This window comes from Astatotilapia calliptera, chromosome 3 (genome assembly GCF_964374335.1).
Source record: "Astatotilapia calliptera chromosome 3, fAstCal68.1, whole genome shotgun sequence".
NCBI classification, from domain to species: domain Eukaryota; kingdom Metazoa; phylum Chordata; class Actinopteri; order Cichliformes; family Cichlidae; genus Astatotilapia; species Astatotilapia calliptera.
Window position 1 is genome coordinate 76,118,800 of NC_137424.1, and position 70,730 is coordinate 76,189,529.

Here is a 70,730-nt window from a genome sequence, read left to right on the forward strand (position 1 = left end):
AATTTACCACAGAAACAAGTGGAGCTCCTTCACATAACGCACAACGGAGGGTTAAACTCTGCCCAAGATCCTAATCCTGCTTCTCCTGATCAACAAAACGTTAAGCAGAGAATAAAAATTTAGTGTGAAAAGATTCGGTTTCTCTCTCTCCTGGTTTGTTCAACAGTTTTTGATGTTAATGTCTGAGTGAAGCGACGTTCAACGTTCACTCTGAGCTCTGAAGTCTGAGATGCCACTCAGATGACCACTGTGCAAGGAGAAAAAATAAAAAAATAAATATCCTGTTGAATCAGAAATGTATAATTAAACAGCTGAAAAGGTCAAAAGTAATGATCAAACAGTTCAGCTGTAACAGCTGCTGCACAGAAACCCTTAAAGCTGATGTGCAATTCATGCACAAAACATTATTAGTGAAATGTACAGGTGGTCCTGGCACAAATACAAACACAAGCAAACCAAACAACTGCCTCTTAAATTGTATTACAAATAAACACAGTTTGCAGAAGTCTACGAGGACAAAGCTTCTTTTCTAAACATGGCAGTACAGGTCACATGACTTCTGGAACAATGTCCTTTGGAGGAAGCGCACCAGCAAATCTACATGTCTGAATCTCTGAAGGAGAAAAGAATCAAGATTTTGCAATGGGTCAGTCAAAGTCCAGACCATAACCCAACTGAAATGCTGTGGTGGAACTAAGAGAGAGCTTTGCATAAACAAATGTCCAAAAACCTCAATGAACTGAAGCAATGTTGTACAGCAGAGTGGGCCAACAGTTCTTTTTACAGGGATGATTAGAAATAACTATATCACAGGTGTTTGACAAAGTTTATATATACAGATCAGGCTGAATGAAACAGCTACCAACAAGAGTGTGCGAGAGTCCAAGTGCTGTGTATTCTGATCTGTGTGCTTTGACTGGAAAACCAGTTGTAACATGAGCTCATCTGAAAGGCACCAAGAAGAATCCAGAGATTTGAAAGTTGCTGCTTTGGATTGTTAGTTTGATCTGAATCAGAATCCAGTGTTTGATGGAAATCTCCTCCTGCTGCACTTCAACACATTAAAGAGAGAGAGATGAAAGAAAAGCTGATGATGAGAGCAGAGAGAGGAAGGTGTACTTACCGTGCAGGAGGATCACAAACACCACAAACATCTTCATGTTCCTGTCAAACTCAGAGACTCTTTAAAAGCCCTTCAGGACATCAGCTCACAGCAGCTTCACTTTCCTCTGCTGATCATCTACTGACACTCTCACACTGCTCACACTGACACTGTGAACCACACAAAGTTTCACACTTCAGTGAGGGAGGACGTCTGTTGCTCAGATCATTCCAACAGAAACTTCAACTTCGATCAGATCAGGGCAGACTGTGAGGAAAGTGAGGAAAAGCAGGAGAAACAAGCTCATTAAATAAGAGACATCAGACAAAGGTCATTTACACTGAAGTCACATCCAACTTTATGAAGAAGCCAGCAATAAAATCTGAATCGTGTGGAGGAAAAATCTAATTTGAATGAATTTTGGTGTTTGAGCTAAAATATTTTCCCTTCACTGAGTTTACAGTTAGAGTCCATACAATAAATACTCATAATAATAATACTGTATATGAGTGTTTTACAGGACTAACACTGTGAGTTCAGCTGCTGCCACCAACTTTTATGACATGTCACATTATCCTGTAAAACACACTCTTATCTCTTTATCAATAAAATGAACCGAACTTTGACCTTTAGGATGTTTATCCTTTGCACTACTAAACCTAAGGTCTGCAGCCAGACTGGATGAATAATAACAGAAGCAGAGGACGAGGATGAATACAGGACTTACCTCATTTGTGCATTTAACCTGAAACTTTGTATCCACATTAGACACTGAGGGCGGCTCTTAGGCCCATTCATTAAGGATCCATCAATTTTCAACAAACTGAAAGTGGTTCAGACTACATCTGAAAAGAAGTTATGAAGATTATTAATTCAATTCTATTTTTCTTATACAAAAAAACACAGCCAGAAAGAATAAACACATCAGTAAACTTCAAATAAAGACATTAAAAAAGGAATGAAGGACTTGTGATGTTCCTGTTGGTCTCGCTAAATGGTCAAAATAATGAAGGCTGTTCTTTCTGAGCCCAGGACAAAGAATCCTAGAAAAACAGGAAGTGATGAGTTCTAAATGAAAGTCAAACAGTCTGAATGTGTGATGGCGATGTTGAGATTAGCTCTATTTAAAAAAACAAACTATCCGTAAAATGAGAGAACAAAAAAAGACTGCACAGGTCTGCACTAGTGGAGAGGTTAAACTGCACACAGAAAGATGTTCACACGTCGCAACAGAAGCTGCATTTCCTCTTAATATGAGTGTTTAAAAAAGAAAACCACTCAATAAAAGGAAAGTCGCTCTGCGTTGTGGTTCTAATAGTTTTCTTCCCCCTAAAACTCTTTAACCTTGATGACATGTTGCATCTACTTTGAGGTTTAGAAACAAATCTTTGGTGCTCAGATAATCAGCTTTTAGCCTCAAATTAAGACAAAGCAAAAAGTTTTGTGTAGGACTTTAGCTCTGACCAGTAAGCTTGTACTTTAAAAAACAAACAAACTAGTCTTTTTTTTTTAATTTGGCAGAGTTTAAAAGAGTAAATTTTGCTTGTCCCTCTACAAATCACTTTCTCTATTTTGAAAGTACAGTGGTATTCATATCATATGCTATCTGCTTAGCAGGTTAATTAATTAAATTTACAGAAAAGGGGTTCTGTAAACTGTGCATATGCTACAAGCTGATTAGCTGACAAGTGGAACAGCTGTGTGTTTGTTTCAAGGTGACCAGCAGCTGACTCCACCCAAAGGAAGTGACCTCACCCCTGTTTTATTCATTGGAACAGGATGATGAAAAGCTGTGAGCGAGCGTTTTGAGATGTAAACATTCACTCAAGAAAAAAAAACTGGATCAGACTAAAAGTTAGCCAGTTGTTTTTATTTTCACTTATTTAACAGGATGGCTCATTTCAATAAAATCAATATGAAACAGTAGAAGATGGAAACCTGCCAGATTTGAGCTAAACTGCTCATTTCCATGTGTCGTCCATGGGCAGGTCACATGACTCTATCCAACATACAAAGACACACAAGAAAAGCCAGAGAAACAAAGACAAATCCAAACGATCCATCATACTGAGTCAAAGTGATCACAGGTCTGCTTGTTGGAAATTACATTAAACGTTACACAAAGAACATAAAAGAAGTAAACTTCATAAAAACTTCACAAATGATGCTTTAAATGAAAAATAAATCCCTGTAAATAATTCAACAGGTCACATGTTAGAACCACCTTAACTAAACTCTGTAGCCGGTCACTGTGGTTTGTCCCAGCAGCTCTTAGGAAACAAACTGCTAACTTCAGTGTCAGCACACACTGTTAGTAAACTATGCAACACTGAATTCAGGTTTCAGTTGTGTTAAGTTGTGAAGTTGTGATGAAAGTCTTCTTACTGACACAGGTAGGATGGTCAGGCGTCCTCTGTTCCTTCACCGTTCATGAACTGTCACTTATAAAATGCTGCCAAACATCAACTACACTCAATAACTAAACGTGTGCAGGTTAAAGTGATGGACGCCCAGATCTGCACTCCAAATACAAACAGACTAAAGGTGTTTCCTCCAGAAACAAAGACAATATTTACAAAGGTCTCACAGGTAAATTGTGAGCGATCACAGCAGCATCTCATCCTGACTAACAGCTTTTAGATGCAGGGAGAGCGTCGTGGTTCAGAGGTGGTTCAGCAGATGATGAAGGCCTTTCTTTTGCATTGTGTAGTGCTGTGGAGGCCATGATGGTCGACTGGGTCTGCTTCTACTGAACTCACAAACACTTCTGAGGTATTTACACCTGAAGCCTCATTGAATGTGAGTCAGAAACAAACGGCTCAGCTGTGATTAATGGATGTTTCCCTGCATTTCTATTTTCACACAGTTTATTTCTTACAGCAGGAAAACTGAACAGAATGTATGTAAGAGGTCAGAGTGAGGATGACGTCACTTAATACAGGAAATACATGTTTGTCTGTTTTGATGATGAAGGACTTCTTCAGCTCTGTAAACAGCTACACTTGAGAGGACAGAGGTGATTTCATGGATCAATAACAATGTGTTTATCAGCTTTCATCATCGCAGTGCAGACATGACGTCAGATCTATCAGAGTGAAGGCCGTCTCTCTGATGACGTCACAGAGCAGAGTCCTTCTGTCCAATAAAGGATCTCAGATCAGCTGCTGCCATCTTGTGGCCACAGTTGGTTACTGTCTCTGAAAGTTGTCTCATGTTTCCTGTTGTCCTGCTAACAAAGGCTGGAGCTCATCATGCTGAGAGGGCAGCAGCATTTTGTGGCTCTTCACACATGTTCATTATATTCTGATGATCCTGGATGGAGACAAACTACAGATAAGTGTGTTCAGCCCAACTAGTTTATCTCATTACAGCTGTTTGATGTTTCCCTTTGAATCCCCCTGAAGATCCTGACAGTGAAGCACGTACATAATACTCCAGCCTTTCAACTCTGAGCTTATTTAGTTCTATTAATACACTGAAATCTCATTTGTGTCATGAAGAAAGTCTTTAATCAAACAGAATTCAAAGAGCAGAAACATTTCATATATGGAGTTAAACATGAATCATTGTTTCAACAACATATTTATTGTTGTCATAAACAGACAAGAAGACAACAACAAACTGCTCCTCCCATTCAACACATGTCAGTCCATATCCCAGCAAACTAAATCATCTCCATTTACACATCAAATAGAAACATGAATCACTTGGAATGATTAGAAACTTGATAGAATTTCAAATCTAGTTTGGGGAGTCATTCAGTGAGAAACAGTGAAATGATTTTCCATGTGAAAAGGTGGACAGCAGAAACAGAAAGAAAGAGTGAAACTAAAAGAGAAACAAAGAGCTTTGGAACAACGAGGCAGCAGGAGGACAGCTGCAGTTTAACAGCTTCAACTCACTGACAGGAAACAACATTAGAAACATCATCATCCTCAACTCATCTGCTGCACTGACACTGACACCTTCAACGGACACACCTTTGCTTTACCATCATCAACAGTGTTAATGTATGGAAACATCCTGTGAGTGAAAGTGTGTGTGAAGGTGTGTATGTGTGTGTTAGTATCAGGATCAGAGAACGACAGCTTTCCTCTGTTCCAGTCCAGATTCACTCTGATCCTCTGGAGCTTCTTCTCTACTGAGAGAGTCGTGGATGGAGCTGATGGTGAGAGTGCTGAGTATTTACCTTCATAGAACAATATTGTCCATAATCCAGACAGTATGTATCCCTTCCTCTGCACAGACTCTGCTAACACACCCAGTTCCCACCATGTACTGTCTCCAACTTCAACATCCCAGCTGTGAGTCCCTGAGTTAAAGCCCTCAGAGCCCAGGACAGACCAGGACCAATCAAACCTCTCTGGATTATCAGGAAGCTGCTGCCTCTCTCCTCCTTCTCTCACACTGGTCAGATCTTCAGACAGGATGAGTTTTGGATGAGCAGTGTTTGGGTCCAGAATGAGAGGAGTGTAGGAGACCATGTACTTCATCTTGTTCCAGATGTTGAAGGTCAGGTTGCCCAGGTGTTTGGCCTGGTCTATCAGAGCTCCTGAGGGCAGCTGTGGATCATCCAGCAGGGGGCAGCGCTGGACTCTTTCCACTGCAGCCTTGTAGTTGTGCAGGAATGAGACGTCTTCAGCTCTCAGCTCCTCCTCTGTGGCTCTGACTGTGTCTGAAAGAGCTGCTATCTCTCTGCTCAGAGCCTCCATCTTCTCCTTCATCATCCCACTCTTCTGCTCCTCTTCCTCCCTCAGTGCAGCCAGCCTGGCCTCCTCTTCCTCTGCTAGAAACTGGTGAAGCTTCTTAAACTGCTCCTTAATCTGCCTCTCTGTGTGTCGGGCCTGGACCTTAATGTGTTCTGCTGTTTGATCAAACTTCACTTGAACTTCTTCACAAACCTTTAACTTCTTCTTTAAGGGCTCCAGAGTTTCCTGAAGTTCCTTCTTGTGTTGTTGTGCAGCTTCATCGATGGGTCTGAATCTGTGATTGGTGTGTTTTTCTGAGGCACAGCAGACGACACACACTGGCTGCTGATGGTCCAGACAGAAGAGTTTGAGTTTCTCAGAGTGCAGACTGCAGAGAGCCTCTGAAGCTCTCTGATCTCTCTCCTGTAAGAACGACTCACACAGGTTCTTTAAAGCTCGGTTTAAAGGTGGATCATAAACTGATCTTTTCTTACAAACTGGACACTCGTGTGTTGGTCTCTCTCTCCACCATCTCTTCAGACAGTCTTTACAGAAGCTGTGGCTACATGACAGAAGAACAGGATCTCTGAAGACCTCCTGACAGACCGGACAGCAGAGATCCTCCTCTGATCTGGAAGCCATTGAGTCTGTGAGTGAAGCTGAAAACAGCAGACAGGAAGTACAGTCAGTCCTGGCTCCCCTCCCTCCTCTACCACCTTCACTGAAACTTCCTTTGAGTCGTGTTTTTGCTCAAACTCACATTCAGTGTGTGGAGCGTCAGCAGCTTGAAGCAGCAGTGTTGGAGTTTTCCACTTTTCTCTCCTGTAGCTGGACTCACTCAGAGGAAGCTGCTAGTTTGGTCTGAGCTCAGTCTGATCGTCTGTGCGTCTCTCTGCACTGAAGAAGAAAAACATCTTGTTTCCTGGTTTTGTTGCATGTAAGTGATGTGAGGGGAGGAGAACAATGTTGCTTTACCTGTAGCCTAGGTGTGCTTCATTCCAGAGTTAGACTTTCATCCTGCCAGCAGCTCAAAAGCTATAAAACAGGTTTTCCTCCATTCCAGCTGCACATGTCACAACATTACTCTTAATTTTAATTACTTTTGTAGAATCTATTTAGACTTTGAAGCAAAACTATCAGATTTCTCACATAACTAAAAGATTTAATTTATTCATCAGTAATCATCAGTGCACCTGACTCACATATTTTGGGTAAAACACACTGCTAACCTCAGTAAGGGCCAGTCAAAACACCCTTTACCTCAGGTCACAAATAAGTACAGTATTAAAGTTCTGTGAGTGATGAGACATTCTGTATGATTTTAGGATGGATTTCTTCATTTTAGCCCTGATTTTGATTTTGCTGTATTTCCAAATCTTAGACATAATGGAGGATTTCGGAACATAAAACTTACCAGAAAGTGATTATCATCAACAGTTTGGTTGCTGATGTCATAGCTAAATTTAACCTAAAAAAGATGTGACACCACTAAAAACTGCCAAAAAACTATGCTTGAGACTTGTGTCTTTTAGGGACTTTTCTAACACAAATATCTGCTTTAACTTAAATGAGGACCACGAATGTCCTTTGGAAACTGGTAAATACAATGAACTCTTTGATTAAACATCTGCTTGTGTTAAGGTACGCTTCATGATTTCAAGATTTATTTCTTTTCTGTTGGTGTTCCAGTCCAGTCTTGCTTTTTTCCTGTAAATAAACCTTGTAAGTACTCCAGTACTGAGGCCATTTACGTGAAAAGGGAAAGACCATCTCTGAATTGAGGAGGGAGCCTAAGGGTACATCTGTCACCATCTTACAATGCTGTGATTGCAGCCATTCCCCAACTCTGTGAAAGGTACTCATGGCCATTGATCAGTGGTTGTTGATTAATGGTCATGAGAATTTGCATAATTAAGATTAAGGAACTGACCTCCCAGCCCATTGTTCCTTCAGCAGGCTGGTTTCAGTCATTATGCAAATGTACTGGTTGTGGAAACCTGCAGTCAGCTGAGACTGAAGAAGTCACTTGGATGAGTAATGAAAGTTTCTCCCACAAAACGCTACGTCCAGATGAACAGAATCGACTTCTGGAGATGTTATTAAGAATCTACATTTTGTATAAAAATATTCTTATCTTTATTTTTTCAGTGTGGAATCTATATAAAAACCATAGAGGCTCTCACTGTTTGCAGGTTGATGGACATTCACTGTTTTTTTGTTTGTTTTTTTACCTGATCCTGGTAAGAAGCGGATCACTTCATATCACTCAGTTAAACCGGATAGGACTTCACTAAACCTCTAATCCTGCCTCTCAGGTCCACTCAGACCTGACATAAATCTCTTCTCTTCATCACATGGAGTACACACGGATGTCCACTGACAATTTACATTTCACATTTTAAGAAACTATAACAGGATCGACTGTTGAACCATCAGGTCTCCAGCTGCCGGTGTCCACAGAAACGACGTCTCTGAACCAGATGAATCTTATCAGTGCCTAATTGTTTCTAATGGGCACATTTTGTTTTCCATATGTATATTTCATTTGAAATGACTCACGAAGCTAATTAAAGCTAATGTGTGAAAAGTTAAAGAGGAATTAAAGTAAAACAGCTGAAAAAGTTCTATTAAAGAGAATACATCCTCTTGAACTGCACAGTACAACACTGTAACCAAACGTGTGAATGAACTAAACTTAATGAACAAAGAGAAAAACAGAAACATGGTAAACTATGAAAGATTTTGATAAAGTACGTAGTTATTGAAACTTCCAGCAGTCATATTGTTTGATCTGAATCAGAATCCAGTGTTTGATGGAAATCTGCTCCTGCTGCACTTCAACACATTAAAGAGAGAGAGATGAAAGAAAAGCTGATGATGAGAGCAGAGAGAGGAAGGTGTACTTACCGTGCAGGAGGATCACAAACACCACAAACATCTTCATGTTCCTGTCAAACTCAGAGACTCTTTAAAAGCCCTTCAGGACATCAGCTCACAGCAGCTTCACTTTCCTCTGCTGATCATCTACTGACACTCTCACACTGCTTCACTGTCACAGCTCAGAGTTCAGCTTCACACTTTGTTAAAGCACATCTGTGGAATGAAGTCCGGCCGGCCACAGATCAGACGTTTGTGAGAACGGAGGCAGTGATTTGCTGGTTCACCTGTGGGGGCGTGGCTAACAGAAAAGTGGATGAACAGGATGGAAAGTGTGAGAGAATGAACTCCTCCTACTACTCTTATCAGATAAGTTTGTTGGTGTTCTTTTACTAAAATGAAAGAGACATAGTTTCATCAGACTTTACCTTTAGCCTATTTAGCAGAAGCTAATATTCAGAAGATTGTATTTATGAATATCTGAAACACTGCGTGTGTGAAAAGAGAGGGAGAAAACTGAGAGGTCAGATATTTGCTGATCTTTAAAGTTTAAAATCACCACATTCCCACAGACCAATCAGATACAGGATATGAGGAATTATTCACCAGGTGGCCTTTATGACAGGATTCAGCAGCTCTGAGCCTGATACTGAGGTGGAGAAACTCCAACATACCTGATAACCTGTGGCGTGGGAAAAGGAGTACCACGGTACATTTCACCCTTGATTAAAGGCAAATATAACTCTGGATTATTAAGCAGAAGCAGTTAGTTTCTCTTTATTATAAGTAAAAAGAGTAACTGCTGAATATAATGAGTTATTTATTTTTATAGGCAGCACATACCGTTTTAATCTGATCCAATTTCTCCTGTTAAATCGGTGTAGAGGAGGAAGATGTTTTTGTCTGTGTGCAAACAACTTCATATGTGTGAGACAGTTTGTTTCTGCAGGCAAAGAGGTGTTTAATGCCCTCAGGACAGAATCAACACAATGACATAGATACCAAAGTTTCCATCTAACTTTTTTAAAATGCCCAAATTTTAATTCTCTGTGATGTTATGAGGTTTAAAAAAAGTCTTAAATCGAACTTTCCTGAAGCCCACATTCAGCCCCAAACACATCAGGAGCATCAGAAACACCACAGAAGAAGAACAACACTGATCAAATGAAACCTTACAAAGTTTTTATTTCACAGTTTATCATTATATAAATACAAAATGTAAAAATATCAGTCTTGACCTCTGTGTGCAGATCCAACCAATAAGCAAAGAGAAACAGTGAACAGCTCATACTGAGTGGAGCTGGTCACAGGTCAGTTTGAGACAAACAACTTTAATACTTTAACACTATGATTGGGTTTATAACTGAAGTGAAGGCACGCTTGTGTTTTTCTTTCATGTAGTAAAATTAATATATTACATGATACAAGATATCTTTTCAAACACATTTTCAAAGTATTTTTTTTAAAATCTCAATAATAAATAAACTCAACTGCTGCCAAGAGCATGCAGAAGCACCAGGCGGCAACATAACCATAACTGTGAGGAAGTGTTGGCCAATCAAAAGCCCACAAACAATAACAGGATGCAGACTGACATCTAACAAATAGATAAAGACACACAAACCTCTGAAGGTGCGAGACAAAATCTGTTTCTTTGTCCTCATGTAAATACAGAAAATCTTCTGAATCTGAGAATCTTCACTTAGCAGTTGTAAAAAAAATAAATAAATAAAAACCCTTGGTTGTCAGGGATCCATGTGGATCGCTAATCATGTGGATGAAAGTCCAAAAAATACCCATGCACATGTGGACATAGCCTAAAGACGCTCCTCTTCCTCAGAGGATCCACCTGAGCTTCCTCTCCTCTCTCCTCCATCATGGAGGGAACGTCCTCCATGATGGAGGAGCTGCTGGAAAGTGCTGAGAGTTTCCTCCAGAGTGAGACCTCTGTCACAGTTCAGAGGATCTACGGCAGCAGAGACCTTCATGGACACTAAAAGTCTCAAACACACAACAACAACATCACACTGACTCCACTCTGACATCACTGATCAATAATCAAAGAACACACAGATCAAACTGATTGATCAGCCATCAGAGGAGTCGGATCAATGGAGCTGCTTCTGTTCCTGATGTCCCCTGTTTGATCCTGGACCTGAACTCTCCCTGCAGAGGAGACACAAGACAGTCAGACAGGAACGAACTAACTAACTAACTAACAAACAAACCTTTGACTCTGAGCTGCACTTTTTTGTATCTGCTGGTTCTCCCGTAGACTTTACATCGGTATGTCCCACTGTCTCTCTCTGTGGGACGTTTCAGGGTCAGACTGAGGTCTCCAGCTTTCAGCAGGTTGTTATTCATCTCTGTTCGGTCTCTGTAAACCTGGTCCTGTTCTCCAGCCTGGTCTGAAAACACGTGGACCTTCCTGTCATGAATGTCCCACCACACCACTTTAGCATCTGCAGGCAGGTCTTTTGTAGTTTGAAAGGGCAGCTGGACAGACTCCGCCCCCTCCTCCACCTCCACCTGACAGACTGAGAGGACAACAAACAACATAAGCTGTGAGGGAAAATTTCTATTTGAGTTGACACTGTTTTCTTCCCTCTCATATGAGATTAATAAAGCTTGGACTTTACTGCCTGTCCATGTCTCAGTGTTTTGTTCTGTTGTTCACAGCTGATGATTACGTGGATTCACAGGTCCTCTACTGAACCTTGTGACACACCATAGGCAAGACAAGCAGTTTACCCTTACTATTTCTGTTATATCCATTCCCTCTTCACCAGAGTTCAGGCACTTTGACATTATTTGTTACACAATGCAGATGACAATCAGTTGTACATCTCTTTTTTTGAAGCCCCAAAATGTTTCTAAGTTAAAGATGTGGAACTGATGCTTACACCATTAAAAGCAGCTGAGAATCTTCTCCAACTGAATAAAGACAAAGCACAAACAGAGTTGAAACTAAGGTAATGGAAATGATATTGTAAGTCCCTTTTCCACATTTTCTAATTTTTCAATCAGGAACCTTTTGTTGACTTTTGATGCTTTTAGTTTGTGTAAATCTGGTTTGCTCTTGCTTTTTTCACTAAAGAAAGATTTCCAAGTAGACTTTCTTTGTGTTGTGCGTCCTTGTCTCGATTATTGTTGTACAACCTCGCTGGGATGACTGCAGATCAACTTCAGAGTTCACTTTAAGATTTTGCTCTGACAGATTCTCCTTCAGCTTCATGCTAATCGATTTCCAAACTGTTGCTGATCAGTAAGCTCTACCTTTCCTAGCTCACTGAGGAAATCTAGCAGTTAGAAGGACAAAGTATGGCGATAAATTAAGTGTTAAAAAGGTGAAACGTCCATATTATGTACATCACATGTGAAAAACAAAGTATTATCTGACCTCTAACTTTAAGCTCCACCTGTTTCTTCATCAGGGTGTTTCCCTGTCCGTTGTAGACGGTGCAGGTGTAGGTCTTTCCATCCCAGTCAGTGGGGTATGTCAGGGTCAGACTGAGGTCTCCAGTTGTCAGCAGGTTGTTTTTCATCTCTGTTCGATCTTTGTAAAACACAAACTGTTCTTCAAGGTTGCCAGGTCTGTTCTGCCATATGTGAACCTTCCTGTGTGAACTGTCCGTCCACTCCACTTTAGCGTCTTCAGGCAGATTAACTGTGGCTTTGCAGGGCAGCTGGACAGACTGTACACCTGAATCCACCACCTCCACCTGGGGGACTGAAAAGACAACAGAGCACTGAGCACAATAAGCATTGCACTGAATAAGTTAAATATTTGCAATTAAAACATGTTTGACTGATTCCCCTGAAGTTGCCTTTGATGTCCAATCAGCAGCAGAGCTGGTTATTTTAGAATAAAAGCTTTATTTGCAGTTATTGAAAGACAATGATACTGCAGTTGTTATCACAGAGGTGTCCTATGAAACAAGGTCGACATATCCATACTTTCTTTGTTTTAACTGGATCAACAAAATCTAAATCCTGTTTTTCTTCACAGCAGTTGCAGGTAAACTGCAGCAACAATGCGACTCAGACAGTTTCTCTGTAACTGCAGGGCTTCCTGCGCTGTGTGTGTGTGTATGTATGTGTGTGTATATATATATATATATATATATATATATATACGTACATATATATACATATATATACACACATACATATATATATATACATACATACATACATACATACATACATACATATATATATATATATATATATATATATATATATATATATATATATATATATATATATATATATATATATATATATATATATATATATATATATACACACACACACACACACACACACACACATACATACACACACACACACATAATGAAATTAGTGTGTAAAAGGTCACAGATGTGGATTATATGAAATATATGTGAGTTCTGAATATAAACACACGACTAACCTTTGACAATGAGCTCCACCGTCTTGCTCATGATTGGACGATTTCCTTCGTGGCTGTAGATCGAGCAGGTGTAGATGTGTGTGTCTTTGTCTGTGGGGTATTTCAGGGTCAGACAGAAGTCTCCAGGTTTCAGCAGGTTCCTCTTCATCTCTGTTCGGTCTTTGTAAACCTTGTCCTGTCCTCCAACCTGGTCAGACACGTGGACCTTCCTGTTGGAAATGGAATTGTCCGTCCACTCCACTTTAGCATCGTTGGGTAATCTGACCATAGCTTTGCATGGCAGCCGGACAGACTCCTCCCCTGAATCCACCACCACCTTGTAAACTGAGGGGACAACAAAGCACAACAGGATGGTCACATGACCTCCCTGTCCCTCCTTGTCTTCTAGTCTCAGTCAGATTGTGTCTCAGTTTGTTCCTGATGTGTTCCTGACTCGTTCTTTGGTAACTCGTCTGCAGCATCCTGTAAAGTGCTGCAGACATGTTGGATGAAGAAGAACAGACAGACTGAGCCTCAGCCTGGGGCTGATGAATACCATGCCTGAAAGACTACTCAGGACTTCTGGGTTTTCATCAGAAGAAGAAAGGAAGACATTTAGAAGGCTTCAAGGCAATGAGAACATGTCAAATCCACTCAACTATCAGCTCTGTCTAAGCTTTGAATTGGATCAGAGTTTAGGTTTTGTTAAAGAGAGAATCAATCTAGACTTCCTGTTTGATGTGCTGGTTTATGCAATTTACACTATAGTGAAATCACATTACCTCTGCCAGCAATGTTGTTGTGTTTAAATTCCACAAAGCCCAAAGCAGCATCAGCAGATTAAAGCAGAAACATGCATATACAATAACACTACGTACCCTGAGCTTGCTCGGTACAGCTACATCTATCACTACAGCCGTCTTCTTCTGTTTGTCTACCACCACTATGTCCGGTTGGTTAGCCACCAACCTTTTGTCCGTCTGTATCTGGAAGTCCCACAGGATCTTAGCTCGGTCATTCTCCACCACCCTAGGAGAATTTTGACCTCGGGACTTCCAGGTTATACTCGGCACAGATGTTCCTGTACACTATGCCGGCCGCTTGGTTATGGCGTTCCATGTATGCCTTGCCTGCTAGCATCTTGCACCCTGCTGTTATGTGCTGGATTGTCTCTGGGGCATCTTTACACAGCCTGCACCTGGGGTCTTGCCTGGTGTGATAGACCCCAGCCTCTATGGATCTTGTGCTCAGAGCTTGTTCCTGTGCTGCCATGACTAGTGCCTCTGTCCAGCTTTGTCCAGCCACTGGTAGGACCTTCTCTATTTGTTATCATCTGACTACATTTTTTGGCAGTTGGTCAAGTCTGTGCGTATTTGGTTGGCAGTTTGTAAGGCCTCAGACATCGACAGCTTGCTGGACTTCTTAGGCACCTTCTTGTAGCACCTTTCTGCAGCTCCGATACTTGGCTAACCTCCCTCCGTGCCACCTTGATCTTGTGGGTAATTCTTTCTCTAATGGTTAAAATTGTATTTGTGAAGAAATTGATGAAGTTATCACCATTAACACTAAATGAATGGTTGTCTCAAGAGTGCTCTGACTTTTTGTCAGATGTCAAAGGTTTACGGAGTTCCTTTTTATAGAGCCACAAACCAGTGTTTGATCCCCGGCAGGTGTGTCGCAGAGTGGGAAAAAGAGGTTTGAAAAATGAGCAGACACCTGCTAACGCTCGGCATTATGGGTAGTGTAGTAGAAGAAACTCACCTGACATGAAATACTGCCGCAAATGAAAGAAAAGACCTCCAGAAACCCCAAGAACAACCAGGAGAACCAGGAGACCCACTAAAACTTTGGACCAGGATGGAAATGGTTCTGTGGAGAAGCATAAAAAAAGATTTCTGACCTGTGACCTGTATCTAGAAAACTGACCTCTGACCTCAACTTACAGCACTGACCTTTGACCTGCAGCACTACTTTCTGTCTCAGTATGTCTTTGTCTCTGTAGATGGTGCAGATGTATTGTCCCGTGTCTTTCACTTTGGGGTGTTTCAGGGTCAGACTGAGGTCTCCAGTTCTCAGCAGGTCTTCATTCATCTTCGTTCGGTCTCTGTAAACTTCGTCCTGAGTCATAAGGTCATCATTTCTGTTAGAATACTCATGGACTGTGATGAGTCCGAGGTCAGAGCGAGTCCACTCCACTGTGGTGTCCTCAGGCAGGTCAGATGTTGTGTTGCAGGGCAGGATGACAGACTGTGACCCTTCCCTCACCGTCACCTCCACCTGCTGGTCTGAGAGAACAAGAAACCAAAGTGTCAACTGTAAAAGTGGCAGCAAAATTCCTCTGAGTATTTTGTGCTGGGTGATGCATAGAATGACATTTATTTACATATTTACAGAAATATGTGTGGTAAACACAGCCCTCTGCACACGAGCTGACATGAGTCTGTCACATTTTCCAGAGGCTGCAGCAGTTCTCTGCAGTCATCTCCTGCTTTGTTGTTCGTGTTTCCTCTGAGGTTACATCTGTTCTAAATGATGCTGCGGGTTTCATCTGTATTTTTACAAGACTTGGGAATTAATTTGCATCAGTTTGACCTCTGGCCTTTGACTAGAGTATTGACCTGTAATTACAGCAGGTGTTGGGCTTGTTGCTGACCTTTGACCTGCAGCTGGATGTCTCTGAGTCTCCGTTCTTTCCCTCCAGCACTGATGGAGCAGGTGTAGTTGCCGCTGTCAGTTTTTGTGGGTTTCCTCAGAGTGAGGCTGAAGTCTTTAATGATGAAAGCGTAACGATTCATTGATGTGCGTCTGCTGTAACGCTGGTTTTGTCCTCTAACATCGTCTCCTCCTTTTTCTCCTTGTAGGTGAACAGATTTGGGATCGAGGTCACTGCAAGTCCACATCACTGTGGTGTCCTCAGGTGTAATACCTGAGAAAAGACAGGGCAGCAGGACAGACCTTTCCCCCTCATTCACCTCCACCACCACAGCCAGAGCATGCTGGGAAACTGAGGACACACAAAGAAACTCAAGTCAAATACATGTTGTGGGTTTGACCCAGAGTTTAAGATAAATGAAAAGTGACATTATAGTCAGAAACCAGATGTTCCAAACTGGAAGCTGGTTCCACAGAAGAGGGGCCTGAAAACTGAAGGCTCTGCCTCCCATTCTACTTTTAAATACTCTAGAAACAACAAGTAGACCTGCAGAGCGAGAGCGAAGTGCTCTAATAGGGTGATATGGTACTACAAGGTCATTAAGATAAGATGGGGCCTGATTATTTAAGACCTTGTATGTGAGGAGCAGGATTTTGAATTCAATTCTGGATTTAACAGGAAGCCAAAACAGGAGAAATCTGCTCTCTCTTTCTAGTCCCTGTCAGGACTCTTGCTGCAGCATTTTGGATCAGCTGAAGGCTTTTCAGGGAGTTTTTAGGACTTCCTGATAATAATGAATTACAGTCGTCCAGCCTGGAAGTAATAAATGCATGAACTAGTTTTTCAGCGTCACTCTGAGACAGGATATTTCTAATTTTAGAGATGTTGCGCAAATGGAAGAAAGCAGTCTTACATATTTGTTTAATATGTGCGTTGAAGGACATGTGCTAGTCAAAAATGACTCCACGGTTCCTCACATGCATTTAGGTTTTTAATATATTGTGTAATTAGTATTTTTTCAGGTTTGTCCGCATTTGTAAAATAGTTTTAGATCGCAGGAAAACCACACAGCAGAGCAGGGAAGAAAAGAGGTGTTTGCTTTCTGATGACCGACAGCAACACATTAACCTCGTGTCGGTTTCTCCAAACATTAATAATCACATGCGACTTAACGCTTATCTGCACTCATGTCTCATATCAGCGTCGCCCACGCACACTGAGCTACTGTAGCACATAGCTACTGTGGTTAGTTAGTGTCTCTTGCTAGAAACTTCCACCTGAAAGCCCGCAGTCTGTTGGTCCTCAGCCTCTCAGACATCGTTCACACTCTCACAGGTAAAGTCAAACCTCGTTAGGTCGCTGTTTTCCGGGAATGAGTGAATTTATGGCGCTGTGCTGTGACTGAGTGCAGGTTAAACAGGTAAACGGAGCTCAGAGAGTTTCTTACCGCTCAGGAGGAGAAACAGCAGCATCTTCATCCTCCTTTATAAACCACAGCAGCCACAAAGTCCGGTAAGCCTGGAAGAAGCAGAGCTCCCACACACGCCTCACTGTTCCTGGAACTTTGTGTTTTGTATGTGAGGGAAACGCCCCGCCTTCCTCCAGCTGTAACTACTGACAGCTGCTGGTGTGTTCCAGGAAAAACACGACAAACAGGATTTGTTTTGCTTCTCAGCACGTAGAACCATCCAAACGCCACAGCATAAGAACACTTTTACTTTTGTTTGTTGCAGCACAGTCACAGACTGAGCCTGTGCACTGCTGTGCGTGGTTTACACAGCGACTCACGCAGCTGATGCAGGCCTGACTCAGAACCGCTCCTTACATTCACTGCTGCCGTCTTTGATGGTTAAGTCGGGGTTGGTGGGGCTGCTCCGACTTGGAAATCTGAGTTTATGGGGAAGTTTCAGGTTCAAATTTTTACAGGACGTTTTGGCTCAAGAATAGTTATTAAAGGTTAAGTTGGTTATCCTGTTATGTCATAGGTTAAAACGAACTCTTGAATCTTTTGAGTGCATTTTGTGTAATTTTCCTGTTGTTGTGCGTGTCTGTGGATTCAGAGCATGTCACAATCCACACGACAGGTTCATGCATGTTCCACGTTCACTGTGTCTTTGTGACATCTAGTGGACATTTGAAGATGCTACACAGAACAGTGCAGGGACAAAACCAGTCAGGTAACGTGCTCTAAAAATAAAATAATGCAACACGAAATAGAAAGCATAAATTAACCGCAGAGGAAGTCCCGTTACTGTGCAGACAGATGTGGAAAGAAAGCAGTTTGTTACTGTATGACACAGTAACACTGGCTGTGATGGAGGCTTCTCCAGACACTTGTCACTTGCTGTAATGAGTTTCTGTTTTGCTTATTGCACCCATACACATTTACATGAACTTAAACAGTAACTCTGAAACGCATCATATTCGTTTTTAATCTGAATTTGATTCATTCATTCCACTTTTTTATCTAATAAAATCACTTTAAGCTCCTGTGCGTTTAACTGAAGTGTTTTGTCACTTATTTAAAGCTTGGCTGTCACTTTGTCCTGGTTGTTCAGGAAAAAGAACTGTGTGGGATCTCTCTAACCCGGGTACAAACTTTTAAGGCTTACCAGTGTTTTACCTGGGCTGCAGGGGGCGCTGAAATTCACACAAAATAATGAAATCTGTAACTCATTATATTACGTTTGATATTAATTAGCAATACATGCGTTCTTTTACTCATAACCATTTTACTTAGCTACCATCTCATGATTTGGGTTTACCCCACTGCATGAAATAAACACTGCGCCACCACAAAAGCCACTACAAGAGAGAAAAAGTTGCTGTTTGGCCAAAATAAGTAATAACAATAGTTTTTCTGCAGCAACACTTGTTTGTCTTTAGCTCACTGATGGCAGCAGATGGCAGCGAGCATTAAAAGCATGTACAGAGATTGAAGTTCTTAATCATCTACTGTAAACAACTTGTAAGATTTTAAATTCAAAGCCTTTTTAAAAATCATGTTGTTTTTATCACACAGTGAACAGTTTATTGTAGATTTCATTCTTTATGATTTTAATGAATAGTGACAGGAAACAAAAGTAAAATCAAAACAAAATGAATTCAGAGACAAGAAGATAACAACAGAGACGAGGACAAAGAGATGAACAACAAGGTGAGACGGGAACATCCAGGAAAACACCGACTGGGAAAACAAATCTAACGGTTAAACAAAAAACACTATAAAAAGTAAATAATAATAAAAAAGTTTATTCAGAAAACATTTTCAAAGCCATTGTTACCAAGTGCTTTCCAAAAACATGAACATGAACAAACATGGAAAAAAATTATGAATCAGTTAAACTTGCCTGTCAAATTTGAATAACTTATAATTTAATTACAAATAAATCAAATAAATACAAACCAAAACTCAAACATGGCCCCAAACCTGAGGACCAGGACAAAGACAGACGACATACAGACCACAGGTCACGTTCTTAAAGTGATCACAGGTCTGCTTTGGTAGAGAGCGACCTTCAAACTGGAACATGTTCCTGTGATACCGTCATGGTGGCTTACTGATTATTTACATGCTTGAAATAAAGAAAAACAGAAATAAGCAACAGAAATGGATGTTTTCAGTCAGTTACTATGGTGACATAACAGGTAAAAGACAATTCTGAAAACCCATCAATGTGACTTTATCATAAACAACTCTGGTCATGTGATCATGTGGTTTGCAGGAACGCTCCTCTTCCTCAGAGGATCCACCTGTGCTTCCTCTCCTCTCTCCTCCACCTGTTACAGTGAGGGAACGTCCTCCATGATGGAGGAGCTGCTGGAAAGTGCTGAGAGTTTCCTCCAGAGTGAGACCTCTGTCACAGTTCAGAGGATCTACGGCAGCAGAGACCTTCATGGACACTAAAAGTCTCAAACACACAACAACAACATCACACTGACTCCACTCTGACATCACTGATCAATAATCAAAGAACACACAGATCAAACTGATTGATCAGCCATCAGAGGAGTCGGATCAATGGAGCTGCTTCTGTTCCTGATGTCCCCTGTTTGATCCTGGACCTGAACTCTCCCTGCAGAGGAGACACAAGACAGTCAGACAATGAAGTCGATCATTTCAAGTCAAAGCACCTCTAAAAACTGAATCACTGAAGCGGTATTTTATTCACATCAGAATTACATGTGAGAAGAAAATTTACAACTTCATTTTTCCAGACTGTCAGAATCCAACAGCATCACTGACTCGCACTGGAATGTAGCTGAATGTAAGTGAAGCTCTCAAACAATTTATGTCCCTACACTCACCGATGGTCGTGAGCTTTGGTAGTGACTGAAAGAACGAGACTGCAGATATGAGTGGTGGAAATGAGGGTGAGGTGTTTTGGGCATGTCCCACCGGGAGGAGGCCCCGGGGAACGTCTTGGTGCTCCCCAGTCAAGTTGGAAGAGGTGGCTGGGGAGGGAGAGGGAGGACTGGGCTTCTTTGCTTAGGCTGCTGCCCCGGTTAAGAGGAAGAAATGGATAGAAGGTACTTAAAGATTAAGCTGTTGCTAATGTAAATTGTGGTGCCTGGAGCTCTCTTATTAGTGTCTGTGTATGATGATGAGTTTAGAAGTGAGAGAAATTTAATTTATGGAAACATTGCGTTAAAGTATCACCAATAAAACAGTATCAAGGCTACTAAGTCAGTTTCATAAATATAATTTTCCCACTTGTTGATGCCCAGAGTGGTTGAAACTAGATCTATTTTACTTGTTTTTGCTGTTGAAACATAATCCAACATATCTAACAAGTCAAACTCAAATCACAAGACAGTCAGAAACAAACAAATAAACAAACCTTTGACTTTAAGCAGCACCGTTTTGTATCTGTAGAGATTCCTGCTGTCGACTACACAGTTGTATCTCCCACTGTCTCCATCTGTGGGGTGTTTCAGGGTCAGACTGAGGTCTCCAGTTTTCAGCAGGTCTTCATTCATCTTCGTTCGGTCTCTGTAAACCTGGTGCTGTTCTTCAGCCCTCCAGCCGTTCTGATACACGTGAAGCTTCCTGTTGCATCTGTCCCTCCACTTCACTCTAACATCTTCAGGCAGGTTTTCTGTGGTTTTGAAGGGCAGCTGGACAGACTCCGCCCCCTCCTCCACCTCCACCTGACAGACTGAGAGGACAACAAACACACCGTGAGCTAAACAGATGGCAGCAGCAGTTTGCAGCGGAGTTATAGAGAAAGCTGAAGGAGAGAAGGAGACAACAGCAGGAGGTAACACGACAGAGATCTAAAAAGTCAAAGCAGTTTTTAAAGATGTTGGAGACGACCAGAGTCTGATGGTGCTGCTTCACAGTCATGTCTCCTGTCGGTGTGGATCTACTTACTGCTGAAAGTGTTTGTGGACCTAAAATGAAACATTAGAGAAAAGAGTTCAAAGAGTTCTAATTACAGATCCTGTCTTCTGTCAAGATCGGTTTCTTTGTAGGACAATATGACTCTCAAGAAAGCACCAGATTTAAAACACATCTTCAACCTGGAGCCACAGAACCTGTCATATATCAAGGTTTCATTATTTCTACACATCACTAAGTCCTCAGGATCAACACAACTCATCTCTACAGTTCAGTCTGAGCTGCTCTATTGGACCAAAGAGTTAAATCAGCTCCACTGAAACCTGCTGATAATCACATGACCTCAGATGAGCTGCTTCCTCCAAACAAACTGAATGACTGTGTGGATCTGTTCCATCAGTCGTGTTGAACACGAACAGCTTTGCAGGATGAAGAAAACGGGACAAAAATTCAGTGTCTGAGAACAGAATCAGAGCCTGAAGTGAGAAATCTCTCCATGAGAAATCCAGACTGGATCAGACTGTCTGCTGGACTCTTACACACATCGAGCGCGAAAAACAAAAGACCGTCTGCTCCAACTGAGCTGTGTGACACTAACTGGTTGGTCAGATTGTGTTTACTGGTAGTGTTTTGTTGCTTGCTCTGAATCTGAAGCTCAGTTTGTCTCATGTCAAGTTCTTCTACCTTTACATTGTTCCTTAAAGGTTCCTTCATGTTGCCCACTGAGGAGTAACTACCACAACTACAGCCTACCAATGGCTTTTTTCTATTTGGATTCACACTACCAACAGAAGTACTAATGCTTTAAATAATATAACAGATTAAGACACACACACAGAGGAGCAGCACTGACCTCCGACTTTCAGATCCACTTGCTTCCTCATCAGGATGTTTCCCTCCGTGCTGTAGATGGTGCAGGTGTAGGGGCCTCTGTCCCAGTCTGTGGGGTGTTTCAGGGTCAGGGTGAGGTCTCCATTTTTCAGCAGGTCTTCATTCATCTCTGTTCGTCCTCTGTAACGGCGGTCCTGTTCTTCAGGCTGGTCAGAGCTGCTTGGATACACGTGAAGCATCCTGTATGAACTGTCCGTCCACTCAACTTTAGCGTCTTTAGGCAGGTTAAGTGTAGCTTTGTGTGCCAGCTGGACAGACTCCAGCCCTGAATCCTCCACCTCGACAAGGGGGACTAAGAGGACAACAAAGCATAATGTGACAGACAGCACCAGCACTGAGCACATTTTCTTTGGTTTTCTTTGAATGAATTATCTTTGACTGGCTCCGCTCTGACATGCTCCACTTTCTTTGCGTTAGCTGGCTTAACATAACATCAGTCGCATCAAAGCGCTTTATATTATAGGGTAGATATGTCAGTAATCATCAGTCATTATCAGTAATACCAGGACTGAGATAATCAACTTTCTCCATTATCCAGGATCTGAGTGTGTGAATCAATGGGGAGAATAATCGTTTGGCTTCATCCAGTAAGAATTCACTCAGTCCTCAAGTCCTCACCTCAGATGTTTAGAACAGAGCTATTAATCTCACTCAATCTGATCAAATGCAGTAATAAAAAGGCACATTTCTCCATTTGACCTATGAATACTTAATATCTGGCTACTTCCCAGTGTAACACTCAAGCGAGTGTAACATTCGCTACACCTGCCAGGACCTAATAGACATCGGTACCCAGCACCAGTCTTGTATTTACGTGCATGAAAGCTGGTGCAACAACGGGACAATAATAAACAGTCAATACTCCCCGAACCTCAAGTTCATGTCGGTAAGATGCCGGCCTTTTTTTCTACCAAGAGAGCTAACAGTATTGATCATCACGGCTGTGTACATTCCACCCAGCGACAATGTAAACACGGCGCTCTCCATCCTGCTGAACACCATTTATGAACAGCAGGGGGCCACCCTGGCAGTGTTCACATAATTGTAGGTGGCTTTAATAAGACTGACATGAAGACTGTACTCCCACAGTTCTATCAGCATGTCAACTGTGCCACCAGAGGAGAAAACACTCTAGATCATGTTTACTCCAACATCAAGCATGCATATAGAGCCATACCCCTCCCCCACCTCGGTCAGTCCGACCACCTCTCCCTCCTGCTCTCCCCAACCTACACCCCCCTCAGACGCACAGCCAGGCCCACCACAAAGACAGCCTGGCCTGAAAATGCTCTCTCCAAACTGCAGGACTGCTTCACACAGACATATTTGAACACCAGGACCTAGAAGATTTCACAGGATCAGTACTGGATCAAGTTCTGTATTGGGAATGTGACTGTGGACAAAAGCATTTGGCTTTTCCCAAACCAAAAACCCTGGATGACCAGCAAGATCCGCACACTCCTCAAAGCCCGCGATGCTGCCTTCAGGTCAGGTGACAGAGCTCTGTACAGGGCTGCTCCGCTGATCTGAAAAGGGGAATTAAAAAAGCCAAGACAGACCATAAAGGAAGCATAGAGTCCCACCTGTCCAGCAACAACACACAGGGTGTGTGGCAGGGCATACAAGACGTCACAAACCACAGAGGCTGCACTGTGAAAACAGAAAACCTGAGTGTGCAGCTGGCAGAGGAAATAAACAGCTTCTTTGCCCACTCTGAAAGACTACAACATCTGCTTCAGCCCTGCTCCCATCCTCATCCTCACCTGGTTCCCACATCGTTCAGATGTGTTCCTAGTAGTGGACCGGCAGGAAAGCTGCCGGTCCACTACGAAGTACCTGGCAAGGTACTAAGAGCATGTGCCCACCAGTTCACCCTCATCTTCAACAGAATCTTCAGCCTTTCACTGGATCAGGCAGCCATCCCATCCTGTCTAAAATCAGCCACAATCATCCCAGTGCCGAAGAAGTCTCCCATCTCCAGCCTGAATGATTACCGCCCTCTGGCCCTCACACCGGTAATCATGAAATGCTTCGGGAGACTAACCCTTCAGCACATCGACCCCTACCAGTTTGTATATCGCACGAACAGATCCACAGAAGTCACCTAGAACAGCGGCAAAGCTACGTCCGAATGCTCTTTGTGGACTACAGCTCAGCTTTCAACACAATCATCCCGGACATCCTCATCACCAAACTGGTCACTCTTGGCCTCCCTCCTCTCACATGTGCCTGGATAAAAGACTTTCTCACAAACTGGCCCCAGACTGTAAGACTCCGCCCTCATCTCTCCTCCACTCGCACACTGAGCACCGGCTCCACACAGGGCTGTGTGCTGAGCCCCCTCCTGTATTCTCTCTACACCCACGACTGCAGTTTGACCCACAACAAAAATCCCAGATTTGTATAATTGTACATTAGGTATTTATTTTTTTAATACACTTCATATGTATCTAGTGGTGCAGGACTGTGCACCTCACCCCCTTTCTTTTCTCACATGTCTGCACTGAGTAGGAGATGCTCTGTATCTCATTGTACATGTGTAAAGTGACAATAAATGGAATTCTATTCTTTTCTAAGCAGAAACCAAGAGTGCAGGTCACAGCTGGTCATTATATTAAATACTTGTGAAAACCAAGTATGCTCTTACCTTTGACTTTCAGCTCTACTTGTTTCTTCATTAGGATTGTTTTTTTATCTGTGCTGTAGACGGTGCAGGTGTAGGTGGAGTTATCTCTGTCTGTGGGGTGTTTGAGGGTCAGGCTGAGGTCTCCAGGTTTCAGTGGGTCTATATTCATTTCTGTTCGGTCTTTGTAACAGTGGTTCTGTTCTTCAGGTTGGTCAGAGCCGTTCTCATACACGTGGACTATCCTGCCTGAACTGTTCTTCCACTCCACTTTAGCTTTTTCAGGCAAGTGAATTATGGTTTTGAGGGGCAACTGGACAGACTCCACCCCTGAATCCACCTCCACCTGAGGGACTGAGGGGACAAAAAAGCAAAACATGAGCTGTACAGACAACAACAGCACTGAGACCATTCTTTGACTTGATGAAGTTAAATATTTACTCTGAAAACATGTTGGGCTGGCTGCTCTACCACACATACACACTCTCACAGCGGGGCCATTATAAGTTCATGTGAGACGTAAAACAGACAGCGAGACTCCTTATCTCCTTATCTTATCCTTATCTCAGGGAAGAAGGAGGGAGGACTTGGGATATAAATCGTTAGGCAATGGCTAAGTAGAAAACACGGTTGTAATCCTCTCTCTCTTTCTCTCTGAAGGGAATGTTTTCAAGGATAAGCTGAACTAAAGGTATAGACTCACGTGGTGTGTTGAGAAATTTTCCTTGTCTGTGAGGCATATAAGACATGAGCAACCACACCCATCTTCAGAGACTGCTTAGGTGTTTGACCAGAGCGTTTCTCTGTGCTGCAGCACGTCACCAACTTCAAATAATGCTCACCAGGTGTTTGCAGTTTATTTAAAACTTCTATGACACAAGTTCAACATATCCAGGCAACAGCCAACACAAACAAACTGGCGTTAGCACCTTGAGTTGACTGATGACTTTTACCATTATATAAATGAAATTTAATTGAATTAAACAAATTCTAAACTCCAATGACAGATCCTCCTTCTCTGTTAACAAGATTTTCTGCTTCAGGCTCTGAGCTCATTTACATTAAAAGGGGCATTTGATGCATCACGTGACTCTTCTGCACAAAGAAAACTGACTGAGTGGCACCTTCTTTGCTTAGAAGCCCTCATGAAGATAATTATCACAGCAAAAAATACAAAAACAAGAGTGGAGCTGCAAGTAAGCGTGAGAGGAACGCAGTAATGGACTCTACCAGTGCATTCAGCTCTGACACTGTCACATCATGAAGGAGACGTGGAAATCACTTTGTTACACAAATCAAAGTCCAATCAATTCTATTGATGGAATATTGTGTGATCAATAGACTGATCAGTTTCTAATCTGTCATCGATCAGCTGGAAATCCAGCATGTCAAACAGACAGGCAGCAGATTAGGACCAAACACAAACACAGTGAGACTTTTTCTTCACAGCAGTTGCAGGTAAACTGCAGCAACAATGCGACTCAGACAGTTTCTCTGTAACTGCAGGGCTTCCTGCGCTGCTGTTAGTCAGACACGGATCAACAGGTTGTGGATAGAAAGCAGATTCCTTCAGCAGAGGATCCATATCACACGTGAAGCATGTCGTCGGGAAACAATCAGTGAAAATGGGACACTTTGAGCCTCAAACTCTGAACATGACCTGCTGCAGACCAGCTGATGTGTTCAGCATCAGTTACCATGGTGATCTATCAGATTAGAAATGGTAAAAACTCTGGCTTTAGACTGAACAGACCTCAATAAAAACATTAATTTGAATGAACCTCAAAGTGTTTTAGTCCTTTAGAGGCAAGCTGTACTAACCTGAATTAACACATTAATTAATAAATAATTTTTCTTCCACGTCAAAACTTCAGGAATGAAGTAGCAAATTGTTGATGTCGCTACTTATAAATCAAATTTCCTCAGAAATATTGTTTCATGTCAAAATCACCACTGAACAATGATTTTAATATTCCAGCAGCTTTATGTGGGTTACATAGCCTTCTGTTGCAGAGGTAGGTCACAGAAAACATTGTCCTGTAGTTTCAGTAGAATATGATGTTTAAAACTGTTTCCCTTTAGGAGAAAGTATTGTTTCATGCTTGTGGTGAAACTTCTAGTCTGTAATTAAAAGACAGACACGAAATAAAGTAGGAGGGATATTTCTTCTGTGGTAACCTGCTCAGCATCAAAAACAGATGCCCTGTTCGAATTTACAGATTGGCAAGATGCTGCTTTGCCAGGGTGGATGTCTAGTGTAGGGCTGCTCGATTATGGCAAAAATGATAATCACGATTATTTTCACTGAAATTGAGATCTCGATTATTTGACGATATTTATTTAACAATAACAATGTATTTAAAGATTGTCAAAAAATAATATAAAATAGTGTGCAAATACTGATAACAGTGCAAATGCTTGCAATATAAGAAATAAATGAAAAATGTAAACATCTATGTTTAGTGAACTTTGCAGTGTTGCTCTGTGGTGCAGCTACGACACTGTAGCAAAGTTTACACACTATGTCTACTTGATCCACGTCTGACTCCGCCAACCCATAATGTTTCCACACCACTGAAGGTTTTTTTTATCTCTTTTCAACCAACGGCAGTCACTCTCCTCTCCAAATAACTTCTGCTTAGCTTTCCGAGCTTCCCTCGGGTCCTCTTAATTGTTGTGACGCGTGTTCGAAATGCAGAGAGGTGCGTTCGATTTGCCACACGGAGCAGCGCGAGAGTAAAGCATGAGGGAGGTGCTAATAATCGGCTCAGTCATTTTTAATGATTGTTGAAAGCCCAGATCGTAATCGTGATTAAAATTCGATTAATTGAGCAGCCCTAGTCTAGTGTGAGGCAGACAACTGTGTTCACATCGAGGTCCAGCGCTGTAAGTTTTAATTCCAATTGCCGAAGCAAATTAAATCTTTTTAAAAGACAGAGATTTCTCCTGTACTTCCTTCTGAATAAATTCAGATGTGATTAACCTGAGAGAACACTTTAATGTCTCCATTCCCCTAACTCAAAGTGGCAGGGTTAGAAGAAAAACACACTCAACAACCTATCATTATTCTAACTCATACCATCTGCCATAACCAGCTGAAGCCAGGCCACTTAGTATACATTCAGTAACAGCGTTTTACAGGCCTTGGCTTTGAGGTTTCATTGTTGAGTTGTGAATGCAAAAATAAAGAAATCAGACTAAAGAAAAGGTCACAACTGGGTGTCATATGAAAAACAAAGAGAAATACTATTTTAGCTCTAAACTGTATCTACATCACTGACCTCTGACTTTCAGCTCCACTTGTTTCTTTATCTGGATGTTTCCCCCCCTGCTGATGGTGCAGGTGTAGGTGTTTGTATCTCTGTATGTGGGAAATTTCAGTGTCAGACTGAAGTCTGCAGGTTTCAGAAGGTTTCTCTTTATCTTTGTTCGGTCTTTGTAATCCTGGTGCTGTTCTCCAGGCTGGTCAGAGCCATTCTCATACACATGGACCATCCTGTTGTCTCTGTCTTTCCACTCCACATTAGTGTCTTTAAGAAAGTTAACTATATTTTTGCAGGGCAGCTGGACAGACTCCACCCCTGAATCCACCTCCACCTTTTGGTAATCTGAGGACAACAAATCATAAAAGAATATAACACATTAGTAGAAGCGCTACTGACGGTCACATGACCTCCCTGTCCCTCCTTGTCTTCTAGTCTCAGTCAGATTGTGTCTCAATTTGTTCCTGATGTGTTCCTGACTCGTTCTTTGGTAACTAGTCTGCAGCGTCCTGTAAAGTGCTGCAGACATGTTGGATGAAGAAGAACAGACAGACTGAGCCTCAGCCTGGGGCTGATGAATACCAGAAACCATGAAGACCTCATGTGTCTGCTCTGAACACAGTCAAAAGACCACCAGAGGACACCTGTTAACCATCAGCATTATGGGTAGTGTAGTAGGAGACACTCACCTGACATGAAATAGTGCCGGAAATTAAATAAAAGACATCCAAAAACCACAAGAAGAACCAGGAGAACCAGGAGAGCTGTGGCCCAGGGTGGAAATGGTTCTGTGAAAAAAAACAACCTTTTAATCTCTGACCTGTATCCACAATATTAACCACTGACCTGTATCTCGAGCACTGACCTTTGACCTGCAGCACTACTTTCTGTCTCAGGATGTCTTTGTCCCTGTAGATGGTGCAGATGTATCCTCCACTGTCTCTCTCTGTGGGGTATTTCAGGGACAGACTGAGGTCTCCAGTTCTCAGCAGGTCTTTATTCATCTTTGTTCGGTCTCTGTAAACTTCGTCCTGAGTCATAAAGTCATCATTTCTGTTAGAATACTCATGGACTGTGATGAGTCCAACTTCAGAGCGAGTCCACTCCACTGTGGTGTTCTTGGGCAGGTCAGGTGTTGTGTTGCAGGGCAGGATGACAGACTCTGACCCTTCCCTCACCGTCACCTCCACCTGCTGGTCTGAGAGGACAAGAAACCATAACATCAACTGTAGAAGCAGCAAAATTCCTCTGAGTGTTTTGTGCTGGGTGATGCATAGAATGTCATTTATTTACATATTTACAGAAATGTGTGTGGTAAACACAGCCCTCTGCACACAAGCTGACATGAGTCTAATGTCACAACATCACATTTTGAAGTAGCAGCAGTCATATTGATGGTAATGTGAGCAACACTTGATGTCTACATTCCTTACCTCTGACTCTGTCATGTAACCAGAGCACACATACACTGCTCAAAACAATAAAGGGAAAACAAAAATAAGACATCCTAGACAACAAAAATCACACAAAAATTATCAATCGAAATCAAATTTAGCAACCCATGGAGGTCTGGATTTGGAGTCGCACTCAAACTTAAAGTGGAAAAAACACTATAGGCTGATCCAAGTTTGACGTATGTACTTAAAACAAGTCAAAATGAGGCTCAGTAGTGTGTGTGCCTCCACGTGCCTGTAGGACCTCCCTACAATGCCTGGGCATGCTCCTGATGAGGTGGCAGATGGTCTCCTGAGGGATCTCCTCCCAGACCTGGACTAAAGCATCTGCCAATTCCTGGACAGTCTGTGATGCAACATGGCTATGGGCAGAAATCTGTGCCATCAGAAACTGAATTTGAATAAGTTAAATTTGAATTTGAATTGATCGGATTGAATCTGAATTGTAACTTGAATAAATGCTTTTAAAAACTGAATATGAATTAACCTAACTTGAAATTCAATTTATTGGTTTTAAAATGATCATCACTAAACTGAAATTGAATTTTATTTTTTGAAAATGAATTCATTTGCTTTGAAACTGTATTTTATCCTTTAAAAATTTAGCTCTCGAATAATTTCAGATTCATTTCTCACCATTCAGTTTCAGTTCTACAATTCAAGTTCAGTTCCAAAATTCCGTTTTTTGGGACTTACATCCGGTTCCGCTTCAAGACTAATGAGCGCAGATTGATAGAACTACATTTTACTAGTAGTGATGAGATTTCCGGCTCTTTTTGGAGAGCCGGCTCTTTCGGCTCCCAACCGGCTCTTCAGGTTGTTTTGTTGCTTTAGTTAATTTATTATTAACAATAATATAAAATTATGCACAAAAGGAATTACTAATGTAAAAAAACTTGGTTTTATTTATATATGTTTATATATAAATATATACGGTGGCCCCTAGAGACAAAACATGTACAAACTCCAAAACACATTTCTAGCATTAACTGAACTTCCAAAACAGAGCTACCTGGATCACTTAAATTACACAATTGAAAGCATATGTGTTTTGTTTGTGTATTAATACACAAGCACTCATATATATTCAAATAATTAAAAAAAAAAAGTTTATTTACCTGTTACTACCACACACCAAATCCGGTCATTGATACTTGCTGGCTTGTGCAGCCACTAGGTAACAAAGCTCAACACTGCCCCTAGCATCCTGGAGCACTTCTGTTGTGTTTTGTACGTGCTTTGGAGTTTGTACGTGCTTCGGAGTTTGTACGTGCTTCGGAGTTTGTATGTGTTCTGGAGTTTGTACGTGCTATGGAGTATGTACGTGCTTCGGAGTTTGTACGTGCTTCGGAGTTTGTACGTGCTTCGGAGTTTGTATGTGTTCTGGAGTTTGTACGTGCTTCGGAGTTTTTACGTGTTCTGGAGTTTGTACGTGCTATGGAGTTTGTACGTGCTTTGGAGTTTGTACGAGTTTGTACGTGCTTTGGAGTTTGTACGTGCTATGGAGTTTGTACGTGCTTTGGAGTTTGTACGTGCTATGGAGTTTGTACGTGCTATGGAGTTTGTACGTGCTTTGGAGTTTGTACGTGCTATGGAGTTTTTACGTGTTTTGGAGTTTGTATGTGTTTTGGTGTTCGTACGTGTTTTGGTGTTCGTACGTGTTTTGGTGTTCGTACGTGTTTATTCACTCCACATAAAATGTAATAAATAAATCATATAATACTAAAACCAACTAGTCACAGTTCAGCTTTTAACTATTTAAATTTTCAGCTTTTTCCTTTTAAACAAATTTAAAGTGAGACAACACAAAACACTGCAAACCACAACACAATTAAATATAAATTAAAATATGAAAACAAAAAGAAGATGCATATTCTCTGTCATATGGGCCTGCATGAATAAACTTTCTGAATCCTTTATCATCTGCAACTGAAAATACTTGTGGATGATTACTATACCTTTCTAATGTGACGTTGTTGTCCCTCGCCCTCTCTCTCTCCCCCGCTCTGTTCCTATGCTACTGCGAGTGTAACTAGCGCCCCTACCCCCTCTTCCCAGTGCAAAGCACAAGGCTCACATCCGGAGTGAAGTGGAAAAACGTGCGAGAGAGGGTGAGAGAAAGAAAAAAAGCTGCGTCGTTCACTTCCAAGATCCGGCTCTAAGAGCCGTTTCGTTCCCGACCGACACATCACTATTTACTAGCGGACCGAAAGTGTTACTGATGGGAATCTACAGCATCTTGAGCTGAATTAAGACTTCAGAAGTCATTCGTCATGTAATAGACCTCTCTGCATTGAATCATATCTGTTATTAACCTCTGTTTCTCTTCCACAGCATGTCTTTTATCCTGTCTTCCTTCTCTCACCCCAACCGGTCGCAGCAGATGGCCGCCCCTCCCTGAGCCTGGTTCTGCCGGAGGTTTCTTCCTGTTAAAAGGGAGTTTTTCCTTCCCACTGTCGCCAAAGTGCTTGCTCATAGGGGGTCATATGATTGTTGGGTTTTTCTCTGTATCTATGAAGCGCCTTGAGGCGACTTTTGTTGTGATTTGGCGCTATATAAATAAAATTGAACTGAATTGAATTGAATGACCAGCGGATAAACTCTCAGATTGGTAATAAATGTATTACATGTATAAGAACAAGCGTCATGTTAACAAATGATAGCCGTATAGTAGGGCTGCTCAATTAATCGAATTTTAATCTCGATTACGATCTGGGCTTTCAACAATCATTAAACATAACTGAGCCGATTATTAGCCCCTCCCTTGTGCTTTACTCTCGCGCTGCTCTGTGTGGCAAATCGAGCGCACCTCTCTGCATTTCGAACACGTGTCACAATTAATAGCAGCGGTCCCCAACCTTTTTTGCGCCACAGACCGGTTTATGCCCAACAATATTTTCATGCACCGGCCTTTAAGGTGTCGCGGATAAATACAACAAAATAAAACTAGTACCGGTACCGAATTTATTCATAACACACGTGAAAAGACCCAGGAAAACCGAGTAAACAATAAAAACGATAACAAAATAACGCTGAAAACCGATAAAAACCCTGAAAACTATACATTTCACACCTGAGCCTCAACTCTCGCGGCCCGGTACCAAACAACTCACGGACCGGTACCGGTCCGAGGTCCGGGGGTTGGGGACCGCTGATTAAGAGGACCCGAGGGAAGCTCGGAAAGCTAAGCAGAAGTTATTTGGAGAGGAGAGTGACTGCAGTTGGTTGAAAAGAGAGGTAAAAAAACTTCAGTGGTGTGGAAACATTATGGGTTCGCGGAGTCAGACGTGGATCAAGTAGAGATAGTGTGTAAACTTTGCTACAGTGTTGTAGCTGCACCACAGAGCAACACTGCAAAGTTCACTAAACATAGATGGTAAATGGCCTGCATTTGTATAGCGCTTTTCTAGTCCCTAAGGACCCCAAAGCGCTTCACACTACATTCAGTCATTCACCCATTCACACACACATTCACACACTGGAGATGGCAAGCTACATTGTAGGCACAGCCACCCTGGGGCGCACTGACAGAGGCGAGGCTGCCGGACACTGGTGCCACCGGGCCCTCTGACCACCACCAGGAGGCAAACATGGGGTTAGTATCTTGCCCAAGGATATTTGGCATGCAGCCAGGAGGCAGCCTGGGATTGAACCACCGACCTTCTGATTAGTGGCTGACCTGCTCTGCCACCTGAGCTACAGCCACCCGTTTAGATGTTTACATTTTTCATTTATTTCTTATATTGCAAACATTTGCACTGTTATCAGTATTTGCACACTGTTTTATAATATTTTTTTCTGACAATCTTTAAAGTCATTATTCAACACATTGTTATTGTTAAATAAATATCGTCAAATAATCGAGATCTCAATTTCAGTGAAAATAATCGTGATTATTATTTTTGCCATAATCGAGCAGCCCTACCGTACAGTAATAATGATAATAATAATAAACTTTATTTACAAAGCACACTTAAAAACCAAGGGTATGTCAAGGTGCTTAACAAGTAAGATAGAGAATAGGAGGAGGATAATAGAAATTGGACCAAAGCAAGTACTAAGTATGCAAGGAGGTAGCTGTCACTGATACATAGGAAAGCAACAGGTACAGAGCAAACAAGAATTTAAATGAGCATAAAAGTGCATAATATAAAATCATAAAAGAAATATTAACTAGAGGGAAAGGCAAGATTGAATAAGTGGGTTTTTAGTCGTGATTTGAACAGTGCAATGGAATCAGATGCGCGGAGGTCAAGAGGAAGGGTATTCCACAGTACCGGGGCAGCCAGAGCAAACGCACGGTCACCCCGGGACTTCAGCCAAGATCTGGATTGGGTCAGAAGTAGTTGAGTGGCAGATCTGAGTGTTCTAGCAGGAGTATGTGATTTGAGAAGTTCACTAAGATAACTTGGCGCTAATTTATTAATAGTTTTGAATGTAAGGAGTAATATTTTAAATTGAATACGGTACTTTATAGGCAGCCAATTCAAGCTAGCTAGAACAGGAGTAATAGGGCAAAATTTCCTGGTACCAGTCAAGAGGCGGGCTGCTGCATTTTGGACTGTTTGCAGTCTAAGAAGAAGAGAAGAGGGAAAACCGTAGTACAAGGAATTACAATAATCCAACCTGGAGGTCACAAAAGCGTGAATAAGCTTCTCCAGGTCCTCATGCGGAACATAATGCCCAGCCTTAGAGATAAGGCACAGTTGGTGGAAGCTAGATCTCACTACAGCAGACACTTGCTTATCGAGTTTGAGCGAGCTATCCAGCAGTACACCCAAGTTACTGACATAGTCACAAGAAAAGCTAGCAAAGGAACCCAGGGCAGCACAGAGTTGGGCATGAGGGATTTTACTGTTGAACACCACAATCTCAGTAACGTTTATGCTTATTGTCGCTGTTAGCTAAAAATGCAAATTTAGCGTAGTTTGCCCTGGATTCAGCTTTTCATTCATTTCATTCATTTTCATTTATTTATTCATTTTCAGGCACAACAAATACCTATATGCTTTGACAAACAAATATGATCGACTGTTTCTAGTAGAATTCCAAAAGTTGTCATCTTGTACCCTCTCAGAGCCCTGTATGCCTGCAGAGACCCCTACAGTAGGGAAACATGCAAAACAGTGCCCAAACCTTTGTATTTTAGCTTTATGTATGTCTTACACAGCATCCCAACTCTTTAGCTAACTTAATAACTTTAGCTAAAGTGAATAGTTAGTCTAATTCATTAGTGCAGAAGTGTTCACTTTTTTTGAGCAGTGTATTATAATAATAATCTTTCACTATATTTCTTTTGAATGCTAACTAAACTGGAACTGAGGAGATGATGCTACAGTTACAAACTACTCAGAAATCATTTTGAAGGTTTTTGAAATCAGGTCCATAAAATCACAGATTCTGACACACTTCTAAAAGAAATGTTAATGATTCAGTAAGATCCAGTTGTCTTCTGTTTTGTTCTTCATGCTTCCACTGAGGTTAGGTCTGTGCTAAATGATGCTGCTGGTTTCATCAGTAGTTTTAGAACACTTGAGGAAATAATTTGCTTCAGTTTGACCTCTGATTACAGTATTGTATTTGGCCTGTAATTACAGCCAGTGTTGGGTTTGTTGCTGACCTTTGACCTGCAGCTGGATGTCTCCCAGTCTCCGTTCTTTTCCTCCAGCACTGATGGAGCAGGTGTAGTTGCCGCTGTCAGTCTTTGAGGGTTTCGTCAGAGTGAGGCTGAAGTCATTTGTGATTAAAGCATAACGATTCATTGATGTGCGCCCTCTGTAACGCTGGTTTTGTCCTCTAAGATTGTCTCCTCCTTCTTGTCGTAGGTGGACTGAATTGGGATCGAGGTCACTGCGAGTCCACATCACTGTGGAGTCCTCAGGTATAAAACCTGAGTACAGACACAGCAACAGGACAGACCTTTCCCCCTCATTCACCTCCACCACAGCCAGAGCATGCTGGGAAACTGTGAGGACACACATAGAGAGTCATGAACTAATCTTTGAAAAGAAATACTCCCTCATTTCCTAAGTGGGGCAAATCAAAATAAGGTAGCAACTTCAAAAATGTGTTCAAGGGAGTTGAAATCTCTGCATGCCAAGAAACTACAGACACACCTATTTATTTCCACAGTGGAACAAGTGTTAATTAGCTGGTCAAAAACAAGCAGATCTGATGAGGGACGATGTCCTAACCAAAATAACACAGTGTAAGTGCAGAATTTACAAGTTTCTCTCTGAAGTGAACACGGCAATTCAGATGAATGAGAAGCAGCTGTAGGAGAATATGGTTTTCACATGGGTACAAACTCCACACTGTAAAAGGAGTTTATATTGTGACCACTGAAGTTCTGTTAGGCAGCATCACAGACCTGGAGAAAGACGTTAGAATAATAATAGGAATGAAAGGAAAGTTAAATGAATTTTAATCTGCACAGCAGAGTTTATAACATTATGGTAAGTTAAAATAACTATGCTCATTTTAAACTGTTTACCATTAGTTAAAATGTACCCACACAGCCAAACAACTTAAGTCAAACATAGTATATGATATTATTTGTTTTTATGGCTCGTGGTTATATTAACTGTAATTCCTGTGGAGGTGAACTGCATTAGTGATACCACTTGTAGGAGGACCTGCAGTCACTGTGTTTAAAGTGGACATGAAGCACTAACTGTATTAGGCTTAATATAAATCATGGACACCTACGTAGTAAAGCTATCAATAAAACTAACTGTGTGAATGCTGAAAGGCATTCACACTATTGAGTTCATATCTGTATTCTTTATTTTTCATTTTCAAGTTGCTTTTGTTTGGTATTTTTTGCCAATGAAATACCACAACTTTTGTGCTACTTTTACTGTTCAAATTGTAAAATATTCTGCTATTTCTGGTAATTCTGGGTACATCTTTTAGTGTATATGACCTCTATAATTGTTCAAATATTGACCTTTTTTATGACTTTCTGCACCATAAAAATGAATGGAAAACATCAAATACTCTGCTAAAACTTGCTTGTTTTTGAAGCTTAAATACTTACGCATACGTTCACGTACAAACACCACTCCAACTTTAAAATGTTCTCCAGTTATTGGGTTATTACTGTATATTTCAACTTTTTTCACATCTCTTAGCATTTTCCAAAAATATCTTGTTAAGTTTTGGGTGCCATGATGAGGATTTTTCAAAAGATATGGAGCTCCGTTTGGAGTGTGTCACTCTAACTTTTTGAATCAGTTTTTCATGTCTGAAAAAAACTCTTCTTACTCGCTCAATTTTCACTCTGCCCACACAAATTATACATCAAAACAGAGGTGTTTTTGTAGGCTGTCAGAAAATGTGACTGTATTTATTGTGGGAGTTACACATTTCTGGCAAATCGTCTGAAAGCAACAAAGTCTACCCACTTTCTATAGCAATACAATGGAAATGCTATTCTAAATCATTGCTGGAAGTCTCTAACAGGACAAGTTTTCGAATTGTCATATTGCCTAAACCATGTGATGTTTAGACATGAGCCTCCTGACCCTCATGATTCAAGATTTTTTTTTTATATACCTTTTACCGGTGCCATGAATTATGTTTGTTCAGGGTACCAAATCTGTCCTCCTCAGAGGTTTCAAACTCTGCAAATGAAGCCTTTTTTTGTCTCATTATGTGTCTTAGATAGATTAGCACAGAGACAGAGACATTGTTCACCAAAGGCTGCTGATTCTTAAGGTGAAAAAACTGATATTGATAGCCCACATACAAGTTATAAAATATTGTCTTCTCATCTATTTAGTTAGGGTATACTACAAGTCATATATATTTATTAATTTGTTCATTCAACACTTGAACATCCCCCATTGTGTTTTTAACCCCAAAATCCATTGTTCATTTTGTTTTTGACCAAAATAATAAAATAAAAAAAAACAAAACAACTATACTTCACTCTGACTGCTGAGTGTACCTGCCTCTACGACAGCAGACAGAGATAGCTGTCCACTCCAGTGCCTGTATAGAACACCGCGCACGTTAAACCGTTTGGATAATGATCTTGTCATGTTTCTTATAAACTGTTATTATCACAAGGTTTTAGAGGTTTTAGACCTGAAGTAATTTACATTACCTGAACTCAGATCATTTCAAATCTGTTGATCACCTGGCCTCAGCGAAGTCACGCCCATATTTTCCCTAGGTGGAAAACTTCTACTTTAGCATACTCTCTCCTTGCTTCAGGTGTTCGGTAGTTGTTTCTGGGTCCTGGACTGTCTCTGACCATTCATCATACTTTTACAAGTGTAGCCACTCATCATTAAATCGTAATATTCTGGCACCTCGCGGGTTTACCTGCGTGACTATGATCAAAATGCGGAGCTGCTGCAGGTAACAGTCTCCGTTGAAACAGCGTTCAGGGTGATCTTCTTACCGTTTATGATGAGCAAGAACAGCAGCAACATCCCCATCCTGTAAAAATCACTAAATCCAGCACAAAGTCCCGATAAATCCTCTGCTGACCGAACGATCCGACACCTGAACACACCTGCAGCTACTGCTAACACACAAAGGAGCGGTTACTTTCTGTTTTACAGGGAGCATTCTGGGCCAGAGAGAGCGGATCCAGTTGATTCCGCCTCCATTACAACCAACTAGAAGTGGAAGCAGTGACGTTTTACTTTAGTGAAAAAGTCAAAGATGAGTGTTACATTACCGTTCATTTTGTGGGTTACTACAGAAAATTATACATTTATTGTTCTCACGTGTTATTTCAACTAACTGAGGACGTGTTGCCTGATAAGTATTTGTATCCTCTTGTAACTTAACTGTTTAAAGAACTAACACCTCCAAAATATCAGGAGTAATAAGTCATTATAAGAAGTTTTTGTGAACTAAAAATCAAGAAGGAGGGATACTGTTTGTGTGCGATTTAGACAGCCCAGTGCATGCTTCGACACAGGGGAACCATTCTGTTGGGGATACATACCCTGGAACAACACTTGTGTGTCCCAGACTACTGTTTAGATCAGGTATGGGCAACTCCAGACCTCAAGGGCCGGTGTCCTGCATGTTTTAGATATCAGACATTAGAATGGATGAAACGTAACAACTATGTACAAGATAGATATATTTATCTATTTATTTGTATATCTTTAAATATATTATTATATAGTGACAACAAGATTGGATCATAATGAGGAATCCTGGAACCAGACAAACCATGTTCAGGGACTAATCTGTCTAAGGCAGACGTGGTTGTAGTGGAAACCATTTACAACTTTCTGATCATTAACATCTTTGCAGAATGAGGTAGGATCAGGGTTGGACCAGTAATCTGGCATACTGGGTGTTTTCCTGGTCGGCCTAACGCACTTTTGAGCCACTGGGTCGCCTAATCAAATCTCTTAACGCCACTGGCCCCTCCCCTGCCTTTGCTGTGCGCTCTCTCAGTTTGTAGAAAAAGTTTATTGTGGAAGAAGGAGTGAAAAGGTGGAGCCGGAAAGCTAAAAGAAAACAATAAAAAGAAACTAATAATGAGTCAAGTTAACCAACATAACTGCCGGGCTGCAGCACTGTGAACAGTAACAAAAGCAACCATTAGTAACCAGGCCTCACAGTCACTGCTGCTAGCACAAGCTGTGGGGAAGTGAGGAAGAGACAGAGGAATGTGGAATTCACATAGTAAAAAATGGAGGGATGGAGGGACCCAATTAGTAGTGCTGTGTGATACCTATGCTTTTATCTTATAAAGTCATGTAGAGGAGAGTAGTTTGTCATAATACAACACAGAGAGACAATCATCAACCATCACTGCATGTTGTTAGCAGGAACCCACAGAGAACCCACAGAGGAGAACATGCAAACTCCACACATTAAAAACATAGACTGTGGATCCAGAGAGAAAAAAAAGAGAGAAAGACGTTCTTTTTGTAAAGAAAAAAACAAACAAGCTGTGATTTGAGCTGTGTGTTTGTTTCAAGGTGACCAGCAGCTGACTCCACCCAAAGGAAGTGACCTCACACCTGTTTTATTCATTGAAACAAAAAAAGCTGTGAGCAAGTGTTTTGAGATGTAAACACTCACTCAAGAAGAAAGAAACTGGATCAGACTAAAAGTTAGCCAGTTGTTTTTATTTTCACTTATTTAACAGGATGGCTCATTTCAATAAAATCAATATGAAACAGTAGAAGATGGAAACCTGCCAGATTTGAGCTAAACTGCTCATTTCCATGTGTCGTCCATGGGCAGGTCACATGACTCTATCCAACATACAAAGACACACAAGAAAAGCCAGAGAAACAAAGACAAATCCAAACAATCCATCATCCTGAGTCAATACTGAGGACTGTTCCTTTATTACGACCACTGAAGGCCACGCCCTTCAGGTCATGTGATCATGTGGTTCGTAGGAACGCTCCTCTTCCTCAGAGGATCCACCTGTGCTTCCTCTCCTCTCTCCTCCACCTGTTACAGTGAGGGAACGTCCTCCATGATGGAGGAGCTGCTGGAAAGTGCTGAGAGTTTCCTCCAGAGTGAGACCTCTGTCACAGTTCAGAGGATCTACGGCAGCAGAGACCTTCATGGACACTAAAAGTCTCAAACACACAACAACAACATCACACTGACTCCACTCTGACATCACTGATCAATAATCAAAGAACACACAGATCAAACTGATTGATCAGCCATCAGAGGAGTCGGATCAATGGAGCTGCTTCTGTTCCTGATGTCCCCTGTTTGATCCTGGACCTGAACTCTCCCTGCAGAGGAGACACAACACAGTCAGACAATGAAGTCGATCATCTCAAGTCAAAGCATCTGTTAAAACTGGAATATTGTTACACTTTGTTCACATCCGAAGATTCACAGCCGCATTTATTCCAAAGAAGAGTCAGGATCAAACAGCATCACTGATTTCACTGGATTCAAAGTTTACTGTGAAAATGACATTCAATGAATCCAAACCCTCTGAGAGCTGCTGATGATCACGTGACCCATGAACAAACTCAGTCCCTTAGTGAATGTTTTTTTTTAACTGGTGGAATATTTTGTGGTCAACATCTCTTTTCCACCCTTCAGATAACTGAGTATCAGCACGAGGTCACAATTTGCTCACAAAAATCGTTTGTTTGCTTCTCATCCTAGAATATCAGATAAAACAGGTCAAACTTCATCTGCTTCAATGTAATCCAGTAGATAAATAGAATCATTTAAATGATCCTCATACACAAACTTCCTGTGTGGACATTATGTTTGATATTGGTACAGCTTTCATTTTTCATTTGTTGTTTGTTGGGTTCTTACAGGATCAGACTTCTGTTTGAAACTGACTCTTTTTCTTGTCAGCCTACAGCTTAATATCTTTATTTATCCTACGACTCATTTAAACTTAAATTCTAGTTATATTATAACGGGCTATGAATGCAAATTAGCAAACATGAACACAGCATCACTCTGGATCCTAAACAATCACGATCTAACTTTTTGAAACATTTCAACAAGTGGAAGTCTTTCTGTTTGGTCCTGGAGCTAAACAAGACAGTAACACAAACAAACGAACAAACAAAAAAACAAACCTTTGACTTTAAGCAGCACTGTTTTGTATCTGAAGATCTTCCTGCTATCGACTACACAGCTGTATCTCCCACTGTCTCTCTCTGTGGGCTGTTTCAGGGTCAGACTGAGGTCTCCAGTTTTCAGCAGGTCTTCATTCATTTTTGTTCGGCCGCTGTAAACCTGGTGCTGTTTGTGAGGCTCGTCGGAGTCGTTTGGATACACATCAACTGTCCTAATGTATCTGTCCCTCCATGTCACTTTACAATTTTCAAGTAGCTCTTGTGTGGTTTTGAAGGGCAGCTGGACAGACTCCGCCCCCTCCTCCACCTCCACCTGACAGACTGAGAGGACAACAAACACAACATGAGCTTTACAGACAGCAGCAGGTTTTCAGAGTTGTAGAGAAAGATGAAGGACAGAATCAGATCAGAGCAGGAGGTAAAATTCTGAATTTTCCTCTGATCCATGCAGTTCACCATTACAGACATTCAGCTTTCTTCTTCTACTCCTTTTTCTCTGTGTAAAACTTCCTGTTTGAATCATCCATCTGTAGTTTCATTGACTGCTGGAGGTTCATAAGCAGACTAAAGCACAAAGTCTGGTTTGTGTTCACAGAGCAGCTCAGAGCAGATCACACTGTTTAACTGCTGATGATGGAGAAATTAAACATGCAACCCTCTATATTTGTTCACTATGTGGATAAACGAGGCAGCAAGTGAACAAGAAACATGACGGGGAATTTCTCTTTGAGTTTTTCCTCCGTCTCATATAAGATTAATAAAGCTTCACTGTTGGTCCATTTCTCTGTGTTTGTTCCAGTTCACAGCTCATGATTACATGGATTTCATGTAATATGTCGGTGCTGAGGTGTGAATGGTTGTTTGTCTCTATGTGTGTAGGGTGTACCCCACCCCTCGCCCTATGGTGGCTGGGATAGGCTCCAGCCCCTCCTGCGACGCCGGCAAGGATAAGAGGAAGAGAATGGATGGATGACGGTGATGCAACAACATATATTTATGGTTACTTTAATGTTATCATATTTTCCTCTGTATGGAAACAAGTCTACTGATACAACTACAATAACATCTGCTTGTCAAAGCTGGACCCGTCTCACCAACAGGGAACCACTGCTTAAGATGATTTGACATCAGACTGAGGAATGTCAAATGAAACTTGGATTTCTCTCTCTCTCTCACACACACACACACACACACACACACGCGCACACACGCGCACACACGCGCACACACGCGCACACACATACATACACACACACGCACACACACACACATGCACACACAAATACATACACACACACGCACACACACACACACAGAGCAGCAGCACTGACCTCTGACTTTCAGATTCACTTGTTTCCTCAGCAGGATGTTTCCCTCCCTGCTGTAGACGGTGCAGGTGTAGGGGCCTCTGTCCCAGTCTGTGGGGTGTTTCAGGGTCAGACTGTAGTCTCTGTTTTTTAGCAGGTGTTCAGTTATCTGTGTTCGTCCCCTGTATCTGGGGTCCTGTTCTTGAGGCCTGTCAGTGTTGGTTGGATACACGTGGACCATCCTGTATGAACTGTCCATCCACTCCACTTTAGCATCTGCGGGCAGTTCAAGTTCAGCGTTGATGTGCAGCTCGACAGACTCCAATCCTGAATCCTCCATCTCCACCTTGGGGACTGAGAGGATAAAAAGCACACTCAGCACAATTTCTTTGACCGGATGAAGTGAAATATTTGCATTGAGAACATGTTTGACTGGCTCCACTCTGAGACAGACCTGAGGGATGTCCTAGGAAGAAAATTAAAGCTTGAATGTAACCTGCTACGGACCAGGTTACGCCTTCAGCATCCGTTACCATGGTGATCGATCCACATTAGAAACAGTGGCTTTAGACTCAGCAGACCTCACTAACAATTATATTCAACATTAGCTGTAACAAGTCGTTGCCCTATGGACAGTCTTAGCTCCTTTGTTTGATGGTTTGCTGTCAGAGCCTGGATTAGCACGATGAAATAAGCAGGGCCTTCCCTAAAAAACATGTCATCCTAACACCTACTTACACCTTTCAGCATTCATTGTGCCTTCTGAAGAAAAGTGCGCAGGCTTTTGAAGAAAATCACAGACATCCAATAGTCAAACTGCAGTTTTAATCCACAAATCGTACATGCAAGTTTTACAGATGGGTGAACCTTTGCCCATACATACTTCTGAGAAACTCTGTCTCTAAGATGCTCTTTTTGCACCCATCATGTTACTGACCAGTTCCTTAATCTAAATTGTTACAAAATATTTCTCCAGGTGGACAGAAATGACTGTGAAAAAGGTCACAAATGGCTGACAGCAAGTATCCTCTGACCGGCATGTACAGCACTGACCTCGGACTTTCAGCTCCACTTGTTTCTTCAGCAGGATGTTTCCCTCCCTGCTGCAGACGGTGCAGGTGTAGGTCCTGTTGTCTCCATCTGTGGGGTATTTCAGGGTCAGACTGAGGTCTCGTGTTTTCACACACTTTTCATTCATCTCTGTTCGGTCTCTGTAACGGTGGTACTGTCCTTCTTGCTGTATAGGGCTGTTCTGATGCACGTGGACCTTCATATTTGAACTGTCCTTCCACTCAACTTTAGGGTTTTTAGGGAGGCGAACTGTGGTTTTGCAGGGCAGCTGGATAGACTCCACCCCTGAATCCACCTCCACCTTGGGGACTGGGAGGACAACACAGCACAAAATGAGCTGAACAGACAGCAGCAGCACTGAGCACATTTTCTTTGACTGGATGAAAATAAAACAAAATGTCTGACTGGTTCCACTTTGCTAAACAGAGACAGTGTTGTCTTTAGCAGCAGTACAGCTGACTGCTTCTTTAAGAATTCAGTGTTACTGTCACATGTCCAGAGTCAAAGCTTTATTTCAAAGAGATGCAAGATGTTCACCACAGGAACGCTAAACTTGTTACCTGAGGGGTGTCCTATGAAGCACATTCAACACATCATATAAAACCAAAAAGCACAATCAGAGATCATCTTCATCAGGGTGGTGACGATGGAGCTGGAACACTTTAAATGTGAGCCATAAAAACATGATGCTCTACAAGTGCATTCAGCTCTGACACTGTCACATCATGAAGGAGACGTGGAAATCACTTTGTTACACAAATCAAAGTCAAATCAATTCTATTGATGGAATATTGTGTGATCAATAGACTGATCAGTTTCTAATCTGTCATCTATCAGCTTGAAATCCAGCATGTCAAACAGACAGGCAGCAGATTAGGACCAAACACAAACACAGTGAGACTTTTTCTTCACAGCAGTTGCAGGTAAACTGCAGCAACAATGCGACTCAGACAGTTTCTCTGTAACTGCAGGGCTTCCTGCGCTGCTGTTAGTCAGACACGGATCAACAGGTTGTGGATAGAAAGCAGATTCCTTCAGCAGAGGATCCATATCACACTTGAAACCTAACCCACGTCTTTGTGTCTCTACAGCTAAACTCTACAAGGACTCTGATGCTCTGTGGGGTTAACTAGTAAACTGTACGACATATATTTCAAGTGCATAGTGACACACTACTTAAACTGATCCAACTTTATTAACAGGAGACAAAGATTGTAACATTTTTAATAACCACATGAACTGTATTAATAACTAAGTGTACTGAGAGCGCTTAAAATATCTGAAACTCATTCATTCACTTACTGATATTAGTGTAGGAACAAAATTGTAGACAGAGATTTAAAAAAAAAAATCACAAAAAGAAAAACTCCATCTCAAATTAACGCAGGTCTTCTGCTCGATGCTCTCCTGTATATAAAACTTTCAGGTCCAAAGTGGGTACATATACAATGACTGCAGCAACAAACATTTTAGCTTCACATACCAAATACTTTTAAAGACATATTTTCTGAAGTCCAGATGACTTTTACCCCATTGAAATCTGAAGCAATGATTTAACATGAACAACTACTGAAAGAAAAAGCCTGAAATATTCTCACTGGTTTCACTAAATCTTCACTAATAGCACAGTACTGCTGTAAGTAGCCTGTATAGGTTTGTGCATCCCTCCATAGATATGCCTCACAGATCATCACTGAGCCACCACCAAGCCGGTCATGCTGAACGATGTTTCAGGAAGTGTAACGTTCTCCATGGTTTCTCCAGAGTGTGTGTCACATGAGTGTAAACCTGCTCTCGTCTGTGAAAAACAGAGGGTGATAGTGGAAACCTACCAATGCTGGTCTTTTATGGCAAATGCTGAAAATGTTTGATTTTTCTACTAAATAAAGCTGCTTTAATTATCTTTATATACACACTGCAAATGTGCTCGTATGAATCAAATTCAAATTTTATTTGTCACGTACACAGTCATACACAGTACGATATGTAGTGAAATGCTTGGACAACTGCTCGTGACCTAAAGAAAACAAAAAAGGAAAAGACTATGAATAAGATAGGAAATATATATGAAAAATTAAAAAGGGTAAATTTAACTAGGAAGGAATAAAATATAAATTAATTAAATCGTGGTATAAAACTTGTACCACCTGGTTCAGTGTAATCCTTTTTGTGAACAAGATGCTTGATTTCACACAGAGGTCCACAGCGCTGTGTAAACTTTTTAACTGCCAAAGCGAATTGAAGCTTTTTAAAATACAGATATTTCCTCCTGAAAATTTTGAACACGACAGTGCTGGTCAGTGAGCACAGGGTCCACTGGAGGATGTCAGACCTTCAGGTCACCCTCATGAAGTCTGTTTCTGTTTGTTTGGTCAGAGACATTCACACCAGTGACTTGCTGGAGGTCATTTTGTAGCTCTGGCTATGCTCATCCTGTCCCTCCTTGCGCAAAGGAGCAGTTACCAGTCCCACGTATGTGTTAAGGGCTTTCTACAACCCTGTCCAGCTCTCCTTGTGTAACTGCTTGTCTCCTGAAATCTCCTCCATGTTTTTGAGGCTGTGCTGGCAGACACAACAAACCTTCTGGCAATGACATCATTCATGCGTCATCCTGGAAGAGTTGGTCTACCCGTACAACCTGTGTAGGGTCCAGGTATGGGCTCATGCTACCAGTAGTGACACTGACACTAGTTAAATGCAAAACCGTGAAAAACATTCAGAGAAGATGTCAATTATCTGTAACGCCCTTCATGTCTTGGGGCTGTCTCATTGTGCTGTTAATTTCATTAGCATCAGAACAGCTGAAATTGATTAACAACTCATAAAATATGGAGAAAAACTAAACTGAAAAAAAACCAAAACATCACAACTGGGTGTCATGACATACAAGTGAAAACTAAGTATGTTCTTACCGCTACCCTGGAACTACAGAACTGACCTCTGACTTCCAGCTCCACTTTTTTCTTATTCAGGATCAACCATTCAGGATCTTTTGCTCCCTGCCGTCTGCTGACGGTGCAGGTGTAGGTGTTTGTATCTCCATCCGTGGGATGTTTCAGGGTCAGACTGAAGTCTCCAAATTTCAGCAGGTTTCTCTTCATCTTTGTTCGTCCTCTGTAAAACTGGTCCTGTTCTCCAGGCGGGTCAGAGCCGTTCTGATACACATGGACCTTCCTGCCGTCTCTGTCCTTCCACTCCACTTTACTGTCTTTGAGGAATCTGACTATAGCTTTGCAGGGCAGCTGGACAGACTCCACCCCTGAATCCACCTTCACCTCGTAATCTGAGAAAACAACAAAGCACAACATGATGACATCAGCAGCAGCTGTGATGGTCACATGACCTCCCTGTCCCTCCTTGTCTTCTAGTCTCAGTCAGATTGTGTCTCAGTTTGTTCCTGATGTGTTCCTGACTCGTTCTTTGGTAACTAGTCTGCAGCGTCCTGTAAAGTGCTGCAGACATGTTGGATGAAGAAGCACAGACAGCCTGAGCCTCCACAGTCGGCCATGTCTCACACACATCAGCACAGAAACCATGAAGATCTCATGTGTCTGAACATCTGAAGCTCTCCACCACATGACTGAGCACAACTCAAGGAGGAACATTTACTGAAGCTGCTGCAACATTTACTGTCAGCACATGTTTCCATGTCAGCTGCTGTTTACCACCACAGAAGAAGAACAGCTTGTCCACATGCAGCCTCTGTGTCAGATCAATGCAGTGAAGCACACACACTGTTTAGTAAAGTCATGCTGTGGAGCTGTTTCACTGATCAATGACTGAGTCTGAAGGAGTGTGAGCTACATGTTTGGGGTGTCCAAATTCCTAGTGCTGCATCCTTCAGAGGTCACATTTGTCACATCTGTAGGCCGATTACATCACAGCGACACAACGAAGACTATCCAAATTCGTAGACTCCTCCAAATCCTTTTCCCCCCAAATTTAATGGATGGGTTGGGCGTATCCTTTGTGGCCCACCATATCCCAGAATTCATAGTGTGGGCCAGCCAATTCCAGTTTCCAACAATGGCGGCCACTACTTAGTTTTAATATTACTCTTATTAATCTTTCTGGGTCACAAAAAAAACTTTTAACACATTTTCAGGCGAGAATGTAGCTGAGTAAACTTCAAAATATCTGCTCGGTTTATCAAGACATCACATATTTGAAAAAGTGGTCCGACGTTTTCGGAGACGTCTGTTACCCACCAGCTCGATAGCTAGCCGGGGCGAGAACAGCGAACTCCCGGCACAGCGTTTTCAAACCCCCCAGGTTTAGCATGATATATAAGTCACTCAAAAATGTTATTGTTTGGCTTTTTCCAGTGTTTTATTTGTTTGTAAGTAAATCAGTTTGGCTGAGATTAAAGTTATGGTTTTCACACAGCTGAATAAACGTCAACCGGAAAACTGATTAAACAGAAGTGTGAGACGGTCGAGAGTTTACACCAGTGTCCTGTTATATTATAGATAGCAAGGAGCAGACGGCCGAGTTTATTAAACTCCACCAAGACAGCTGGTGACACAAACTAAAGGCTGAAGAGCCAGACCAGGTAGACCGCGAAGGCCGGGTCCTCAGGTGGATGCAGCCTATGAATTTGGACACCCCTACAGTCAAGGAGCCACCAGAGGACACCTGCTAACCATTGGCATTATAGGTAGTGTAGTAGGAGACACTCACCTGACATGAAGTACTGCATAAAATGAAATAAGACTAAAACCACACAAGGAAGCAGGAAAATCAGAAGAAACACGAGAAGACAAAACAGGAGAACTGCGTCCCAGAATGACAGTTGTTCTGTGGAGAGAAAAAAGACTTCTGATCTCTGACCTCTGTTTACTGCATTGACCTCTTACCTCTTCCTACAGCACTGACCTTTGACCTGCAGCACAATTTTCTGTCTCAGTATGTCTTTGTCTCTGTAGATGGTGCAGATGTATCGTCCCGTGTCTTTCACTTTGGGCTGTTTCAGGGTCAGACTGAGGTCTCCAGTTCTCAGCAGGTCTTCATTCATCTTCGTTCGGTCTCTGTAAACTTCATCCTGAGTCATGATGTCATCATTTCTGTTAGAATACTCATGGACCGTCATGAGTCCGAGGTCAGAGCGAGTCCACTCCACTGCGGTGTCCTCAGGCAGGTCAGGTGTTGTGTTGCAGGGCAGGATGACAAACTGTGACCCTTCCCTCACCATCACCTCCACCTGCTGGTCTGAGAGGACAAGAAACCACAACAAACTGTAGAAGCAGCAGAAAAATGTTTTGTGTTGGGTGTTGTACAAAATGTCATCTAGTAATGTATGTACAGAAATGTGTGTGCTACGCCTCTCTGAGCTGAACACACACATCTGCGCACAAGCTGAACGACCTCCATGAGTGTAATGTCACATTTTCCAGAGGCTGCAGCAGTTCTCTGCTGTCATCTTCTGCTTTGTTGTTTGTGTTTCCACTGAGGTTACATCTGTGCTAAATGATGCTGCGGGTTTCATCAGTACTTTTTGAACACTTAAGGAAGTCATTTTTTTCAGTTTGACCTCTGAATGCAGTATTGCCTTTTGCCCTGTAATTACAGCAGGTGTTGGGCTTGTTGCTGACCTTTGACCTGCAGCTGGATGTCTCTGAGTCTCCGTTCTTTCCCTCCAGCACTGATGGAGCAGGTGTAGTTGCCGCTGTCAGTCTTTGTGGGTTTCCTCAGAGTGAGGCTGAAGTCTTTAATGATGAAAGCGTAACGATTCATTGATGTGCGCCTGCTGTAACGCTGGTTTTGTCCTCTAACATCGTCTCCTCCTTCTCGTCGTTGATGTACAGATTTGGGATCGAGGTCACTGGAGGTCCACATCACTGTGGTGTCCTCAGGTATAAAACCTGAGAACAGACAGGGCAGCAGGACAGACCTTTCCCCCTCATTCACCTCCACCACCACCACAGCCAGAGCATGCTGGGAAACTGAGGACACACAAAGAGAAACTCAAATCAAATATTTTGGGTTTGACCCAGAGTTTAAATGACGAATGAAAAGTAACATTTTATGGAGGATGTATGCATGTGTAAGATAATTTTATGTGTTCTCAGACTGTTTCCTATCTGTGTGTGGATTGAAGCATGGGCTTGTGAGTCCTCAAACATAGCACACACATCGCTGCACACATTTGTACATCTTAGTTTACGCTTGGGATCATATCATCTACATCTGAACGCTTTTGAGGCAAATTTCTGAGCTGCCGAGTCACCACACAGCAGAGCAGGGAGGAGAAGATGCACAAACATGTCTTCTTTCTAATGAAGAACAGCAACACACTGAACCTACAATTAAAGTATCGATCAGATAGAAATACCAGCAATAGCATCGATATTATCGATACCTGCATCACTCCACCTACATGCACTTTCAACCAGCAAACAAACCCTCATAAATGTCTGTCTTTAAATGTTATTCTGAAGGTAACAATACGTCACCTGCATTTTCTTGGACTAAATGCCGCAACTAATTTTTGAAGTGATCAACAAGCCACAATGAGCTACTCATTAAATGGCATTTTTAAATTCCTTGTCATTTATAGTACTAAATTGTTTTCATTCTAAACTCAACACATGGTCTGCTCTGCTAATATGGAGGAACTACACTGGGAGCAAGCAAGAGTGGGGCAACAGAAAGAGCCACTCATACAGGATGTTTCCATACGGTGGAGTTCAATGCTGGATAAGTCAAGAGGCTGTTTTTGCTGCTTTAGACAAACAAAAGCACAAGCTAGTCATTTTAACTCCATCAGAGCTGGTAAAACTCCAAAAGCTGGCACTTTATTTGGAAATTTTTATTATTATTATTTAAAGACAATACCATTTTGAAAATGTACTTAAAAATAAAACTGCTTTTAAGTACTTTAAGTCTGCCCAATTTTGGCAAAAGATAGTATTTTTGTTTCTCTGTTTTGAATTGAAATGCAGTTAAAATGCTTTTTTTCCCATAAATTAAAAGAGCATGAGTTTGCAATATTCATGTCCATGTCTATTATTTGATTCTGTTGCCCACTAAAACCCTTTTAAATGAAAAAAAAAAACATTTGTGCTTTGGGGCAAATTTTCTTGTGTGATCAAAGGCGATTAATCAGTATTAATTAATCACAACGCCTCTAATTAATTAGTTTTTTTTTAATCGAGTCCCACCCCTAAAAATAAATTATGATGTCAAACGTAATAAATTACTGTGAAAGTCTCTTGATGCAGGTTATTCATTCATTTCATTCATTCATTTCATTCATTTATTTGTTCATTTCCAGGCACAACAAATACCTATATTGAACATAAAATGCACAAAACAAAAAACAAAAATTGCCTGAAAAAGGAGTGGGACGAAGAAAACTTATTAAATCCCACCCCTATACTCAGGTTATTGAGCTTTGTGTCATGATCCTGGGTCTTTCGACCCAGCGTTTTAAGTTTGAGTTTATTTTGTTCATTAGGTTATCTAAGTTCATTTGTTTATTAGATTCCCCTTGTGTATCCAACCCCTGTTAAGTCTCCCTTGTCCTTCATGTGCTTCATGTCTGTGTTTCTTATGTTGTCATGTTTGCATTTCTTTGTTTCCCATTTTATTTTGAAAGAGGTCCTGTGTTCCTGCATTTTGTTTCACTCTTCCCCTGTGGCGTTGTTATGTTCATGTTGATCTACTGTGCATTTCTGTTCCATGTTTCAGGTCCCTATGTTCGGTCTCCCCAGTCTGTTAAGTTCACATGTCTTGAGTCCCGTCAGTGTGTTTCCTGTTTTACTTTCAAAGTCTGTCCTATGTTAATGTTTCTAGTTTTGCTTCCCTTGTCTCCTCCTGCCTAATTACTCCCAGCTGTGCTCTCCTCCTGTGGCTCATTCCCCCTCGTTATCCCTCAGTGTATTTAAGCCCCATGTTTCTCTTTGTCAGTGTTGCGTCCTCCCTCATAGCTGTGTGATTTTTTTCCCAGTTTAGTTTTGTATTGTTTTTTTGTGTCCCACTCCACGCCAGCAATAAAGCTGTGTTTTTTGAGTTTACTTTTTGTCTCTGCGAGTTTGCGTTTGGGTCCTACTCTTGCCTGCACACAGCCGTATTGTGACACTTTGAGCTTCCTGGGAAAACTAGTTTTGACGCACATGATTAAATCACCTTCAAAAAAAACAAAAAGCACACCAATATATCTACTCTCTAAAACAAACAAAGAAAGAGAAAGATCTCTCAGGATACTTTTCAAAGTTCAAAGCTGCAGCCATATTCATTGCTTCAAGCACTTGACTAACTTCCCAGCTTTTCCAGCTGCAACAGCGGAAGATTCTGTCATCTGTCTTTGCCTTCACCAAAACAACCATGGCAATGTCCTACATGCTTAACCGAGGGAAGAATGTGGTTCTTTTAAACACAAACCACAAGGAACCAGCAGCCAGTGATGGGGAAAAGAGGAAGCCTGTAGCAATCCTGGACTACAATAAGTGCAAAGATGGCGTGAATAACCTAGACAGGGTTGTTGCCACCTACTGTGGCTGCTGGCTGTCTTCTACAATGTCCTGGATGTCTCAGCATACAATACCTTTGTCCTGTGCAGTGCATCTGGAGTGGGAGTCCACTAAGATCTACCAATGAAGGGTGTTCCTGGAAGGGCTGGGTCACATGCTGGTGACTCCAGCAATTGCAAGATGGCCTTGTACCCCAGACACAAAAGCTGCTATTGTTGCTGGGATACAGCAGTCTGAATCAGAGAATGACCCACAGCCCACCAAAAAAAATAAAAAAATAATGAGGAAATGGTGTGGGCTGTACGTCCACAGAAGAACGGCAACCACTTGTTCCAGCAAAGACCACTTTACTGTGGTTTGAACATCCTGCTGCCCTTCAGCACACACACACACACACACACACACACACACACACACACACACACACACACACACACACACACACACACACACACACACACACACACACACACACACACACACACACATTTTGTACCAATAAAACGGCACTGACTGACCAAGTGGGAGTTTCAGTAATTCCCAAAAAAAAAGACAAAGGAATAATGCAAAAAAATAAAAAATAAAATCATTGTTACTGGTACTGGCCTGTATTAGCAGGGCTCTAGAGTGCAACCAATTTGGTCGCAAATGCGACCAAATTTTTCAGTGGTGCAACTAAAAAAAACAATATTTGATTGCACCTGTGCGACCAACTGTTCGGGTAGCAAAAAATAAAAATAAAAAAATCTGCAACTCTCCGTGTAGTCAACAACAGACACAGACACACATTATGCCCCTATCGTGGACTAAACCAATCAGAGATAGTAAGGGGCGGGACCTCTCTGATTGGCTGTGGTCCAGTTGAAAGTGCAGGTGGAAGTGGGAGGTGAGTAGCTTGAATAAAGCGATATCAATTCATTAAATCCTGAATCGACTTTTAAATATAACTGTGTTTTGCCAGAAACGCCAGATTCTCAGATTAAAGCTCACAAAACCATTTCAGCAACAACCAAACAGCAGATGAGAGCAGGTACACGGACTCCACACAAAGACGTAAACACAGAGCGACGGCCCGCAGACGGACACGCTGTCGGAGCTTAGCGATTCTGATGCGTCTGGTCCGCGCTGTGATTACGTCTTTTTGCGCTGATTCTGAGCTGCAGGTTTTGTCTCTCCAACCAAAATTCAGGAGCCAGCAGCAAAAGAAGCAGCAAACTGCGCTTCACATTTGATCAATGTCGTCATGAATTTTGCTGTTTTGCTTCCACGACTATTAAAATCACACTTCATGCACAGCTAGCTCTCTCTCTCTCTCTCTCTATACTTCAAGAACAGTTTCCCGTCTCCAATCTCTGTTTTCTGTATTATTCATTCGCTTATTACCCACCAGTCTACCCTTGTTTACAGCGCTGTGGCTGCTGTCTTTTTCGTTTTCACTTAAATGACCTCGGACAAGAAAGCCTATTTTTTCTGTTGTTCAATACTGAAGAAATTTAAACTTTATATGCAGAACACTGTAGAATATTTTTAAGGTTATCTGCTATAAAATGCCAGACCAGGAAAATCTCCTTCATGTTTTTCTGTTTTATTCTCAGTTACTTTCACACAAAGGCATCTGCTGTGATGTTCACAATTCTGATGAAGTCAGTACTGATAAGTGATCAGAATTATAATATTTCTGACTGTCTGAGGCTAAGTTGAATCGAATCGGGACTTTGAAAACCAGAATCGAATGGATTATAGAAATCAGTGATGATACCCAGCCCTAGTGAGCAGCCTAGGCACGACAGAAGTGGATGTAGCTGTAATAGGAAAAGAACTATTGCTAACTTTTCTGTTAAGTTAAGGCCTGATCCTTCTGAAATTCATAGCCAGTGCTCTGACACGGTGTCATCAATCTTTGAATGCTGATAAAGCACAGTGCATCCAGAAAAACACATATTATATAAATTATTATAAAATTTGTGTGCGCCTAACTTTTGTGCCGGTACGCCTAACTTTTTAAAGTTAGGCGTACCGGTACGCCCATGGCAAAGAGTTAGTCTAGAGCCCTGATTAGGTTTCATCACTAATACGCTGAAAAAAAATTGAACTTTATTGCTTTTCCCCCTAAAAAGTTAGTAATATATAATTTAACTGGTATTTGAAGGGTATAAGTTCTGAATTTGAATTAAATTTTGTTTTTTCATCACCAGGACTTGTGCTAATTTAAATAAAATCAAGTTAATGAAAGTGGAAAAATAGTAGTAATAGTAATTTTATCTACTTTTCTTTGTCTGCACAAAAAAAAACCCCAATGTATAATCGATGTTGTTGTTAATCGATTACATGTCCCAGACTCTACTATTAACAATACAAGATCCAGTAGCACTGCAAATATAGGAAATGGGTATTTTTGAGGCCGTCTTCCAACAAGTGCATTGTACAAACAAACTGGTGTTTTAAGGGTTAAAAATGTAAAAAGTAATTACTATTTTATACTTATGAAAAGAATCAGAATCAGAATACTTTATTGATCCCTGGGGGAAATTATTTTAGAACTGATCTTAGTTAAAAACTTGCAGTAAAAATAGCAAAAAAAACCTATTAAAAAAAAAAAGCAGTTTATTTATATAGCACTTTCAGACAACTCCCAGCTGAAAACAAAGTACACTTAACATGCCAAAAACGATACATTGAATAAAAAGAAAGAAAATATAAAATGATGATTGGAATTAAATTTAAAATAATAAAATCAGCACATTAGATTGAACTAAAACAATAAAACCAGGGTCATACTGTGTCATAAGCCAAGGAGTTAAAATGGGTTTCAAGACGCATTTTAAAAGTGGACAATGAAGGGGCCTCTCTAATGTGCTGGGGCAGATTGTTCCAGAGATTATGAGCAGCATTAGAGAAGGCCCTGTCCCCTCTGAGCTTCGTCTTGGACCTGCTTGGACCTGGGTACCTACAGGAGCAGCTGGTCAGCTGCCCTGAGAAACCTCAGGTCAGCTGACCAGGGTGAGTAGGGATGAAGAAGCTCAGAGAGGTAAGGCAGAGCAAGACCATTTAAACATTTAAAAACAAACATTAGAATTTTAAAATGAACTCTTAGATATACAGGCAGCCAATGGACTGAAGCGAGGATGGGAGTTATGTGCTCTCTTTTACTAGTTCTGGTTAAAAGTCGTGCAACAGCATTTTGGACCAGCTGCAGACGAAAGAGAAGAGACTGACTAACTCCACAATACAGAGCATTACAGTAATCTAAATGAGACGAAATAAAAGCATGGAGTAACATAGGTCTTACCTTTGCCAACGGCCTTAAATGATAAAAACTGGACTTGACAGTAGCTCTAATTTGAGTTAATTTAAAATCACTGACCATCTTAAAACCCAAGTTAGTAACAACAGCTTTAAAATACAGGGGTCCCAAATCAATAGTGGAGGGATCACAAGGTCCACTAGGACCAAACACAATCACAACTGTTTTGCTTGAATTACGTCTTAGAAAGTTCAGGGATATCCAAGATTTAATGTCTTCTATACATAGAAGTGGTTTAATGGAGAAGCTATTTTTCTGCTCAGAGGCAGATAAATCTGACAGTCATCCGCAAACTGATCAATCTAATAAACTTAAACCTGCACCATCCTTCTTATTCTGGTATTTTAAAGAGTAAGCAACCTAACTAATAGGGCTCTAAAACTCCCAGCAAAAAAAAAAAAAAAAAAAGGGAACCCCCCACCCCCCACCTTATGATGCTTAATCGACGTAATCAACTTTAATTTGATGCAGTGTGGAAAGAAAATGCACAGAAATAAATTAATTTTCAAGAATAATTAAATAGAGTCAACATCTTTCTTCAACAGAATGGCAGACTGCACAGATGGTACCTTCCCAAAGGAAAAAGTAGTATAGCTTACTAGGGTATATTAGACGTAATAGTTACTATATACAGTAATGGACTTCATGCCCTATCGGCCCCCCTGGCTAAACTTTGCTAGACCTGCCCCTGCACAGTTACCAGCCGTCAGCTACGTAGAAAAAGATCCTGGTGTAGAAAGTAATATTAAATAAATTCTAACAATAGCTGATCAAGGTTAAACGTGCTGCTGTTGTTTAGCGTGACATCCGCCGGTTTCCCCGTTCTGGCGCAAAGTGGGCGATAAGCAAACAAGAGAGAAAAGCCGATCAGCTGATCATCGATCAGTTTCATGATTGAAGTAGAAACAGGAGAGGGAGGGAGAGAATGAGAGAAGAAGAAGCAGCTGTGCAGCAAATACACAGAATAACTCCAGCTTTGTGTCTTTTTCATTGTAGCTGAAACTGTTCCTTTTCATCTCAATACCAAACACTCAATATTTTCTCTGAATACGAGACGATTCCGTTTTTTACGGGACGGTTGGAAACTCTAATAACTAACCTTATAAATAAAATAAGATAAAACAAGTTCAACATCAATAATATCATAGCACCACCCAGCAGTATATAAACTCCGTCATGCTAGCTAGTACGCAGTACGAGTTATTGTAACTGACTGTAAAAAGTCAGCATAACGAAAATAAACTCCACCTAAACTTGGTTTATATCTGACCCAGAGAGACTGCAGGTCATAACTTCTTCTTTTTTTTTTTTTGCCTGTCCCGTTTGGCTCTTTTGCATCAGAATTGTTGTCTAAAGGCAAAGAAAGATGCCCAACGGATTTACTTTACCAAATTGACCATCCCAGCCTTGCCGTAATGGTCCATTTGATTCACCTTTTATTGTTTATTTTATTTTCACTTGCTGAATTCGGGACAGACTTGACTGGGAGAAAGAAAGAGGGAAAGAAACAGCTGAGAAGAGGGACGGGGGAGAAGGGCAAAAGACAAAAACCAACAGAATAAGAAGACCAAAAAAAAAAAAAGGGTCATAACTTCTTACCTGAAGTTCAGTTCACCGCCTCGGTTCTCTGCTCCTCCTGCCTTTCCGTCATCTACCTGCCAGCGTGTTGCATCAGCTGGCCTCCACCACTTGCTAATGTTACTGAATCTGTGGAAGCTCCGCAATAGCCACCACCAAACAACTGAGTTATTTTTAAACATCTCCCAGCATCTGGCCAATCCACCACCTTTCAGTGTTTATACCGTCACGGGAAAAAAACGGGAAATAAAACAAAACAAAACCCATCGGCCCATAAAAACAAAAAATCACCATCGGCCCACCGGGCAAATGCCCGTTTGTGGCCACTGTGGCAAGTCTTGTGAGGTGCTTTTTGATATTTAATGGATCGGATTACATTTTTTATTTCTCTCCAGTAATTTAGGTCAGTATCGGACCGATACCGATACGCAATATCGGATCGGTCCATCTCTAGTAAATACAATGAAAAAAGCAGAGGCCCTAATATTGAGTCCTGCAGGTCCTAAACTGAAGAGCGTCAGAAAAGGACTCATGCCCTAAAAAGTTAACACTAAAAGTTCTGTCAGTGGGATAAGACCTAAACCAATTCAAAGCAGTACCATGATGTTGTAAACGAGACAGTAAAATGTTGTGGTCTACAATGTCAAAAGCAGCTGTTAGGTCAAGGAGGACAAGAACAACATGATTACCAGAATCACAGGAAAGGAGGATATCATGAAAAACCCTTAAGAGTGTTGACTCAGTGCTATAGAGGTTTTTCAAACCTGATTGGAAGACCTCCAAGATACCGTTCTCATTTAAAAAGAATCCATCAATTGGAAATAGACAGAGGGGTCAGACTCAGGGGAAGAAATGAGAGAGTAGCTGTAACCTTCTCAATGAAAAAACACATAAAATCATTAGACAGTTTATGAGAGGCCTCCAAACAGTCACTTTAAAATGAAGTCAATGGAGTAACACACGTGATTATTACTGTTGGAGGAAATGATCTTAGATAGGTTTTTTTATTTTAGCCTCTTTGACCGTATCCTGATACGTCAGCAGTCCTTTAAGATTTGAAGAGACACCTGCAGTTTGTCCCTCTTCCATCTGCGTTCAGCTCTACAACACTGCCTCCTCACAGCCCGAGTGGTGTCATTAACCTCCTAAGACCCAAACTCTTCCATGGCATGCATTTTTAATTTCTCTTTGCTATTCGGGCTGATTGGGACCTGATGAACGTAAAAACAAAGAATGATCTTTTTACCTGATTTTGCTCTACAGGGGCCTGATATCCACATGTGAGGACATTCGTTTTAAATTTCAATAGAACAGTGGCGGTAAATGTCCTCGTGAGTGGATATCAGGCCCTTTAGAGCAAAATTTATTATTTTGGTCTAGACAACCCAAAGTGTGATGTCCACATGTCAGGTCCTAGGAGGTTAAACCAAGGCTCGGTTTTAGCCTTGGGCTGCCTGGTGTTGAGATTAGCTAATTTGCAGTGCCTCAATAATGCTATGCTTTTTATTAATAGGTGTTATAAAGTTATATAGTGTAGTATTAAGTGGATACAGCCCTGAAAAATAAAGGCATGAGACCATGTGTCCTTGGGGAGTAGAAAGCTGCAGACTCTCACTCATGTTTGCCTGGGAAAAAGTAGATAAGAGGGACCATCTCTAGTGGAAAGTTACTGAGACGCTGTTGTTTAGACTAGAGTGGGACGCCCTGTAATAAAACTGTCAGGGGCACACCACTATTTTGAGATCTGCAGCAACGTGTCATGCAGGACGCACCTCCCTTCAGGAAGTCATGTGAAAGAGAAATAAAGAGTTAAATGGTCTACTGAGCCGTGTTTTGTCTTCCATCAGATGCCTCTGAGGAATCAAAAGAACTCGGTGAAGTGTTGGTACTTAACACTGGTTTTTAATGGTGCCACAGAGTCCAGGATAGCTAGGCAAGAAGATTCAAACCAGGAGCTGAGGTCCTCTGTGTCCACGGGAGTGAGATCAGCAGGGTCAGACAGGCTAAAAGTAGAGGAAAACTGGGCGGCAGTGGAAGAGTTACTGATCTGACAGCGGCGAACAGTAGTTTGAACTGTAGTGTGTGAAAACACAGCATCAAATAATACAATCATATGGTCAGGAAAGGCAGTGTCAGACATTTCCACGTTACACACAGGCAGACTGTGTGACAAGACCAGGTTTAGTGTGTGTCTGTATTCGTGTGTGGGACCAGATACGGACTGGACCAGATTAAAAGTCAATAAGGCTTAAAAACTCCTTCACCAGAGGTTTGTCAGGACAGCAGACATGGATATTAAAATCTCCCACAATAAGAACGTGATCGTTCTTATCGGCCCCATCTTGGATCACAAGGGTCACAGACCTAATCTGTTCGTGGCCAAAAGTGGCCACAAACAAGCCGAACAGATATTGATTTTGAACAAATCCAGAGGGTTAAACTGTGGGCGGTAATAATCTGAGAATGACCTGATGTCATTTTCTCCAAATGTTGTTAATATTCAGATGTGACTTAACGCTTATCAGCCCTGCACTCTTATCTGCAGCAACGCCCTGGCACATTGAACTACTTCAGCACATAGTTAGCCTCCCCCATGGTAGAAACTCTCAAGCTTTCACCTGAAAGCCCGCAGTCTGTTAGTCCTGACCCTCTCAGACATCTTTCACACAGTCAACGTCATGAGGTCGCTGTTTTCCGACACTGAGTGAATTTATGGCGCTGTGATGTGACTGAGTGCAGATTAAACAGTTTAACTGAGCTCAGAGTTTCTTACCGCTCAGGAGGAGAAACAGCAGCATCTTCATCCTCCTTTAAAAACCACAGCAGCCACAAGGTCCGGTAACCCTGGATGAAGCAGAGCTCCCACACACGCCTCACTGTGGCTCCTGTTCCTTGTGTTTTGTATATGCGGGGAAACACCCCGCCTTCCTCCAGCTGTAAGTGCTGACAGCTGCTGCGTTCAAAACACCTCGGATTTACGGACTACATTCTAGAAAACGGGACAAACAGGATTTGTTTTGCTTCTCAGCACGTATAACCATTCAAACACCACAGCATAAGAACGCTTTTACTTTTGTTTGTTTGTGCTTAACAGCACTGCAGCACAGTCACGGACTGAGCTGCAGTGCTGTGTGTGCTCAGTGAGTCACACAGCAGAGGCAGGCCTGATTCAGAGATTTACAGTTTAACTGCTCCTTACATTCACTGCTGCCGTCTTGGATTGTTAAGTAGGTCTTGGTGGGGCTGCTCTTACTTTCCTAATAGGAAATCCGAGTTTATGAGGAAGTTTCAGATTCAAATTCTTACTGGGGACTCTGAAATCCCGAATTCCCGCTGAACTCACCATTAGTGTTTAGTTTCAGTTTCGGCTGCTTGTCTCTGAAGCCCTGGGCCGTACACCTGGTTTCTCAATTCTCAAATACTAGAGTCCGGACTCGCGTTTTCGCCAGTCCGGACTTCGTAAGTTTACATGGGAGTCCGGACTTCCTGAGAACGGCAGTGTACTTGATGACATCTCAGTTCCGGAGTTTTTACTGCATCCCCTCTTAATTTAACTGTGATTTATATTTGCAATTGAATTACACATGATGTAGTTTTTTTTTTAAGAAAAAAAAACTATTTAGAAAGCATCTTAAGCACTTTGGCAAAATTCACTTTTACATATCTGTTTCATAATGTCTAAGCTTCATCCAGTTAAGCACAATCACTACGACTGAAACACAAGCTTAATCTCTCTTAATAAAAATAGTATACATCTATGCCTGAATAATAATAAACAGGTGAGATGTTAGAGTGCTTTCATTTTTATTTTAGTAGACAATAAAAACTTACAATAAAGAGCTGCTGGGGTTTGGAACAATTTTTAAAAATATAATGTGATCGTTTTTGGATCTCCACATATTAACATGCTGTTTTTGCTCCCGGTGAAAATGTTTCCTCCTGAATTTAAATATTTTTAATGCTAGATTTAATTCAGAGTCAACTATTTAAATAGAACAGAAAATTTTACATCAGAGGATATGACGGGTGAAATTCAAAATATACTGACAGCTCTCCAAGTAAGACTTCCATATTAAATAAAACGGTCCAGTTATTAATCTTAACTTTAATCTGGCCCAAACCAATTTACTCAGGAACAAATAAAACACTGAAGTAAATCAAACATTAACATTTAGAAGTGATCTAAGGCTACGTCTACACTAATCCGGAGAAATTTGAAAACTGCGTTTTCGTCTAGAAGCGCTCCCTAAATGCAGGGAAATGCACGTTTCCCTGCATTTCTATTTTCACACAGTTTATTTCTTACAGCAGGAAAACTGAACAGAATGTATGTAAGAGGTCAGAGTGAGGATGACGTCACTTAATACAGGAAATACATGTTTGTCTGTTTTGATGATGAAGGACTTCTTCAGCTCTGTAAACAGCTACACTTGAGAGGACAGAGGTGATTTCATGGATCAATAACAATGTGTTTATCAGCTTTCATCATCGCAGTGCAGACATGACGTCAGATCTATCAGAGTGAAGGCCGTCTCTCTGATGACGTCACAGAGCAGAGTCGTTCTGTCCAATAAAGGATCTCAGATCAGCTGCTGCCATCTTGTGGCCACAGTTGGTTACTGTCTCTGAAAGTTGTCTCATGTTTCCTGTTGTCCTGCTAACAAAGGCTGGAGCTCATCATGCTGAGAGGGCAGCAGCATTTTGTGGCTCTTCACACATGTTCATTATATTCTGATGATCCTGGATGGAGACAAACTACAGATAAGTGTGTTCAGCCCAACTAGTTTATCTCATTACAGCAGTTTGATGTTTCCCTTTGAATCCCCCTGAAGATCCTGACAGTGAAGCACGTACATAATACTCCAGCCTTTCAACTCTGAGCTTATTTAGTTCTATTAATACACTGAAATCTCATTTGTGTCATGAAGAAAGTCTTTAATCAAACAGAATTCAAAGAGCAGAAACATTTCATATATGGAGTTAAACATGAATCATTGTTTCAACAACATATTTATTGTTGTCATAAACAGACAAGAAGACAACAACGAAGTGCTCCTCCCATTCAACACATGTCAGTCCATATCCCAGCAAACTAAATCATCTCCATTTACACATCAAATAGAAACATGAATCACTTGTAATGATTAGAAACTTGATAGAATTTCAAATCTAGTTTGGGGAGTCATTCAGTGAGAAACAGTGAAATGATTTTCCATGTGAAAAGGTGGACAGCAGAAACAGAAAGAAAGAGTGAAACTAAAAGAGAAACAAAGAGCTTTGGAACAACGAGGCAGCAGGACGACAGCTGCAGTTTAACAGCTTCAACTCACTGACAGGAAACAACATTAGAAACATCATCATCCTCAACTCATCTGCTGCACTGACACTGACACCTTCAACGGACACACCTTCACTTCTTCACGAGTCCAAATATATGGAAACATCCTGTGAGTGAAAGTGTGTGTGAAGGTGTGTATGTGTGTGTTAGTATCAGGATCAGAGAACGACAGCTTTCCTCTGTTCCAGTCCAGATTCACTCTGATCCTCTGGAACTTCTTCTGGACTGAGAGATCAGTGACAGCTGATGGTGACTGTGCATAAAAATTACATTTAGAAAAAAATATATTCCATTCTCCAGAGCGTATGCTCCCCTTCCTCTGCACAGACTCTGCTAACACACCCAGTCCCCACCATGTACTGTCTCCAACTTCAACATCCCAGCTGTGAGTCCCTGAGTTAAAGCCCTCAGAGCCCAGGACAGAGATCGAACAATCAAACCTCTCTGGATTATCAGGAAGCTGCTGCCTCTCTCCTCCTTCACTCACACTGGTCAGATCTTCAGACAGGATGAGGTCTGGATGAGCAGAGTTTGGGTCCAGGATGAGAGGAGTGTAGGAGACCATGTCCTTCATGTTGTTCCAGATGTTGAAGGTCAGGTTGCCCAGGTGTTTGGCCTGGTCTATCAGAGCTCCTGAGGGCAGCTGTGGATCATCCAGCAGGGGGCAGCGCTGGACTCTTTCCACTGCAGCCTTGTAGTTGTGCAGGAATGAGACGTCTTCAGCTCTCAGCTCCTCCTCTGTGGCTCTGACTGTGTCTGAAAGAGCTGCTATCTCTCTGCTCAGAGCCTCCATCTTCTCCTCCATCATCCCACTCTTCTGCTCCTCTTCCTCCCTCAGTGCAGCCAGCCTGGCCTCCTCTTCCTCTGCTAGAAACTGGTGAAGCTTCTTAAACTGCTCCTTAATCTGCCTCTCTGTGTGTCGGGCCTGGACCTTAATGTGTTCTGCTGTTTGATCAAACTTCACTTGAACTTCTTCACAAACCTTTAACTTCTCCTTTAAGGGCTCCAGAGTTTCCTGAAGTTCCTTCTTGTGTTGTTGTGCAGCTTCATCGATGGGTCTGAATCTGTGATTGGTGTGTTTCTCTGAGTCTCTGCAGACGACACACACTGGCTGCTGATGGTCCAGACAAAAGAGTTTGAGTTTCTCAGAGTGCAGACTGCAGAGAGCCTCTGAAGCTCTCTGATCTCTCTCCTGTAAGAACGACTCACACAGGTTCTTTAAAGCCAGACTTAAAGGTGGTTCTTCCTTTGAAGATCTTCTCTTACAAACTGGACACTCGTGTGTTGGTCTCTCTCTCCACCATCTCTTCAGACAGTCTTTACAGAAGCTGTGGCTACATGACAGAAGAACAGGATCTCTGAAGACCTGCTGACAGACCGGACAGCAGAGATCCTCCTCTGATCTGGAAGCCATTGAGTCTGTGAGTGAAGCTGAAAACAGCAGACAGGAAGTACAGTCAGTCCTGGCTCCCCTCCCTCCTCTACCACCTTCACTGAAACTTCCTTTGAGTCGTGTTTTTGCTCAAACTCACATTCAGTGTGTGGAGCGTCAGCAGCTTGAAGCAGCAGTGTTGGAGTTTTCCACTTTTCTCTCCTGTAGCTGGACTCACTCAGAGGAAGCTGCTAGTTTGGTCTGAGCTCAGTCTGATCGTCTGTGCATCTCTCTTTACTGAGGACAAAGAACTTCCTGTTTCCTGGTTTGTCACATTTGAGTGACGTGAGGGGAGGAGACAAATGTTGCTGTTTGACTTTTAACTAAGGTGTGTTTCAATCCTGCCTGCAGCTCAAAAGCTGTAAAACAGGTTTTGTGTCTTTTCACCTCCACAGGTCACAACATGAAACCTGTTGTGAAGTTTATAAAATAAAGTGTCACTCGGTGGTGCAGCTGTTTGTCAGCTTCTATTTTTCAAATTCAAATTCAAATTTTATTTGTCACGTACACAGTCATACACAGTACGATATGTAGTGAAATGCTTGGACAACTGCTCGTGACCTAAAGAAAACAAAAAAGGAAAGGCTATGAATAAGATAGGAAATAAATATGAAAAATTAAAAAGGGTAAATTTAACTAGGAAGGAATAAAATATATAAATTAAGGTTAAAAATGAAATAACTGTACAACACAAATTAGAATGAAGGGTAAATTTAACTGGGAGAATAAGATAAAATATATAAATTAAAGTTGAAAATAAAATAACTGTACAACAAAATACACAATATAGAACTATATAAGAATGTATGAAGAAATATAAATAAATATATACACAATAACAGCAGCATATACACAATAACAGCAGCGTGATTTAAGTAATGAAGTGAAAACAATGTCCAGAATGTCCAGTGTGTGTAAGAACTGTATGTGTGGGTCAGTACTGTGTGGTGGTGTGATTGAGAGACCGTATCGCCTGCGGGAAGAAGCTCCTCCTCAGTCTCTCTGTGTTGGTCTTCAGGGAGCGGAATCGCTTTCCTGACCTCAACAGAGAGAACAGTCCGTTGTTGGGATGGCTGAGGTCCTTCACGATCTTCCTGGCCTTGGTCCAGCACCGCCTGCTGTAGATTGAGTGCAGGTCAGGGAGCTCGGAGCGGATGGTGCGCTCAGCTGACCGCACAACCCTCTGTAGAGCTCGTCTGTCCTGCATGGTGCTGTTCCCGAACCAGGTTAAGATGTTTCCCGTCAGGATGCTCTCTATGGTGCAGGAGTAAAAGTTCCTGAGCACCTTGGAGGGCAGTTGGAAGTCTCTCAAGCGTCTGAGGTGGTAGAGACGCTGACGGGCCTTTTTCACCACGGTGTTGATGTGACAGGACCATGACAGGTCCTGCGTGATGTGAACTCCGAGGTATTTGAAGCTGTCCACTCTCTCCACTGGGCACTCGTTGATGACAGGGGTCTGGTAGTTCCTCTCCTGCTTAGTGCTGAAGTCCACTATCAGCTCCTTTGTCTTACTGACGTTTAGAAGGAGGTTGTTCCTCTGGCACCAGTTCTCCAGATTTCTAATCTCCTTCAGGTAGGCCGTCTCGTTGTTATCAGAGATCAGGCCCACCACGACGGTGTCGTCAGCAAACTTGATGATGGTGGTGGAGCTGGTAGTGGCCACACAGTCATATGTGTACAAAGAGTACAGCAGGGGGCTCAGAACACACCCCTGGGGGGCTCCAGTGCTGAGAGTGGTGGAGGCTGAGACATGCCCGCCCATCCTTACTGCCTGTGGTCTGCCAGTTAGGAAGTTGGAGATCCACTGCCACATAGATGAGCTGAGTCCCAGATGCTCCAGCTTGGTGGTGAGTGTGGAGGGAATTATGGTGTTAAATGCAGAGCTGTAGTCTATGAAGAGCATTTTAACATAATTCCCCCTTCTAGTGTCCAAGTGAGTGAGTGATGTGTGGAGGAGATGAGAGATGGCATCGTCTGTGGAACGATTTGGACGGTAAGCAAACTGTAGTGGGTCCAGTGTGTCTGGTAGTGAAGAAATGATGAAGTCTCTGACCAGGCGTTCAAAGCACTTCATCACTACTGAGGTGAGGGCTACAGGGCGATAGTCATTGAGAGAAGCAGGGTGGGGTTTCTTCGGGACAGGAACAATGATGGACTCTTTGAAGCATGTGGGGATCACCGACTGAGATAGAGAGATGTTGAATATCTCAGTGAACACAGGAGCTAGCTGGTATGCGCAGTCTCTTAGGATACGACCTGGGATGCCGTCTGGGCCTGCTGCTTTCCTGGTGTTCACTCTCTTGAAGGCTCTCCTTACTTCATGCTCGGAGATGACGAGCACGTTTCCGGTGCTGGCAGTATCTTCCTGTCTGCAGCCGTTAGCGCCGCTAACACTAGCATTGTTGGAGTCCTTAGCTGCAGCCTCGAAGCGAGCATAGAAAGTGTTCAGCTCGTCTGCCAGAGTCACGGCCACGTTCGTCATACCGGTTGTTGGTGCTTTATAGTCCGTTATTGTCCTTAGTCCCCGCCACAGGCTCCTAGAGTCACTCTGTTGGAGTTGTGACTCTAGTTTCCTCCCGTAGCGCTGCTTCGCCTCTTTCACCGCCCTCCGCACGTTATATGACGCGACTTTGTACGGGTCCATGTCCCCCGTCATGAGTCCCGTGTTGTAGGCAGCGGTGCGGGATCTCAGAGCGTCGCGGATGGTTTTATCCACCCACGGCTTCTGGTTGGGAAACGTTGTGATAGTCTTTGTCTCCACGGTATCATCCGCTAGTTTCCCGATGAATCCCACAACCGCTTCCGTAAACACGTTGACATCATCATCGGAGCTGTTTCTGAACATGCCCCAGTCTGCGTCATCGAGTGCGTCCTGTAACGCGGCCTGTAATTTTAGACTTTGTTCTGGTTCTTGTTCAGGTTCCCAGCAGTGGGAGTGTAATGCAGTCACACACACACAGGTGGTGTTAAGGTGGATTCACTTAGTTACAGACAGTGGTGTTATTTCTTGTAACTAAGGGTGTGTTTCACTCCAAAGTTCAGACATTAACCTGCCAGAAGTTGTGAAAGTTACTAATAAAGAGCTTTTATCTCATTTCACATGCAGGTCAGAGCATGAAAGCTGTGATGCAGCAGTTTGAGGAAAATTGCTGCTGATATAAAATATTTTTTGTGGTTTTACAAAATATATAAAAGAGCAGAAAGAAAAGAAATGAGTGTAAAGAGTGCAGCAAAATGCATGTTTTAGTGTGAGTTGGTTCATCTGATCTGGTTGTGTAAAAGTCAGTGCATGACACTGAGTGTTACTTTTGTGTTATTGACACTCATCTCTGACTCAGAGAAACGATTTCTCCCCTGTGATGTTCACACAGTGGTGAGTTACATGTGTGTGGAATTTTTCACGTTTTATAGAATAAATTTTTCTCTTACTTTCTTTTTTCTGTTATTTACTAAAAAATCTCTCAAAGAAATAATGAATTCTCCACACGTGTTTGAAGGTTGCATGCAAATATCATTTGATCTAAAAGTCAAATATCTGCTGATGGAGCAAAACAAGGCCAGATGTTCAGCAGCTGTATTGCTGCATGACATCAGCCCACAGCAGCAGAGACCGTGGAGCCAACATGTGAGAAACAAAGCAACACGCTGAACATCTGAACCACAGCAGGAAGTGCGACTCTTTCCAGACCTGTGGACAGGAAACACACAGCAGGTCCTGATCAGTAACAGGGTCCAAAGACAAACATTTGTTTATCAGCATCTGTATATATGAGCACACAGAGAGCTCAGCTGGACACACACTTCAGTCCTCCATCAAACACAACACACCTACACACTGTTTCCACCAGCTGCAGCACAGTCCAGTCTTTACAGTCAGGGAGGGCTTTTAATTTGAAAGGCACCACACAGATAGTAATTGAATAAGTAATTAATGTTTATTCATTAAGCTCTCTTTTATCGCCGATCTCCGACTCATCCCAGAGATCTCCAGAACACCGGAGGCTGCCCACTCTCCCCGGCCGGGCGGAAGTGCACGCAGACGGCGCCGAGATCGTAAACAAAGGCGAGGTAGGCGCGGAGGGCTATGGGCTCAGCTAAAGCTAACACCACACCGGCTGCCTTTACCCAGTATTTTTCTCGCCAATGTCCGTTCTCTGGCAAACAAAATGGATGAGATACGGCTCTCCATCACTAACAACAGACGGATTATGGACTCAAATGTCATGTTTTTCACCGAAACATGGCTGAACAACAGCTGCCCGGACAATGCTATCGAGTTAGCAGGACGCCACACACACCGAGCCGACAGGCTAGCAGATGACTCCGGCAAGACCAGAGGTGGAGGTTTGTGCATTTATATTAACAATGCTTGGTGCATGAACTCCACTACTACTGAGAGTCACTGCTCACCTAATGCGGAGTTTTTAATGGTCAAATGCAGATCTTATTATCTCCCCAGAGAACTCACCTCTATCATACTCACTGCCGTGTATATACCCCCCCGACGCTAATGCTAGGTTGGCCATGAAAGAACTTTCTGCAGCCATTAACAAACACCAGAATAAACACCCCGAGGCTGCTTTTATTGTTGCTGGCGACTTCAACCACACCAACTTAAAGACAGTCCTCCCCAGATTCCACCAACATGTCTCCTGCCACACCAGAGGAGACAAGACTTTAGACCATGTGTATTCCAACCTGGCTGGAGCCTACAAAGCCACACCCCTCCCCCACATTGGACAATCGGACCATCTCTCCCTGTTCCTCACACCTCGGTATTCACCACTCATCCAACGTGTGAAACCTGCTGTGAGGACAATTAAAGTGTGGCCAGAGGGGACAGACGCAGTGCTCCAGGACAGATTTAAAAACACAGACTGGAATATGTTCACCCACACAGACCTGGACCAGTACACCTCATCTGTACTAGATTACATCTCCAAAACCACAGACAGTGTCACCACCCAGAAACGGATCACCATGTACCCCAACCAGAAGCCTTGGATGAACCGGGATGTTCGTCTCCTCCCGAAGGCCCGCAACACCGCCTTTAGGTCAGGAGATGCACACGCCTACAGTACAGCCAGGGCTAATCTAAAGAAGGGCATCAAAAAAGCCAAACACCTTTACAAAAAGAAGGTAGAAGAACACTTCTCCAACTCCAACCCCCGACGCATGTGGCAAGGACTCCAGACCATCACAGACTACAGGACCACCAAACCCTCCCCCGCATCCTCTGATGTCTCCTTCCTCAACAAGCTCAACAACTTTTATGCTCGTTTTGAGCGAGGGAACCCCACAACCACAACCAAAGCAGACATGACGCCAGACCACCAACCTCTGACTCTCTCCCCCACCGATGTAGGAGCGGTGCTGAGCAGGATCAATGTCCACAAGGCTGCAGGCCCTGATGGCATCCCCGGGCGTGTTCTCAGAGCGTGTTCTGGGGAGCTTGCAGGAGTGCTCACAGACATATTCAATCTGTCCTTGGCCCACGCTGTGGTACCGGCCTGCTTCAAATCCACCTCCATCGTCCCGATACCCAAAAACTCCAACCCATCTTGCCTCAATGATTACCGCCCAGTAGCACTCACCCCCATCATCACTAAGTGCTTAGAGCGACTGGTCCTAGCACACTTCAAATCCTGTCTCCCCCCCACCCTGGACCCCCACCAATTCGCATACTGCCAGAACAGGAGCACAGAGGATGCAGTCTCCATCGCAATGCACTCTGTCCTCTCACACCTGGACAACAACAACACCTACGCCAGAATGCTGTTTATAGACTTCAGTTCAGCATTCAATACAATCCACCCCTCACAACTCATCAGGAAACTGACAGACCTGGGCATCAGTTCCCTCATCTGCAAATGGTTACTGGACTTCCTGACCAACCGCCCCCAACACGTCCGGCTGGATAACCACTGCTCATCTACCATCACAATGAACACCGGTGTACCACAAGGCTGTGTGATGAGCCCTTTCCTCTACTCCCTCTTCACCCACGACTGCAGACCTGCTGATGGTTCCAACACCATCATTAAGTTTGCAGATGACACCACGGTGATTGGCCTCATCAGTGACAACGATGAGGCCGCCTACAGGGAGGAGGTGGATCGTCTGGCTGAGTGGTGCGACAGAAACAACCTGCTGCTTAACACCGAGAAGACCAAGGAGCTCATCGTGGACTACAGGAGGAATGCTGACCCACATCCACCCATCCACATTAAGGGGACGGCTGTGGAGCGTGTGAGCAGCTTCAAGTTCCTGGGAGTCCACATCTCTGAGGATCTCACCTGGACAACCAACTGCTCCAAGCTGGTCAAGAAGGCTCACCAGCGCCTCTTCTTCTTGAGGACTCTGAGGAAGAACCACCTGTCCTCAGACATCCTGGTGAACTTCTATCGCTGCACCATCGAGAGCATCCTGACCAACTGTATAACAGTCTGGTACGGGAACTGCTCTGCCTCGGACCGGAAGGCGTTGCAGAGGGTCGTGAAAACTGCCCAGCACATCGCCGGAGCACCACTTCCTGCCATAAAAGACATCTACAGGAAGCGGTGTCTGAAAAGGGCTGGGAAAATCATCAAAGACCCCAGTCACCCATCACATGGACTCTTCACCCTCCTGCCCTCTGGGAGGCGCTACAGGAGCCTCCGGACTAAGACCACCAGGTACCGGAACAGCTTCTTCCCCACAGCTGTCAGACTCCTGAACTCTGCCTCCTGACATCTGACCCACGTTAAACTCATGGACTGAACATACACACACCCACAATGGACAACTGTACCCTCAAACACACAATAATAACATGGACTGAACCACCACTCACAACCACTAGCACTTTATATAGCCTCTGTAGAAACTATCTACACCCTCACTTATCTTAACTGCACTACTGTATAGCTCTGTGTAAATAATCATTCTGTACATTCGATAATCTTTAATCCTACAACTGTTTACAACTTGCATAGTTCCCATTTCTGTATAGCTGTATATCTCAGATTCTGTAAAGTTATTTATTTCATATTCTGTATAGTTTTTCATATTTATATCCTGTTCATATCCTGTACATAGCTTGTACTCACTACAGCCTGTACATACTTATAGTTATAGAATATTCACAACATACTTCATACCGTGTACATTATAACATACCATAATAGACCCATTTCTGTAATATACTCACATATCTATATTATTGCTAATATATATTGTAATATATCTATATCACTAAAGCACTTCTGGATGGATGCAAACTGCATTTCGTTGCCCTGTACCTGTGCATGTGCAATGACAATAAAGTTGAATTCTATTCTATTCTATTCTATTCTATTCACAGCGGTCACAAAGAGCTTCACACAAAAG

General features: G+C 42.2%; 5 protein-coding genes and 1 pseudogene across 13 annotated transcripts in view; all 6 read right to left on the minus strand.

The window, feature by feature from the left end:
• LOC113015671 (uncharacterized) overlaps window positions 1–1,420 on the minus strand; it is a 12,621-nt pseudogene extending 11,201 nt beyond the window's left edge. The window contains exon 1 of the transcript XR_013903987.1: window positions 1,124–1,420. The product of XR_013903987.1 is annotated as an uncharacterized LOC113015671 (transcript). The remainder of the gene's footprint in view (window positions 1–1,123) is intronic.
• A 3,168-nt stretch (window positions 1,421–4,588) lies between these two features.
• LOC113019691 (nuclear factor 7, brain-like) lies at window positions 4,589–8,963 on the minus strand. Its single transcript, XM_080294354.1, has one exon. The coding sequence runs from the start codon at window positions 6,430–6,432 to the stop codon at window positions 5,038–5,040; it is 1,395 nt and encodes a 464-aa protein (XP_080150480.1). The 5' UTR covers window positions 6,433–8,963; the 3' UTR covers window positions 4,589–5,037.
• Window positions 8,964–9,827: 864 nt separating this feature from the next.
• LOC113019760 (uncharacterized) lies at window positions 9,828–17,380 on the minus strand. Of its 6 annotated transcripts, none has more exons than XM_080294326.1 (8): window positions 17,182–17,362; window positions 15,735–16,085; window positions 15,034–15,366; window positions 14,843–14,950; window positions 13,103–13,426; window positions 12,068–12,397; window positions 10,896–11,204; window positions 9,828–10,833 (listed from the first exon to the last, which is right to left on the minus strand). In XM_080294326.1, the coding sequence occupies exons 1-8, from the start codon at window positions 17,210–17,212 to the stop codon at window positions 10,742–10,744; spliced, it is 1,878 nt and encodes a 625-aa protein (XP_080150452.1). In that variant the 5' UTR covers window positions 17,213–17,362; the 3' UTR covers window positions 9,828–10,741. The 6 variants fall into 6 exon arrangements, 5 of the variants coding, with proteins under 5 accessions (XP_080150452.1, XP_080150458.1, XP_080150463.1 ...); XM_080294332.1 differs by having other exon boundaries at window positions 10,950–11,204; window positions 17,182–17,360; XR_013903986.1 differs by lacking the exon at window positions 9,828–10,833 and adding an exon at window positions 11,699–11,966 and having other exon boundaries at window positions 11,061–11,601; window positions 17,182–17,348.
• Window positions 9,828–37,921, minus strand: LOC113019660 (uncharacterized). Of its 3 annotated transcripts, XR_013903976.1 has the most exons (10): window positions 37,717–37,921; window positions 34,927–35,271; window positions 28,718–29,050; window positions 28,542–28,640; window positions 27,871–28,197; window positions 24,614–24,943; window positions 21,929–22,258; window positions 20,576–20,893; window positions 19,488–19,810; window positions 9,828–10,516 (listed from the first exon to the last, which is right to left on the minus strand). XR_013903976.1 is itself a non-coding variant. In XM_080294311.1 (9 exons), exons 1-9 carry the CDS (start codon window positions 37,751–37,753, stop codon window positions 19,719–19,721), a joined length of 2,211 nt encoding a protein of 736 aa, XP_080150437.1. In that variant the 5' UTR covers window positions 37,754–37,921; the 3' UTR covers window positions 18,971–19,718. The 3 variants fall into 3 exon arrangements, 2 of the variants coding, with proteins under 2 accessions (XP_080150437.1, XP_080150439.1); XM_080294311.1 differs by lacking the exon at window positions 9,828–10,516 and having other exon boundaries at window positions 18,971–19,810; XM_080294313.1 differs by lacking the exon at window positions 9,828–10,516 and having other exon boundaries at window positions 18,971–20,228; window positions 37,717–37,920.
• A 1,478-nt stretch (window positions 37,922–39,399) lies between these two features.
• LOC113011404 (uncharacterized) lies at window positions 39,400–59,657 on the minus strand. The gene is made up of 8 exons (XM_080294322.1): window positions 59,366–59,657; window positions 48,831–49,181; window positions 48,115–48,447; window positions 47,920–48,036; window positions 46,178–46,522; window positions 43,222–43,548; window positions 42,193–42,522; window positions 39,400–41,182 (listed from the first exon to the last, which is right to left on the minus strand). The coding sequence occupies exons 1-8, from the start codon at window positions 59,394–59,396 to the stop codon at window positions 40,815–40,817; spliced, it is 2,202 nt and encodes a 733-aa protein (XP_080150448.1). The 5' UTR covers window positions 59,397–59,657; the 3' UTR covers window positions 39,400–40,814.
• A 1,849-nt stretch (window positions 59,658–61,506) lies between these two features.
• LOC113019689 (nuclear factor 7, brain-like) lies at window positions 61,507–63,614 on the minus strand. Its single transcript, XM_026163496.2, has one exon. The coding sequence runs from the start codon at window positions 63,342–63,344 to the stop codon at window positions 61,956–61,958; it is 1,389 nt and encodes a 462-aa protein (XP_026019281.2). The 5' UTR covers window positions 63,345–63,614; the 3' UTR covers window positions 61,507–61,955.
• Window positions 63,615–70,730: the final 7,116 nt, after the last annotated feature.

What these genes read in the sequence shown, in the direction of transcription:
- LOC113019691 (XM_080294354.1), bottom strand. Translation starts at nt 6,432, where the DNA reads ATGGCTTCCAGATCAGAGGAGGATCTCTGCTGTCCGGTCTGTCAGGAG.
- LOC113019760 (XM_080294326.1), bottom strand. Translation starts at nt 17,212, where the DNA reads ATGAAGATGCTGCTGTTTCTCCTCCTGAGCG. An exon ending in AGTAGTGCTGCAGGTCAAAG is followed by an intron (nt 14,951 to 15,033) that starts GTCAGTGCTGTA and finishes GCTTCTCCACAG; the next exon opens with AACCATTTCCATCCTGGTCC. An exon ending in GGTGGAGCTTAAAGTTAGAG is followed by an intron (nt 11,205 to 12,067) that starts GTCAGATAATAC and finishes TTGTCCTCTCAG; the next exon opens with TCTGTCAGGTGGAGGTGGAG.
- LOC113019660 (XM_080294311.1), bottom strand. Translation starts at nt 37,753, where the DNA reads ATGGGGATGTTGCTGCTGTTCTTGCTCATCATAAACG. An exon ending in AGTAGTGCTGCAGGTCAAAG is followed by an intron (nt 28,641 to 28,717) that starts GTCAGTGCTCGA and finishes TTTTTTTCACAG; the next exon opens with AACCATTTCCACCCTGGGCC. An exon ending in AGTGGAGCTGAAAGTCAGAG is followed by an intron (nt 24,944 to 27,870) that starts GTCAGTGATGTA and finishes TTGTCCCCTCAG; the next exon opens with TCCCTCAGGTGGAGGTGGAT.
- LOC113011404 (XM_080294322.1), bottom strand. Translation starts at nt 59,396, where the DNA reads ATGAAGATGCTGCTGTTTCTCCTCCTGAGCG. An exon ending in AATTGTGCTGCAGGTCAAAG is followed by an intron (nt 48,037 to 48,114) that starts GTCAGTGCTGTA and finishes TTCTCTCCACAG; the next exon opens with AACAACTGTCATTCTGGGAC. An exon ending in AGTGGAGCTGAAAGTCCGAG is followed by an intron (nt 42,523 to 43,221) that starts GTCAGTGCTGTA and finishes TTATCCTCTCAG; the next exon opens with TCCCCAAGGTGGAGATGGAG.
- LOC113019689 (XM_026163496.2), bottom strand. Translation starts at nt 63,344, where the DNA reads ATGGCTTCCAGATCAGAGGAGGATCTCTGCTGTCCGGTCTGTCAGCAG.